Genomic DNA, 72,089 nt, shown 5'->3' on the forward strand with positions numbered 1-72,089 from the left:
CAAATAGATATGAGATAAATATGAAGTAGGGATGTCTGTTCGGACATTAGAAACATAAATGACTAAATAAATGACATTGTTATATTCATTGGGTTAACTAATAAGATCACTAAAGGAATACATGTTGGAATTGAAAAAGGTTAAACAGATCGCTAACAACCTGAAAGACTAAATGCAGACATCATTGTTTCAAACATAACTTCTCACCTCATCCAGTTTGATTTGTTTTCATCCGAGGCATCTACGAAGTAGTAGGAATCATTTTCTTTGATCTGGGAACAAGAGAGAATCAACTATTAGCTGATTTGTAGGCCAAACTGACCACATTTGCATGTAGTTTACAGTGTATAGGTCAGCCTTTATCAAGACCATACTGAACAAAAATATAAATGCAACATGTGTTGGTCCCATGTTTCATGAGCTGAAATAAAAGATCTCAGAAATGTTCCATACTCACAAAAAGCTTATTTCTAAAAAGAAATGTGTGCAGAAATGTCTTTACATCCCTGTTAGCAAGTATTTCTCCTTTTCCAATATAATCCATCCAGCTGACAGGTCTGGCATATCAAGAAGCTAATTAAACAACATGATCACTACACAGGTGCAGTTTGTGCTGGGGACAATAAAATGCCACTACAATTTGCAGTTGTCACAATACAATGCCACAGATGTCAAGGTGACGGAACGTGCAATTGGCATGTTGACTGCTGGAATGTCCAGCAGAGCTGTTGCCGGATAATTGAATGTTAATTTCTCTACCATAAGCCGCCGCCAACGTCATTTGGTTGCTGGATCGAATCCCCAAGCTGACAAGGTTAAAAAAAATCGGTCGTTCAAAAAAATAAAATAAAATAAATCGGAGATCCAATCTTGCAACCTTACAGTTAACTAGTCCAATGCTCTAACACCTGATTACATTGCACTCCACGAGGAGCCTGCCTGTTGGCGAATGCAGTAAGCTAAGGTAAGTTGCTAGCTAGCATTAAACTTATCTTATAAAAAACAATCAATCAATGACTGTCATTGCTCCAATGTGTACTTAACCATAAACATCAATGCCTTTCTTAAAATCAATACACAAGTATATATTTTTAAACCTGCATATTTAGCTAATAGAAATCCAGGTTAGCAGGCAATATTAACCAGGTGAAATTGTGTAATTTCTCTTGCGTTCATTGCATGCAGAGTCAGGGTATATGCAACAGTTTGGGCCGCCTGGCTCTTTGCAAACTAATTTGCCAGAATTTTACGTAATTATGACAACATTGAAGGTTGTGCAATGTAACAGGAATATTTAGACTCATGGATGCCACTCGTTAGATAAAATACGGAACGGAATAAACGTTTTGTTTGAGGGGATAGTTTCCGGATTAGTCAAAGGTATATGGTTTAGAGAGAAATAGTCGACGCGTTATAATTCCTGTAATAACTTGCGGCTGAATTTGAAAGGGGTTCCTTCGTTATTTTACGTTCATGTCTTCCATAGAGAATGTCTTGATCTACTTCAAATAAGGTCTGTGTTTCGTGCAGGCTTAAACTGCCTCGACGTTTTGATACCCGTGTAAATCACACTAGGATAAGGTAACGTTTGTCAACATATTTTCATAAATCCACTCTACATTTTTTAAATCTTTGCTTATATTTAGCCAATATTGATCAGAGTTACCTTGTCCTATGGATATCTACACAGTTATAAAATTGGAACGGTGATGTAAGCCTACATGAAACACAAACCTTATTTTAAGTGAATCTAAAAATATCCTATGCAATAAATGAAGGAACCGCTTTTCAGATTTTGCTAGGTGTCATGGGAATTATGACTCGCACTTTGGTTGTCAATTCTTACCATGCCCATTATTAAAATAGGATTTCCTGCATATAGAAATTAAGGTTTTTGTTTTCAACATTCATCACAGGTACATTAAACTCTATTTTTATTCAAACAGTTGAGAGTAATTCAATTCAATTCGACATGGCAAGTTCATTATTACTTACATTGTCAAAGTATACATATCGAAAAATTCAAATAAAATATATATGTATATATATACACAAAATATATAAATATTTATATATAAATAAATGGTGGGACTAACAGCAATAATAATAGTAGTAGTGGACATGGGATTACCATTAACAACAACTACAACAACAATATTAATCAGAACAACAATACATTAAAACAATGGTAGTAGAATGGTAGTAGACCAGTGTCAATATGACTTGAGAAGACATATGACCTGGTATGAAAGACAAAACAAAACTAAGCTAAATGGGAAATATTATCAACATTACTTTGCATTTTTCACTGGCTGTCCTTCAGGTTGTGGCAGGACACATATTTGGCTGCCAAAACTGCACATTTTGGCTTTTCACCCAATAAATATTTGATTTTTTCTTCATCTTTTATAGTTTCAAATTCTTTGTATTGAATTATAATTTTGGGAAAGAAATATGCTCTTAGGTCTGAGTATTTGTCACAGTGTAGTAGGAAATGCACTTCTGTCTCTACCTCTCCCCTGGAGCAGAGTAAACACACCCTGTCCTCTCTGGGCAGCCAGGTTTGTCTATGACGACCGGTTTCTATAGCCAGACTGTGCTCACTGAGTCTGTACCTAGTCAATGTTTTCCTCAGTTTTCTATCAGTCACAGTGGTCAGATAGTCTGCCACCATGTACTGTCTGTTTAGAGCCAAATAGCATTGAAGTTTACTTTGATTTTTTGTGGTGTCTTTCCAATAGCTGATATATTTTTCTTTTTGTTTTGTGATGATTTGGTTGGGCCAGATTTTCTTTGTCTCCTAAGCAGACTCTTCAGTATCATTGTCACTTCAGAGCTGTGTGCGTGTGTGTGTATTTATGTATTATATTAAGTTAAAATAAAAGTGTTCATTGTTCATTGAGTATTGTTCCAATTGTCATTATTACAAAAATGTGTGTGCATGATATATATATATTTAAAAAGATTTTTATTTATTTAAATAAATCGGCCGATTAATCGGTATTTGTCCTCCAATAATCGGTATCGGCATTGAAAAAGCATAATCAGTCGACCTCTAATGGGAAGACCTGAAAATAGTTGTCTAGCAATGATCAACAAACAATTTCACAGAGGTTGAAGAATTTTGAAAATAATAATGGGCAAATGTTGCACAATTCATGTGTGGAAAGCTTTTAGAGATTTATCCAGAAATACTCATAGCTGTAATCGCTGCCAAATTTGCTTCTACTCAGGGGTGTGAATATTTCTGTATTTCATTTTCAATACATTGCTAAAATGTCTAAAAACACATTTTCACTTCGTCATTATGGGGTATTATTTGATTTCAGGCTATAACAACAAAATGAGGAATAAGTCTAGGGGTATGAATACTTTCTGAAGGCCCTGAACATATTCTGTTCCACAGCTTCCATGTTGTAATGAAACCGGCAGGGAGTATGGCTCGAACCGCCAACCTTCTGGCCAGAGGCCCGGCGCACCATCGACTGTGTCATCGACTGTGTCATCGACTGTGTCACAACGGCATGCTAAAGTGGCAGAGTCGATATCCGCGCTTATAAACCAGGGTCGCTACAATATTCAGTTACACCGCTTACCTATTCTACACAGTGATTTAGTCAGGATGGTGGATCAGGCTAATATCTATCCGTTCATACTCACAGCCCAGGCTAATATCTATCGGTTCATACTCACAGCCCAGGCTAATATCTATCGGTTCATACTCACAGCCCAGGCTAATATCTATCCGTTCATACTCACAGCCCAGGCTAATATCTATCGGTTCATACTCACAGCCCAGGCTAATATCTATCGGTTCATACTCACAGCCCAGGCTAATATCTATCGGTTCATACTCACAGCCCAGGCTAATATCTATCGGTTCATACTCACAGCCCAGGCTAATATCTATCGGTTCATACTCACAGCCCAGGCTAATATCTATCGGTTCATACTCACAGCCCAGGCTAATATCTATCGGTTCATACTCACAGCCCAGGCTAATATCTATCGGTTCATACTCACAGCCCAGGCTAATATCTATCGGTTCATACTCACAGCCCAGGCTAATATCTATCGGTTCATACTCACAGCCCAGGCTAATATCTATCGGTTCATACTCACAGCCCAGGCTAATATCTATCGGTTCATACTCACAGCCCAGGCTAATATCTATCGGTTCATACTCACAGCCCAGGCTAATATCTATCGGTTCATACTCACAGCCCAGGCTAATATCTATCGGTTCATACTCACAGCCCAGGCTAATATCTATCGGTTCATACTCACAGCCCAGGCTAATATCTATCGGTTCATACTCACAGCCCAGGCTAATATCTATCGGTTCATACTCACAGCCCAGGCTAATATCTATCGGTTCATACTCACAGCCCAGGCTAATATCTATCGGTTCATACTCACAGCCCAGGCTAATATCTATCGGTTCATACTCACAGCCCAGGCTAATATCTATCGGTTCATACTCACAGCCCAGGCTAATATCTATCGGTTCATACTCACAGCCCAGGCTAATATCTATCGGTTCATACTCACAGCCCAGGCTAATATCTATCGGTTCATACTCACAGCCCAGGCTAATATCTATCGGTTCATACTCACAGCCCAGGCTAATATCTATCGGTTCATACTCACAGCCCAGGCTAATATCTATCGGTTCATACTCACAGCCCAGGCTAATATCTATCGGTTCATACTCACAGCCCAGGCTAATATCTATCGGTTCATACTCACAGCCCAGGCTAATATCTATCGGTTCATACTCACAGCCCAGGCTAATATCTATCGGTTCATACTCACAGCCCAGGCTAATATCTATCTGTTCATACTCACAGCCCAGGCTAATATCTATCGGTTCATACTCACAGCCCAGGCTAATACCTCTCCATTCATACTCACAGCCCAGGCTAATATCTATCTGTTCATACTCACAGCCCAGGTTAATATCTATCGGTTCATACTCACAGCCCAGGCTAATATCTATCTATTCATACTCACAGCCCAGGCTAATATCTATCTATTCATACTCACAGCCCAGGCGTATTTGAGGCAGCTCAGAGGGCCGCGGGTCAACTCTCCTACGAAGGGTCCAAACGTCCACCCCTGATGCAGTGACAGGGTCTTGGCAAACACCCCCGCCTCTTCCTCCTCCGCTGACCCCCCAGGCACAGGCCCACTGCCCCACCTCCGCAGGCTGAGGCACGGGGGGATGGAGCCCACCGCACGGGGGTCACCGCCCTCCAACCATGGCTCACCGCAGACCACCGTGTCTGGGATGAAGTGAAGCGGTCTGTCATTACCGTGGCCACCACCGAAGTTACCATGGCCACTGCCGAAGTTACCATGGCCACTGCCGAAGTTGCCTTGGGAGTCGTTGTTGTAGTGGTGACCCTGCTCTGAACCTGGGTAGAGGTGGAGAGGGAATTAGTAGAAGCTGTCTGGACAGTGGATGAAGGAAAATGCACACCGGAATTCTCCTGGCAGCAGGACACCTCTGTTCTCTTCCCCCAGAAATAGAATATGAGCAAGCAGACTGCAGTCCCTCTCTTACACACACACTATGGGGGGGAAATATATACAGTTACATAGAGATATTATTTGATGATATATCGCAATATTTTTTTTTAAACAATATCGCAATATTTTTTTGCGTTAGTCAGTTGTACCTGCACCAAAACTCCAGTATTATTTCTTCATAGCTTGTTCTCCATGTTTAAAAAAATGATGAGCAAAAACAACATCAGCGCTTATTTATTTCAGGACTTTCCATGACTGATCAAAACTCATGTTCATGGCTCTCTCTTGCCCCTCTGCAGCACACAGTGAGCAATATGTTTGGACATTGAATCGCAATACATATCGTATTGGCACCTATGTATAGTGATAATATCGTATGGTGAGGTCCTTGTCAATTCCCAACACACACACGGTGCAAATAACTTGCTTATTACACACCTGATGATTGACGAATGGAGGCTCCAACACCACCATCACCATACATGAGTTGATAAAACACATCAGGGTGGTGAACCCTTAAATGTGATCTCAGGTTGGTCGGGCTCCCAGTTTTGCACGGAACTATCCTTCGGCACAACCGACAAATAGCCTCCTCCTTATTTTCAGGCTCCCCTTTATCATTTGGTTTAACACCAAAATGAACCCAGACTGTGGATGTAGCTCGTTTCTTTGAGACTAGATCCATCATTCAATGGCTTAAATGTGCTAGTTAGCACAGTGAAATAGGTTTACCTGGATACATCGATATAGCCTAAAGATTAGGCCTCCCGATGATGAAATTCTAAACGGTTATCGATTTACACACAATAGTTACAAATTTAGAATGTTTACAGAAAACACCGCGTCTGTATATTTTACTTAATTGCCAACAAATTCAGCAACATATCCGACGAACAACAAGTTAATGTGTACGATATCAGTGACCCTTAATGGCGATATCCGATACTTCTTTCTCATCGAGGACAGAGTTTGACTGACATCGTTGGTTGACCAATCATATTCAGGCGTTTGGTGCGTTAGCAAATCATCTTCAAGTATTGAGTTGTATATAATGCACATCATGCATGACAGCGAGTGAAAGAGAGAAAAAAAAATCGACAATAATATGTCTAAAAAAAAGCATAGGCTACAATTCTAAAAACGTTTGAATGTAGACTCACCCGATGGTTCAAAATAGTACCCATGCCCAGACGTTGCCGATATAAACTCAGAAAATATATCTGGGTGTCGTAGTCGCAGGTGATGTCTTAGATTACTCGTGTTTCCTCCTTTGACAAAAACAATCCTCCGGCATAACCGACAAACCGCCTCATCAATATTCTGAGGCTCTCCTTTCTCGTTTGGCTTAAAACCAAAATGCACCCAAATTGCGGATTTGACTTTGGGTTTAGAGACAAGATCCATTCTCACGACTGACCATTATAATCTACGTGTAGTAGAAGCCTACACTCGGTTGAGGGCTGGTCTTTCAATCTGGGTGCGCTCGTTCTACTGACCGCCCAGTAACCTACCCCGGCGTGTCATGCGTGCACTCGATATACCGGGCTCAATTTTGCAAGTCACCAAATGTGCAGTTCTTTTAAAAAAGTGAGAAAAATATTTATAAAAGTATTTAATATCGAGTACTATGGATGGGCTGCATGGAAATGTAGGAAAACAACTACAGAGATTGTCGTGGTATACCACTGGCCTGTGCGAAATGCACAGCATGGAAGTGAGTGAAATTGAGAGAGAGAAATCGACACTGGGTAATTTAGTCATGGGGGAAAACACACCGAAGCCTACAATTCCAAAACGTAAGGAATTCAAACTTTGAATGTAGATTTCAATGCCAGTGCAGCAGAGCAGACTCACATGATGGATCAAAGTAGTAGTATCCATTGCCGATATAAACTCAGAAAAACAGTAGGATGTTTTAGATTACTCGTGTTTCCACTTTTGACACAAACAATCCGACATAACCTGCAAACGGCCTCGTCAAGAGTAGGAGGCTCTCCTTTGCCGTTTGGTTTAAAACCAAAATGCACCCAAACTGCGGCTTTGACTTCAGATTTAGACACAAGACCAATTTTCACGGCTGACCATAGCCTATAATAATAACAACTAAGGCGTCCGCACGCTTCCCAGCCGAAACAGTTCGGAAAAGTTCGTGCATATATTATGACGACATTTTCTGACGTTTTGGACGTCGGCGAGGGTTTCTCGGATGTTCGGGCACACAAAACATTTCCTGGAGGCAAGGCGAAGTTCAGAGCCGAAGTCTATGTACACCCCTTCCTCGGTGATTGGTCAACAGTAGGACTCTACAATAAGCTCTTTGTTGTCGTCCAACGAGAGCCGACTCGTTTTCATACACTTTTTTTCATAAAAAATACTGCACTATACATCTTAGTTAGATGTAAAATTGCGCAAAAACATCAAAATGAATGACAGATTTCTTGAGTTATGTTAGATTAATTTCTGACTATTTTGAGAAAGTACAGGTTACGGCGTTTCAAAATGGACAAACATTACTATTGCCGCTTTCTTCTCGGTTTTCAAGCGAAGGTATTTTTTAATTAAGAGACTATACGAGCGCACTCGTTCGGTTCGATTAGTAGAGTTTGGCTAAGCACCAGCAGAACTTCTTCTTCGGTGGGGTTTATCAGCGGTTGGCATTCAACGTTATGGTGCATTACCGCCACCTACTGTACTGGAGTGTGGGCCAGAGACAGGGAGCAACTAAATCCTACCTGCCAGCCCCGTTGCTCTTAAAAAAAATATAACAAAATATTTGAGACTATATCTAATGACGTTCTACTCAATGTACTCTTTAAACTAATTTCCTGTATCCCCCTTCTCCCTCATACTAGATCTCATCCTCTCTCTTTCCCTCCAATAATGCCTACACTGTATCAATACATGCTCCACTGTCTCTGTTTCCTGGCAATACTCACATGTTCCTGTTGGAAGCTTTCCTATCACATGTAAGGTCTTATTCAACTGACTGTGTCCCACCCTTAATCTTGTAAATATAGCCTCCTCTCTTCTGTCCCTTCCTGCAGTTCTCCCTTCCCTAACTTTCCTCTGTATTTGAAATAAATGCCTGCCCTTAGTATCTCTATTCCACTGCTCCTGCCATTTCTCCACCATCACTGTCCGTGTCATGCTTTTTACCTCTGCCTTGCTCATGGAAACTACCACATCAACATCCCCACGACTTAGTGCTTGTTTAGCCAGTACATCAACTGCCTCGTTCCCCTCCACTCCCACATGAGCTGGGACCCATGTAAATATGATCTGTTTACCCATTTGTTTACTCCAGCCATGGGTTTGTAGCACGTTTCAAGACGTCTCTTAAACCAATCAGATGGATCAACACCCTCCCTATCTTCCTGTAGTCTCTCCAACACTTCTAGATCAACTACTGGAGGTGGGAGGAGCCATGCTGGATTTACAGGAATAGCTACCGTTGGACTAAACTCCCTTCCATAATTATTATTATTTTATGTTTTAATTTAACCTTTATTTGTACATTCCCATCTCTTTTGCCTGGGTATTATCCACCCACCCAAAGCTCGTGTTCTGTCTTCGCTCATGTTCCCAGCATGCCTGTAAAATCCCTTTAGCAGGAAGAGATGTCCCTGTAGGTTGACCCAATAATTCATTGCCAGCTGCTGTCTCATAATCTGCAATGGCATTTCCCCCATCTCCACCTGTAGTGCAGCCACTGGGGACGCCCGAAACGCCCCAGTCCATATTCTGAGTCCTTGTCCCTCTATGACATCTAGCCTTTCCAATGATGTCGGGACTGCCGAACCATACGCTATACTGCCATAGTCTATTACAGATCAGATCAATGCAACATACATGGTCTTCAGTGAGGCACACCCAGCCCCCCACTCCTTCCCGTCAGACAGCGCATCACATTTAGTACCTTCTTACACTTTCCCACAACTCTCAATGTGTTCTGCCCAGGTCAGTCTAGTGTCAAAGTACACCCCAAGCAACCTGAAAGCCCCCACCCTCTCCAAGTTTCTCCCATATAACCTCAAGCGTACCTCATCTCCCACCTTCCTCCTGGTAAAGAACACTGTCTGAGTTTTAACTACAGAGAACCTGAATCCCCACCTTAATGCCCAACGCTCTACCTCATCTATTGCTTCCTGTACCTTCCTGACTATGTATGTTACATTTCTTCCCCTCTTCCATAAGGTCCCATCATCTGCAAATAACAACCTCCCAATATCCATCTGTCCCTGAGAGTTAACATCATTGATTGTGATTGAGAACAGAGGACTAATCACGCTCCCCTGTGGTATACCATTATCCACCAGCTGCCTGATAGAGACTTCCACACCCTCACCTGGATAGACCTTCCAAACAGGAAATCCTTTATCCAGTTGTACATTCTTCCTCCTACCCCCATAATATCAAGCTTGATTAACAGCCCCTCCTTCCACATCATATCATACGCCTTCTCCACATCAAAATATACAGCTACAACAGTCTCCTTGTTCACCTGAGCCTTCCTGACCTCTGCTTCTAAGCAGAGCACTGGGTCCATTGTTCCCCTACCCTTCCTGAACACACTCTGATGTGGCGATACTAACCCCCTGCTCTACAGGAAGTAAGTTAGCCTCTCCGTTATCATACGCTCCATAATCTTACATACATGTGATGTTAAGGCTATTGGCCGATAGCTTGTTGGCCTCGTTTGGGTCCTTCCCTGGCTTCTGGATTGGTACCATTACTACCTGGTAGTTTCTCCTCCTCCCACACTCTGTTTTACAACACCAATACCTTATCCAGTGCCTCATCACTAAGATGGGCCAACATAACATAGCACACTTCATCTTTCCAAGGTGAAGTTATCCCAGCCGTACCTATTGCCCTTTTCACCTCTACCATGGTAAATGGGGCATTCAACACATCATTTACATCCTCCCTACTATCCAGCACTCTAGTATTCTCCTCTCTCATTCTCTCTCTCCCCCTCTGCCCCTCCTGTGACAAATTTGCAGAGCTATGCACTTGGACAAACACTTCGGCCATTATCTCTGCCTTGTCCTCATCTGTTACTACCACATCCTTCCAACTCATCAACACTGGATAATCCCACTCCCCTCTGAACCCACTCATCCTCTTAATCATCCCCCACACTTCTCCCACTGGTGTCGCCCTTCCAATTATGTCACAGAAACGAAGCCAACATGACCTCTTTGCCTGACAGATAGTTCTCCTCACCAGGGCCTGGGCCTGTTTATACTGAATCAGACTGACGGATAGTTCTCCTCACCAGGGCCTGGGCCTGTTTATACTGAATCAGACTGACGGATAGTTCTCCTCACTAGGGCCTGTTTATACTGAATCAGAGTGACGGATAGTTCTCCTCACCAGGGCTTGTTTATACTGAATCAGACTGACGGATAGTTCTCCTCACTAGGGCCTGGGCCTGTTTATACTGAATCAGACTGACGGATAGTTCTCCTCACTAGGGCCTGTTAATACTGAATCAGACTGACGGATAGTTCTCCTCACCAGGGCCTGTTTATACTGAATCAGACTGACGGATAGTTCTCCTCACCAGGGCCTGTTTATACTGAATCAGACTGACGGATAGTTCTCCTCACTAGGGCCTGGGCCTGTTTATACTGAATCAGACTGACGGATAGTTCTCCTCACCAGGGCCTGGGCCTGTTTATACTGAATCAGACTGATGGATAGTTCTCCTCACCAGGGCCTGTTTATACTGAATCAGACTGACGGATAGTTCTCCTCACCAGGGCCTGTTTATACTGAATCAGACTGACGGATAGTTCTCCTCACCAGGGCCTGTTTATACTGAATCAGACTGACGGATAGTTCTCCTCACCAGGGCTTGTTTATACTGAATCAGACTGACGGATAGTTCTCCTCACTAGGGCCTGTTTATACTGAATCAGACTGACGGATAGTTCTCCTCACCAGGGCCTGTTTATACTGAATCAGACTGACGGATAGTTCTCCTCACCAGGGCCTGGGCCTGTTTATACTGAATCAGACTGACGGATAGTTCTCCTCACTAGGGCCTGTTTATACTGAATCAGAGTGACGGATAGTTCTCCTCACCAGGGCCTGGGCCTGTTAATACTGAATCAGACTGACGGATAGTTCTCCTCACTAGGGCCTGGGCCTGTTTATACTGAATCAGACTGACGGATAGTTCTCCTCACTAGGGCCTGGGCCTGTTTATACTGAATCAGACTGACGGATAGTTCTCCTCACCAGGGCTTGTTTATACTCAATCAGACTGACGGATAGTTCTCCTCACTAGGGCCTGTTAATACTGAATCAGACTGACGGATAGTTCTCCTCACCAGGGCCTGTTTATACTGAATCAGACTGACAGATAGTTCTCCTCACCAGGGCCTGTTTATACTGAATCAGACTGACAGATAGTTCTCCTCACCAGGGCCTGTTTATACTGAATCAGACTGACGGATAGTTTTCCTCACTAGGGCCTGGGCCTGTTTATACTGAATCAGACTGATGGATAGTTCTCCTCACCAGGGCCTGGGCCTGTTTATACTGAATCAGACTGACGGATAGTTCTCCTCACCAGGGCCTGGGCCTGTTTATACTGAATCAGACTGACGGATAGTTCTCCTCACCAGGGCCTGGGCCTGTTTATACTGAATCAGACTGATGGATAGTTCTCCTCACCAGGGCTTGGGCCTGTTTATACTGAATCAGACTGATGGATAGTTCTCCTCACCAGGGCCTGTTTATACTGAATCAGACTGACGGATAGTTCTCCTCACCAGGACCAGGGCCTGTTTATACTGAATCAGACTGACGGATAGTTCTCCTCACCAGGGCCTGTTTATACTGAATCAGACTGACGGATAGTTCTCCTCGCCAGGGCCTGGGCCTGTTTATACTGAATCAGACTGACGGATAGTTCTCCTCACCAGGGCCTGGGCCTGTTTATACTGAATCAGACTGACAGATAGTTCTCCTCACCAGGGCCTGGGCCTGTTTATACTGAATCAGACTGACGGATAGTTCTCCTCACCAGGGCCTGTTTATACTGAATCAGACTGATGGATAGTTCTCCTCACTAGGGCCTGGGCCTGTTTATACTGAATCAGACTGACGGATAGTTCTCCTCACCAGGGCCTGGGCCTGTTTATACTGAATCAGACTGACAGATAGTTCTCCTCACCAGGGCCTGTTTATACTGAATCAGACTGACGGATAGTTCTCCTCACCAGGGCCTGTTTATACTGAATCAGACTGATGGATAGTTCTCCTCACCAGGGCCTGGGCCTGTTTATACTGAATCAGACTGATGGATAGTTCTCCTCACTAGGGCCTGTTTATACTGAATCAGACTGATGATAGTTCTCCTCACCAGGGCCTGTTATTACTGAATCAGACTGACGGATAGTTCTCCTCACCAGGGCCTGTTTATACTGAATCAGACTGACGGATAGTTCTCCTCACCAGGGCCTGTTTATACTGAATCAGACTGACGGATAGTTCTCCTCACCAGGACCTGGGCCTGTTTATACTGAATCAGACTGATGGATAGTTCTCCTCACCAGGACCTGGGCCTGTTTATACTGAATCAGACTGACGGATAGTTCTCCTCACCAGGGCCTGGGCCTGTTTATACTGAATCAGACTGACGGATAGTTCTCCTCACCAGGGCCTGGGCCTGTTTATACTGAATCAGACTGACGGATAGTTCTCCTCACCAGGGCCTGGGCCTGTTTATACTGAATCAGACTGACGGATAGTTCTCCTCACCAGGGCCTGGGCCTGTTTATACTGAATCAGACTGATGGATAGTTCTCCTCACCAGGGCCTGTTTATACTGAATCAGACTGATGGATAGTTCTCCTCACTAGGACCTGGGCCTGTTTATGCTGAATCAGATGTTGGAAGTTATGCGTTCTTTTCAGTACTCTAAATGCCCTGTTCCTACTCCTCACCGCTGCCCCACACTCCTCCGTCCACCACGGGACTGCTTTCCTCCTCCTTCCTGAACTCTTAGGTATAGCCTCAGTAGCTGCCCCCACTAACACTGTGCTCACCCATACTATCCACTTCCCCTCTCATATCCACCTGAGCCATCACCTGCTCACTCAGCTCCTGAAACGGATCCCACTTTGCTCTTCTAAAACACCCACCCGCCTCCTCCATCCACTGACACCTCCTCCTTCCTCCGGCCTACTGTGCATACTATGGAGTAATTATCACTCCCTACTGTCGACTCCTCCCATACCTCCCACTCACAGATTCCTGCCATCGCATTAGAAACCAGAGTGAGGTCCAAGGCAGACTCTTTCCCTGTGGCTGCATCCATCCTGGTCCCTCAGCCATCAGTCAGGCACTTCAGATCTTTCCTTTCTATCAGATTTTCCATCACTTGTCCATTTCCATCCATCCGTTTCCCCCCCAGAGCTTGTTGTGGTGGGCATTAAAATCTCCACACCACATGACCTTACTTCTATCCTGGCCCTCCACCCTCTCCAGCACTTCTAGGTCCAATACCTGACACGGATTATAGTAGTTCACTACCACTATCATCCCTCCTCTCAACCACACCTCCACCACCACATATTCCTGTTCAATACCTCTGCCTAGCATCCTGTAGGGAAGTCCTTGCTTCATGAAGGTGGCACATCCCCCCCTGCCACTACATCTCTGTCCCTACGAACCACTACTTATCCCTGTATTATAAACTACACATTCGGTTTGAGACATGTTTCCTGCACACAAATCACATCAGCCTTAGCTGGCATATCCACAATGAACTGCATGAACTCCTGTCCATTAGCCAACAGGCTTGGAGCATTCCATTGTAGTATTACCACCATAACTAAGATCCAGTGATACATGACTCCACCCTCGGCTGATTGAGGTCACCTCCAACCTCTTCCCAGGTCAACCCTGTCATACTCAGATGTCTCCCAGCAGCTTTCACTATGAGCTTAATCTTCTCCGTTTTAGACTTTACTTCAGCAGTGCTGTTGATAACTCCTGCTATGAACGTCACCAGCTTTCTCTTATCTATGTAGACCATTTCGCCACCCACCTGCCCCGTAATCCCCGGTCTAGATGCTCCTACCCATCTCTCTTTTGAACCTGTATCTCTCTGGGCCTGGACCATCCTCACTGCCTCCGTATGAGACACCCTTCACTCCACTCTCACTTGTTGCACCTCCACTGCCTTCTTCATAGCCTCACATCCACTATATCTCACACTATGAGCACCCCCACAGCTGCAGCACTTTGGGTTTACACCATCCCCACATTTCCCATACCCATGCTCCCCTCCACACCTGGCACATCTATTTTTCTCTTTACAGGCTGTTGCCAAATACCCCAACCCCTGGCATTTATAACATCTTAAAGGCTTCGGCACATAAGCGTTCACATAATAACTCATATACCCTATGGTTACTTTATTTGGCAGTACCTGGTCCTTGAAGTGTAAATGGGATATCTACCCAACTCCACTCCTTGTTGCTAGTTGCTTGACAACTTCCCCAATCAACTTTTTTATCACAGCCATCAACCTCATCAGACTCATCGCCCCTACTCCCCCTTCCTCCCTAAACTTCAGAACCACTTTATGCTCCTCCTCACCTCCATGCTCCCCTCACGTCTTATCTTGCCCCTCCTCGGCACTTTCTACCTCCGAACATGGCGCAGAAGGAAAAAGCTCTCAGAGTGAAGCAAATGGGGAAGTGTAAGGTGGTGTCGAGCAGCCGGAATGATCAAGCAGGGAAGCAGTGAATTAAAGGGGTGATAACAGGAATGCCTGTGAATTTGGACAAACTATCCCTTTAAATCTAGTCTGTTACACTACAAGGTAAGGAAACCAATGTGTCAGTTTGTAATTTGGACGAACTATCCCTTTAAACTGCGCTGCAGGAGCGTGTGGGTGGTGTTCACACTTACACAGCCTACCATGTTTTGAAAGTCAGGTATGTTTTTCACACTCTAGATGAAGGATGCTAAATCAAACTGAACATGCATTCTTTATTGGCTTCCAAAGGAAAGCGTGAATTTAATCCATAAGCTCTGGCCAGTGGTTGTGGTTTTGTCCGTGACTTATTGACCGATGATAATGTAGCATATCTGTTTTTAGCGCATGACTATACATAAGAATATACACCAAAAGCATTATGGGTAATGTGTGTAGATTGATGAGAAAAAACAAGATTCAATCCATTGTGGAAAAATTTGGAAAAATTCAAAGGTGTCTGAATACTTTCCGAATGCAATGTATAAATATATATATATATACTACCGTTCAAAAGTTTGGGGTCACTCAGACATTTTTTTGTTTTATATGTGTGATGTTATGTAATGGACAGAAAAGGTGCTTTTCTTTCAAAAACAAGGACATTTCTAAGTGACCCCAAACTTTTGAACGGTAGTGTATATATAGATATATACAAGTAATAATATAGAATTCACAAGTTGTCACCCATCAGACTATTTTTGATTTAATATTGTCTTTACATATACAAAAAAAATATGTGTGAAATTTGTTTTGAATTAGAATGGACCATTATCATGCACCTGTCTCAAACAGGGGCGGGGGGGAAACAATACATGTCATCTATGCACTGAAATAGCGAATGGAGGACGCGGTTCATTTTCTTGCCAGCCAGGTAGACTATACTCCTGTTGTAAAGCGAAGCAATGTGCTTAATATTAGGCAAGTTGAGAAATAAATACAGTATGCCTAGCCTATAGAAAACTGATGGGATCTCCTCTTTTAACATCACTGTTTTCTCACGCAATTGCATAGCCTATAGAAATGTTGAGCATCATGGGCTCATCAAGTATTTTTTCTTCGATTTTCGATTAAATTTGCATTGATGTCAGAGTGATTAGAGGGACAATAGAGTGCTGAGTACCAGGCAGTTAGCAAGTTTGGTAGGCCACTAATGACCATTAGCAACATCAGAGCTTAGAGAAGCCTAATTTCCGTGACTAAACGGTCACATGGACTCTGACTGCCATCATGACTCGTGACCTCCAGTGTGGCTGCAATATGGTCAACCTTGTAAGAAGCATTCATTGTTATATCCCTGTACTTACAGACTGCAATTATAACCAGTTGCATGTTGTTATTACAGTGTAACTATGAATTATTACAATTAATTACAATACTTTTACATATATATTTATACTATAATGTGAATCCCTTAAAATGAAGCGTTACCAAGATTGCTATGTTACATAAATGGGTTTCCTGACGTGATAAATACTTCTCCAGGCGTTGTGAGATCTGATAACTTCGTACCGTAACTGTAAAATCAAGAGGATCTGAAACACCACTTGTTCTTTATTAAATGGGTCAAGTGTTAATGAATTACTAGGCTACTTGTGAGGTTGATGAATCACTGTTCTCCGTCAGATACATATGGCCTAAAATGGTGGAGCGGTGTATACTACAGTCTATAGACTGTCTGAAACGAACTCAACTCTACAATTGTTTACTAAAATTTCATTAAAAATGATTGACAAGAAAATGATCAACTAAATCACATGCTGATGGTGTACCTTTGTAAGTAGTCTATCTTAAATCAACTGATTTATCATTCTATTCTGTCATATTCCCAGTCACTTTGCCATGGTTAAATGCGGTGGTTCGCGCTTTCAGTTTTCCTCAAATGCTGCCACCTATCCATGGTTTCTGGTTAGGATAGGTTTTAATAGTCACAGAGGGTATAACATCTCCTATACACTTCCTTATAAACGCAGTCACCGTCTCAGTATATTCGTCAATATTATTCTCGGAAGCTACCTGGAACATATCCCAGTCCCCATGCTAGCATGATACAGCAGCCATCAGCATTATATTATGACAGTATTGAGGCAGTGCTGGACAGATACCTTGATTTGTTAAGACACTCTTATTTATGTGTGTACTGTAGTGTATCCTACTAGTGAACATTACATAAGTCCAGTCTATGTTTTCATTATACTGATAACTACTGTAGTGTATCCTACTAGTGAACATTACTGGTAGTCCAGTCCATGTTTTCATTATACTGATAACTACTGTAGTGTATCCTACTAGTGAACATTACTGATAGTCCAGTCCATGGTTTCATTATACTGATAACTACTGTAGTGTATCCTACTAGTGAACATTACTGACAGTCCAGTCCATGTTTTCATTATACTGATAACTACTGTAGTGTATCCTACTAGTGAACATTACTGACAGTCCAGTCCATGTTTTCATTATACTGATAACTACTGTAGTGTATCCTACTAGTGAACATTACTGTTAGTCCAGTCCATGGTTTCATTATACTGATAACTACTGTAGTGTATCCTACTAGTGAACATTACTGATAGTCCAGTCCATGGTTTCATTATACTGATAACTACTGTAGTGTATCCTACTAGTGAACATTACTGATAGTCCAGTCCATGGTTTCATTATACTGATAACTACTGTAGTGTATCCTACTAGTGAACATTACTGTTAGTCCAGTCCATGGTTTCATTATACTGATAACTACTGTAGTGTATCCTACTAGTGAACATTACATAAGTCCAGTCTATGTTTTCATTATACTGATAACTACTGTAGTGTATCCTACTAGTGAACATTACTGGTAGTCCAGTCCATGGTTTCATTATACTGATAACTACTGTAGTGTATCCTACTAGTGAACATTACTGTTAGTCCAGTCCATGTTTTCATTATACTGATAACTACTGTAGTGTAGCTTACTAGTGAACATTACTGTAAGTCCAGTCCATGTTTTCCTTATACTGATAACTACTGTAGTGTAACCTACTAGTGAACATTACTGGTAGTCCAGTCCATGTTTTCATTATACTGATAACTACTGTAGTGTATCCTACTAGTGAACATTACTGACAGTCCAGTCCATGTTTTCATTATACTGATAACTGATGCACTCATGATTCCATTCCATGTTTTATTAATGCACTAGTTAGGTACAGGTGTAGTGAACAATGATGGGAGATTCTCAATTAGAAAAGTTTGCCCTGTCCTCGACTCCTCCATCTTCCTTTCAACCATAAATTGGAAACCGGTAAGTGGTCAGTGGTTGAGGAAAGTGTAAATTGGTAGGTGAATGGAGGAGTTTCTCCCTTATTGAAGCTTATTTACTGCATTTCTATACAATAAAAAAAAACGTTAAAACGCTATTTGGAGGACACCAAGAACAAGTAAAAGTTATTATCATTATTAGTTACTTTTACTTAGCATATTTTTTGCTATGAGCCGCGCTTCCTCAGCATCATCCACTGTCTCAGCAGCCTCCAATTCCTATTGAGCCGACTACGAACTGGGGTAGTTCGTTTCACGTCGGCCTGTGCCGCGAGAGGGCGGATTTAGTTGTTTGAGAGAGTGGGGAATATGCTGCTAAAAGGCAAATCCGGGGGACGCGGGAGAACATAACGAACACACCACTTTCATGATTCCGCTCCTTCGCAAAGAAGCAGGTGTAATTATAACTGTCAGATCAAGAATATAAGCAAAGAAAACTTTATCAACACTGGGGGCAATGTTTAGATGTTGACCTGTATGTATTATGTACTATATATATTGTAATGAAACAGCAGGGAGCAGGTCTCGAACCCTCGACCTCCTAGCCCGAGGTCCGGTGCGCTATCAATTGTGCCGCAAAAGCATGTTCGTGCAGCAGAGTCGATATCCGCGCTTATAAACCCAGGGTCGTTACACTACTCCCTCCTTTCAAAGAGCGCGTCCTCGCGCTATCTTGCGACTCTACGTCTTACAGGAACGCGCTCACCGGCCAAGCACACGCACTGTCGTGGATGCAAGGTCCGATCACTTCTGACACCAGTGTAATAAAACAGCAGGGAGCAGGTCTGGAACCCTCGACCCCCTAGCCCGAGGTCAGGCGCGCTATCGACTGTGCCGCAAAAGCATGCTCGTGGGGCAGAGTCGATTTCCGTGCCTATGAACCCAGGGTCGTTACAATATATATATATCACACACACTGCATTTGTGTGTGTGTGTGCATATATATACAAACAAAATATTTTTTTTGTGAAGTCCGTACCTCTGCGTCTTCATAGCTAATGAGGTCATGGTAGCTAATCACACAAATAAATAAGTGCACAGGCATAAAAATTGGCAGAATTTACCCGAAAGTCTACTAAAGAGTGACTTTGTCGTCATGTTTATTGGCTATTTACATCGTTTTGTTCACACGCTAGGTTGTTTTTTAATGTTAGTTTGAGCTTGGGGATGTCTGTAGCAGAGGAGGCTGGTTGGAGGAGCTATAGGAAGACGGGCTCATTGTAATGGATTACATGGAACATAAGTGGTTTCCATAAATGTGATGTGTTTGACTCGTTTTCATTGATGGCATTACAATGAGCCCGTCCTCCTATAGCTCCTCCCACCAACGTCCTCTGTTCTGTAGTCACAGCAGGAGTCAAGGGTGGTTTTAAAATACACTGCTCAAAAAAATAAAGGGAACACTTAAACAACACAATGTAACTCCAAGTCAATCACACTTCTGTGAAATCAAACTGTCCACTTAGGAAGCAACACTGATTGACAATACATTTCACATGCTGTTGTGCAAATGGAATAGACAAAAGGTGGAAATTATAGGCAATTAGCAAGACACCCCCAAAAAAGGAATGGTTCTGCCAGGTGGTGACCACACACCACTTCTCAGTTCCTATGCTTCCTGGCTGATGTTTTGGTCACTTTTGCTGGTGGTGCTCTCACTCTAGTGGTAGCATGAGACGGAGTCTACAACCCACACAAGTGGCTCAGGTAGTGCAGCTCATCCAGGATGACACATCAATGCGAGCTGTGGCAAAAAGGTTTGCTGTGTCTGTCAGCGTAGTGTCCAGAGCATGGAGGCGCTACCAGGAGACAGGCCAGTACATCAGGAGACGTGGAGGAGGCCGTAGAAGGGCAACAACCCAGCAGCAGGACCGCTACCTCTACCAAAGCACACAGATTCATGCGTCGCTCCTCTTTTCAGTTCGCTACAGCTAGCGACTCGAACGAGCTGAAAAAAAAACACTAAAACTGGACAGTTTTATCTCAATCTCTTCATTCAAAGACTCAATTATGGACACTCTTACTGACAGTTGTGGCTGCTTTGTGTGATGCATTGTTGTCTCTACCTTCTTGCCCTTTGTACTGCTGTTGTCTGTGTTCAATAATGTTTGTACCATGTTTTGTTCTGCTACCATGTTGTGCTGTTGCCATGCTGTGTTGCTACCATGTTGTTGTCATGTTGCTACTGTAACGGATGTGAAATGGCTAGCTAGTTAGCGGTGGTGCGCGCTAATAGCGTTTCAATCGGTTACGTCACTCGCTTTGAGACCTTGAAGTAGTGGTTCCCCTTGCTCTGCAAGGGCCGCGGCTTTTGTGGAGCGATGGGTAACGACGCTTCGTGGGTGACTGTTGATGATGTGTGCAGAGGGTCCCTGGTTCGCGCAGGGGTCGGGACGAGGGGACGGACGTAAAGTTATACTGTTACACTACCATGCTGTGTTATCATGTGTTGCTGCCATGCTATGTTGTTGTTGTCTTGGATCTCTCCTTATGTAGTGTTGTGGTGTTTCTCTTGTCGTGATGTGTGTTTTGGAGGCATTTTGCCTTTTGGTAGGCCGTCACTGTAAATAAGAATTTGTTCTTGACTGACTTGCCTAGATAAATAAATAATTGGGAATCTTTCAATGCATGTATCTCTAAAATGCTTTCGGGTAAAGTTCAAAAAATGATATCAGATGCCCAACCTCCATTCTTATAACAATAAGATAATACACCAGGTAAAACTGTGTATTGTACTTTTTACCAATAGCATTTGTCACAAAATGGTTCTAGAAGGTCAGCAGTGTTTTTGTGTCTAAAGTGTTGTATCAATATCCTATTTTTTATTTGTTCTATTTACAGATTGATATGGGACTAGACCAGTCCTCCTCAGGATTGTGAGACCTCCTCTCTGAGAGTTATAATGAGTTATCAGGGGGCTGAGGGTGGAGCCATCCATAAAGAAAGACATAAGGATGGGTCACCGTACAAGGATCTTGATGAGACCATGGACCCTGATATGAAGAGGTGGGTGTGTCCATTTAAGCATGTTTCCAATTCAGTTATTAGGATGAATGTTTATTATTATATTTATTAGTAATTACAGGTATTATTAGCAAGGTATGGTAATAGATTTTTTAAAAATGTTGTGGGTCGTCAATCTGTTTTGGAATGCATTTCAAATTCGACTGTATGCTATCGTCTAATGGTGGAACTCAGTTTCCCCTAATTAATCCAGAGTATGCACTGCAGTCTTTCATTTCCATCAAACTAATACTCTCTTTGTTCACCATATCACTATCAGAAAAGTTCTCAGAAGCTAAAGCTGCGCTACAAATCCTCTCTGTTCACAGTGTCCATGTGCATAAGACAGACTTTCCTACACCCAGCTGGAAGTCCACTAGAACACTGGAGAGTGACAGAGAGCTAAGGTGTTCTAATTATAATTAGTTGTGTATCTGATGTTTTCTTTCTTGACTACCTCACAATTCACAGTTGAGTCACAGTTTTTTAAAAATGTTTTATTAAAAATGTGAGTACCTTTTTTTTAATGTTCACAGCATTTTGATGAATCTCCATCTACGTTCAGCTAGTCATATGTCTATGAGTGTCCAGAGTGCCCAGTCAGGGAATTCAAGCAGAGACCCAAGTGATGATGGAGACCAAATCATGGATGAAAGGTAAACCAGTACAACCTATGCAGAGCTGTATGACATAGTACACCCATATATAACATAGACCTATATATAACATGTATGACATAGTAGACCTATATATAACATGTATGACATAGTAGACCTATATATAACATGTATGACATAGTAGACCTATATATAACATGTATGACATAGTATACCTATATATAACATAGACCTATATATAACATGTATGACATAGTATACCTATATATATAACATGTATGACATAGTAGACCTATATATAACATGTATGACATAGTAGACCTATATATAACATGTATGACATAGTATACCTATATATAACATAGACCTATATATGACATGTATGACAAAGTATACCTATATATATAACATGTATGACATAGTAGACCTATATATAACATGTATGACATAGTAGACCTATATATAACATGCATGACATAGTAGACCTCTATGTAACATGTATAACACGTGTGGCTGTTTAATGTACAGTAAGTTTGATTGAATTGTGGGACTTTCTTTTACTGCTTGCAGGATCCACCAGGAGACATCAATGTCACCAACCCCCAGTTGTCTATCAATGAAGAGTGACACATCTATGTCTACCCCACTTTTCTTCAAGGAGGGAGACTTAACTAAAAGACAGGAGTGAGATGATAAATTTTCTTTATGGCATTTTATACAATTTGACGTAATTAATTAACTAACTGTTGTTGATTGTAATAGGCTATATTTAACTATGGACATAGCTGTGGGAAGTAGGGGGTTGTGGAGGTGCTGCAGCACCCCACGATAAATTGAAATATTTCCAAAATTATAAATAATTTCCCCCCTAATTGTATTACTCCTGTCTGAACAGACAAATACAATCAAAATGTTTTAAATCTTTAATTTACAATCTGTAGAATCTATGAGAATAGAAAGGTTCAGAACGTTTGTAAACATCACAGCGCAGTTGAAAAATATAAGGCAAATAGAAATCAAAACTGGATGGCGTTCATTGATAGATTGGAGGGGTTGAGGGTAGCTGAAAGGAATATATATTTTTAAGATAACTATTGTAAAATATACTATGTTCGTAAAATGTATATAGTATGTATAAGCTGGAAGTATTTGTATTTGTATTTTTTATGGATCCCCATTAGTTCCTACCAAGACAGCAGCTACTCTTCTTGGGGTCCATCAAAATGAAGGCAGTTAGAAGCCTAAGTATTGTTTTCCATTAGTTTACTCCAATTAGAGGGGTGGTAGGGTTAGGGGAACATAAAAATATATATCTATATTTAAAAAATATATATTACCAAAAACATATATGAGGGATTGGAAATTATGTAGACAATGGAAGCTACAATCTCTCTGCAATTGTCACACCCTGGAATTTGTTATATTGATTTTCTTTATTAGTTTAGTTAGGTCAGGGTGTGACATGGGGGATGTTTGTGTGTTTTGTCTAGTTTAGGGTGTGTGTATTGTTTAGGGGGTTTTGTAGTATGTGTGGGGTTGTGCTCAGTGTAGGTGTTTAGGAAAGTCTATGGTTGCCTGGTTTGGTTCTCAATCAGAGACAGCTGTTTATTGTTGTCTCTGATTGGGAGCCATATTTAAGGCAGCCATAGGCTTTAGGTGTTTGTGGGTAATTGTCTATGTTGAACGTTAGTAGCTTGTGTGTGCACTTTCGTTTATAGCTTCACGGTCGTTTATTGTTTTGTTAGTTTTGTAAGAGTGTTTCGTGTTACATCTTCGTCTAATAAAAGGAAGATGTATGTCTCTCACGCTGCGCCTTGGTCCGCTTATTATGACGATAGTGACAGCAATATTCCAAACGATCTACCCCCTAAATAAAAAAATGAAACCATTAAAAAAACTACACTAGAGAGCATAATTTAGCCACAGAGGATCAATAGCTTAAAAAAATTTCTTCTAAAAAAATTAAGACATGTAGCTAGCTAGCTAGCTAGCTAAACAATGAACCATAATACCAGCTCATGACGTTACTACCATGCATGAATCTGCAGGTAGTTAACCAACCAGGTTCAATGTTAGCTGGCTAACCTTAGGCTATAACTGGTTAAGCAAATAGCTCTGAGATACAAATATTAAGATCATACACGTAACGTTAGCTAGCGAGCCAACCAGCTAACATTAGCTAGCTAACAGTATACTTTAAAATGAAACCACTTTCTCCAAATTAGAAACGTGTAATATCTGAAAATGTATCAAGCTAGACTATCTCACCCGTATACATCGATGGACACGTCTCCTGTCAGATGCCATGGTTGCCCTTAGTTTGAAGATGTAATCCGGAGACAGGTGATTTCTCCATCTCCTTAGCTATCATACTCGAATTCCACTGATTTCAAAACTCGGCCCTCCAGAAAGTGGAGAGCATACACATAATGTTAGCTAGCTAACGGTACACTTTAACTTGACATTAGGCTTATGCAGTTTTGCTATGGAAACATAACATGTTAGAGAGGATTACCTAGACGTACTGACCAGGTCAAATAGACAGAAGCTTGCAATATGACAGACAAATCCAAACTCATCTCTCGCCATGTCCAGCCCGCTCATTATCTCAGCCAATCATGGCTAGCAGGAAGGTTGCTCGCTTTTTCTGTGGCTAAACCAACTAGGCTGGTAATTTAACACTTTTTTTCGTTAATACATTTGTTATTAAGGCACATGAAAGTTCACATGTTCGAGAAGGCATTTTTGCCACAAAAAATATACTTTATTTTCAAATGTCTCTCCTGTGAAGTAGTGACCCGCGATATACGTCTAGTTTCCTGAGACGAGTCACATATTCAAACCTTGTCTCTGATTTGTAAGCACATTTAAATCAGGACTGAGACTAGACAACTCAGGAACACTCAACACCACTTGGAAAGCCATTCTAGTGTGTCTTTGGAATATCAACTTGTTTTATTGTCTCGCTGCAAATAAAACTCAATCCCAAGATTAGGTTTTCTGTTAAGGCTGTCGCTTTCCTCATCCTCGGATGAGGTGAGGAGAGAAGGATCTTCAGACCAAAATGCGGAGTCAGGGAAATAAGCCATCTTTATTACAAATACGACGGCCACTAAACAAAACAAAACACTTTCAAAACTTACACAAAATAACAAAACGGAACGAACGGAACCTGAACATAAACTTACATCGACAAACGTAAACTCACGAACAGGAACGTTACATCGAAACGTACGAACAGCCAAACAGCCCCGATAGTGAATAACATCGAACACAACGAAGACATCACAGGAGACAATCACCCACAAACAAACAGTGAGAATGCCCTACCTAAATATGACTCTTAATTAGAGGCAAACGCAAACCACCTGCCTCTAATCAAGAGCCATACCAGGCAAACCAAAACCAACATAGAAACAGATAACATAGACTGCCCACCCAAAACACATGCCCTGACCATAAACACATAAAAACAACATAAAACAGGTCAGGACTGTTACAGTACCCCCCCCTCAAGGTGCGCACGCCGGGCGCACCAGCACAAAGTCCAGGGGAGGGTCCGGGTGGGCAGTTGACCACGGTGGTGGTTCCGGCTCAGGACGCTGTCCCCATACCACCATAGTCACTCCCCTCTTCTGTCTACCCCTTCTAATGACCACCCTAACACTACCCTCCCCTAAATAAACGGCCAGCACCGGAACAAGGGGCAGCACCGGGACAATGGGCAGCACCGGGACAAGGGGTAGCACCGGGACAAGGGGCAGCACCGGAACAAGGGGCAGCACCAGGATAAGGACCAGCACCGGGACAAGGGGCAGCACCGGGACAAGGGGCAGCACCGGGACAAGGGGCAGCACCGGGACAAGGGGCAGCACCGGGACAAGGGGCAGCACCGGGACAAGGGGCAGCACCGGGACAAGGGGCAACACCGGGACAAGGGGCAACACCGGGACAAGGGGCAACACCGGGACAAGGGGCAACACCGGGACAAGGGGCAGATCCCGGCTGAAGGACTCTGGCAGGTCCTGTTTGGACGGCTCTGGCAGGTCCTGGCTGGACGGCTCTGGCAGGTCCATGCAGGCTGACGGCTCTCGACACTCATGGCAGACTGACGGCTCTCTACGCTCATGGCAGGCTGACGGCTCTCGACGCTCATGGCAGGCTGACGGCCCTCGACGCTCATGGCAGGCTGACGGCTCTCGACGCTCATGGCTCTCTGACGGCTCTGGCTGCTCATGGCTCTCTGACGGCTCTGGCTGCTCATGGCTCTCTGACGGCTCTGGCTGCTCATGGCTCTCTGACAGCTCTGGCTGCTCATGGCTCTCTGACAGCTCTGGCTGCTCATGGCTCTCTGACGGCTCTGGCTGCTCATGGCTCGCTGGCGGCTCTGGCAGATCCTGTCTGGTTGGCGGCTCTGGCAGATCCTGTCTGGTTGGCGGCTCTGGCAGATCCTGTCTGGTTGGCGGCTCTGGCAGATCCTGTCTGGTTGGCGGCTCTGGCAGATCCTGTCTGGTTGGCGGCTCTGGCAGATCCTGTCTGGTTGGCGGCTCTGGCAGATCCTGTCTGGCGGGCGGCTCTGGCAGATCCTGTCTGGCGGGCGGCTCTAGCGGCTCCTGTCTGGCTGACGGCTCTAGCGGCTCCTGTCTGGCGGATGGCTCTGTAGGCTCATGGCAGACGGGCGGCTTTGCAGGCTCATGGCAGACGGGCGGCTTTGCAGGCTCCTGGCAGACGGATGGCTCAGATGGCGCTGGGGAGACGGATGGCTCAGATGGCGCTGGGGAGACGGATGGCTCAGATGGCGCTGGGGAGACGGATGGCTCAGATGGCGCTGGGGAGACGGATGGCTCAGATGGCGCTGGGGAGACGGATGGCTCAGATGGCGCTGGTGAGACGGATGGCTCTGGCCGGATACGGCGCACTGTAGACCTGGTGCGTGGTGCCGGAACTGGAGGCACCGGGCTAAGGATAAGCACCTTCCTACTAGTGCGGGGAGCAGGAACAGGGCACACTGTATTCTCAAAGCCTACTCTATCCCTGATGCGTGGTACCGGCACTGGTGACACCGGGCTGAGGACAAGCACATCAGGATTAGTAGGGGGAGAAGATACAGTGTGTTTAGGGCTCTGGAGACGCACTGGTAGCTTAGTGCGTGGTGCCGGAACTGGAGGCACCGGGCTAGATACACGCACTACAGGGAGAGTGCGTGGAGGAGGAACAGGGCTCAGGATACGCACTGGTAGCCTAGTGCATAGTGTAGACACTGTAGGTACTAGGCTGGGGCGGGGAGGTAGTGCCGGAAATACCGGACCGTGGAGGCGTACTGGCACTCTTGAGCATTGAACCTGCCCAACCTTACCTGGTTGAATGCTCCCGGTTGCCCGACCAGTGCGGGGAGGTGGAATAACCCGCACCGGCCTATGTAGGCGAACCGGGGAAACCATGCGTAAGGCAGGTGCCATGTATGCCGGCCCGAGGAGACGCACTGGAGACCAGACGCGTTGAGCCGGCCTCATGACACCTGGCTCAATACCCAATCTAGCCCTACCAGTGCGGGGAGGTGGAATAACCCGCACTGGGCTATGCACTCGTACAGGAGACACCGTGCGCTCTACTGCGTAACACGGCGCCTGCCCGTACTCCCGCTCTCCACGGTAAGCCCGGGAAATGGGCGCAGGTCTCCTACCTGCCCTTGGCCCACTATCTCCTAGCCCCCTCCCAATAAATTTTTGGGAATTACTTACGGGCTTTTTTGGCTTCCGTGCCAGACGCGTTCCCTCATAGCTCCGGTTCCTCTCTCCGGTAGCCTCCGCTCTCCTCAGTGCCTCCAGCTGTTCCCATGGGAGGCGATCTCTACCAGCTAGGATCTCCTCCCATGTGTAGACACCCTTTCCATCCAAAACATTGTCCCATGTCCATTGCTCCTTTCTCTCCTGTCCCTTACTCCGTTTAGTTTCCCTTTGCCGCTTGGTCTTAGCGTGGTGGGTGATTCTGTTAAGGCTGTCGCTTTCCTCATCCTCGGATGAGGTGAGGAGAGAAGGATCTTCAGACCAAAATGCGGAGTCAGGGAAATAAGCCATCTTTATTACAAATACGACGGCCACTAAACAAAACAAAACACTTTCAAAACTTACACAAAATAACAAAACGTAACGAACGGAACCTGAACATAAACTTACATCGACAAACGTAAACTCACGAACAGGAACGTTACATCGAAACGTACGAACAGCCAAACAGCCCCGATAGTGAATAACATCGAACACAACGAAGACATCACAGGAGACAATCACCCACAAACAAACAGTGAGAATGCCCTACCTAAATATGACTCTTAATTAGAGGCAAACGCAAACCACCTGCCTCTAATCAAGAGCCATACCAGGCAAACCAAAACCAACATAGAAACAGATAACATAGACTGCCCACCCAAAACACATGCCCTGACCATAAACACATAAAAACAACATAAAACAGGTCAGGACTGTTACATTTTCAGAAGACTGAATTCAGTTTTCCTCTAACTTTTTATCTGGGCTTTGCTCCTTTCATATTTCTTCTGATCCTAACAAACTCCCAAATTGCTGCCTGTGACAAACATACCCATAGCATGATGCTGCCACCACAATACTTGAAAACACAAAGGGATCAACAATATTGCATTCACTCCATATTACTGGCCTGTGTGACAAAGTGAAAAGAAGGAACCCTGTGTGAAAAAAGGCTGTTAAGTAATACTATAAGGTAACACGGCAAAAACATGTACTTTTTGCCCTAAATAAAAAAATATAGGGTTGGGTCAAATCCAATACAACACAACAGAGTGAAAACCTAATATTGTGGTGGCAGCATCATGTTATGGGTTAATCGTGTAGATTCTCCTCTAAGAATGGTCCAAACCTCATGTCTCTTTCATAATCCATTAAAAAGTTATTGACGTTTTAAACCTTGTAGGATGGGTAGAATTTGGGTGGCTAAGTCAATGGAGGCCATGGTAAAAAACATGGTAGAGAATATTAGAATTAAGTCTTACTGACTTGCTCACCGTTGAACATGTCATCTTTCTATTCAAATCCGGAGGGCATTAAACAATATAAAGTAAGATAGATAAAGATTTTGAGGACATGTATTATTTTTATATTTTAGTACACGCTTTTCATATTAATGTGAAATTCCTGTTCTTTTTCAAAGATTTCTCACAAAACCAGCATATCTCTGTGAAATGTCAACGAAGCACTGAGCACACTTTTATTTATTTTTTATTTTATTTCACCTTTATTTAACCAGGTAGGCTAGTTGCGAACAAGTTCTCATTTGCAACTGCGACCTGGCCAAGATAAAGCATAGCAGTGTGAACAGACAACAACACAGAGTTACACATGGAGTAAACAATAGACAAGTCAATAACATGGTAGAAAAAAGAGAATCTATATACAATGTGTGCAAAAGGCATGAGGTAGGCAATAAATCGAATAATTACAATTTAGCAGATTAACACTGGAGTGATAAATCATCAGATGATCATGTGCAAGAAGAGATACTGGTGTGCAAAAGAGCAGGAAAGTAAATAAATAAAAGCAGTATGGGGGTGAGGTAGGTAAATTGGGTGGGTAGTTTACAGATGGACTATGTACAGCTGCAGCGATCGGTTAGCTGCTCGGATAGCAGATTTTTAAAGTTGTTGAGGGAGATAAAAGTCTCCAACTTCAGAGATTTTTGCAATTCGTTCCAGTCGCAGGCAGCAGAGAACTGGAAGGAAAGGCGTCCAAATGAGGTTTTGGCTTTAGGGATGATCAGTGAGATACACCTGCTGGAGCGCGTGCTACGGGTGGGTGTAGCCATCGTGACCAGTGAACTGAGATAAGGCGGCACTTTACCTAGCATAGCCTTGTAGATGACCTGGAGCCAGTGGGTCTGACGACGAACATGTAGCGAGGGCCAGCCGACTAGGGCATACAGGTCGCAGTGGTGGGTCGTATAAGGTGCTTTAGTAACAAAACGGATGGCACTGTGATAAACTGCATCCAGTTTGCTGAGTAGAGTATTGGAAGCTATTTTGTAGATGACATCGCCGAAGTCGAGGATCGGTAGGATAGTCAGTTTTACTAGGGTAAGTTTAGCGGCGTGAGTGAAGGAGGCTTTGTTCCGGAATAGAAAGCCGACTCTAGATTTGATTTTGGATTGGAGATGTTTGATATGAGTCTGGAAGGAGAGTTTGCAGTCTAGCCAGACACCTAGGTACTTATAGATGTCCACATATTCTAGGTCGGAACCGTCCAGGGTGGTGATGCTAGTCGGGCGTGCCGTCTGCGTAGAGGTGGATCAGGGAATCGCCCGCAGCAAGAGCAACATCATTGATGTATACAGAGAAAAGAGTCGGCCCGAGAATTGAACCCTGTGGTACCCCCATAGAGACTGCCAGAGGACCGGACAACATGCCCTCCGATTTGACACACTGAACTCTGTCTGCAAAGTAGTTGGTGAACCAGGCAAGGCAGTCATTAGAAAAACCGAGGCTATTGAGTCTGCCGATAAGAATATGGTGATTGACAGAGTCGAAAGCCTTGGCCAGGTCGATGAAGACGGCTGCACAGTAATGTCTTTTATCGATGGCGGTTATGATATCGTTTAGTACCATGAGCGTGGCTGAGGTGCACCCGTGACCGGCTCCTAAACCGGATTGCACAGCGGAGAAGGTACGGTGGGATTCGAGATGGTCAGTGATCTGTTTGTTGACTTGGCTTTCGAAGACCTTAGCTAGGCAGGGCAGGATGGATATAGGTCTGTAACAGTTTGGGTCCAGGGTGTCTCCCCCTTTGAAGAGGGGGATGACAGCGGCAGCTTTCCAATCCTTGGGGATCTCAGATGATACGAAGGAGAGGTTGAACAGGCTGGTAATAGGGGGTGCGACAATGGCGGCGGACAGTTTCAGAAATAGGGGGTCCAGATTGTCAAGCCCAGCTGATTTGTATGGGTCCAGGTTTTCCAGCTCTTTCAGAACATCTGCTATCTGGATATGGGTAAAGGAGAAGCTGGGGAGGCTTGGGCGAGTAGCAGCGGGGGGGGCGGGGCTGTTGGCCAAGGTTGGAGTCGCCAGGTGGAAGGCATGGCCAGCCATTGAGAAATGTTTGTTGAAGTTTTCGATTATCACGGACTTATCAGTGGTGACCGTGTTATCTAGCCTCAGTGCAGTGGGCAGCTGGGAGGAGGTGCTCTTGTTTTCCATGGACTTTACAGTGTCCCAGAACTTTTTGGAGTTAGAGCTACAGGATGCAAATTTCTGCTTGAAAAAGCTGGCCTTTGCTTTCCTGACTGACTGCGTGTATTGGTTCCTGACTTCCCTGAACAGTTGCATATCACGGGGGCTCTTCGATGCTATTGCAGTTCGCCACAGGATGTTTTTGTGCTGGTCGAGGGCAGTCAGGTCTGGAGTGAACCAAGGGCTATATCTGTTCTTGGTTCTGCATTTTTTGAACGGAGCATGCTTGTCTAATATGGTGAGGAAGTAACTTTTAAAGATTGACCAGGCATCCTCAACTGACGGGATGAGGTCAATATCCTTCCAGGGTACCCGGGCCAGGTCGATTAGAAAGGCCTGCTCGCAGAAGTGTTTCAGGGAGCGTTTGACAGTGATGAGGGGTGGTCGTTTGACCGTGGACCCGTGGCGGATACAGGCAATGAGGCAGTGATCGCTGAGATCTTGATTGAAGGGCAAGTTGGTCAGGATAATGTCTATTAGGGTGCCCATGTTTACGGATTTAGGGTTGTACCTGGTGGGTTCCTTGATGATTTGTGTGAGATTGAGGGCATCAAGCTTAGATTGTAGGACTGCCGGGGTGTTAAGCATATCCCAGTTTAGGTCACCTAACAGAACAAACTCTGAAGCTAGATGGGGAGCAATCAATTCGCAGATGGTGTCCAGGGCACAGTTGGGAGCTGAGGGGGGTCGGTAGCAGGCGGCAACAGTGAGAGACTTATTTCTGGAGAGATTAATTTTTAAAATTAGAAGTTCGAACTGTTTGGGCATAGACTTGGAAAGTATGACAGAACTTTGCAGGCTATCTCTGCAGTAGATTGCAACTCCTCCCCCTTTGGCAGTTCTATCTTGACGGAAAGTGTTATAGTTGGGTATGGAAATCTCAGAGTTTTTGGTGGCCTTCCTAAGCCAGGATTCAGACACGGCAAGGACATCAGGGTTGGCAGAGTGTGCTAAAGCGGTGAGTAAGGCAAACTTAGGGACGAGGCTTCTGATGTTGACATGCATGAGGCCAAGGCTTTTTCGATCACAGAAGTCAACAAATGAGGGTGACTGGGGACATGCAGGGCCTGGGTTTACCTCCACATCACCCGAGGAACAGAGGAGTAGTAGGATGAGGGTGCGGCTAAAGGCTATCAAAACTGGTCGCCTAGAGCGTTGGGGACAATGAATAAAAGGAGCAGATTTATGGGCGTGGTAGAATAGATTCTGGGCATAATGTGCAGACCAGGGTATGGTGGGGCACGGGTACAGCGGAGGCAAGCCCAGGCACTGGGTGATGATAAGAGAGGTTGTATCTCTGGACATGCTGGTCTCAATGGGTGAGGTCACCACATGTGTGGGGGGTGGGACAAAGGAGGTATCAGAGGTACGGAGAGTGGAACTACGGGGTCCATTGCAAACCAAAACAATGATAACTAGCCTGAACAACAGTATGCAAGGCATATTGATATTTGAGAGAGACATACAATAAGGCATAAAGTGATTGCAGGTCATGATTGGGAGAGCTAGCTAAAACAGCAGGTGAGATAACAGCAGCTAGTCAGCTAACACAGCAACAGAAGGTAAAAATGGCGACGACTGGGCAGAGAGGGTCGGATTAACTACACACAGATCCTGAGTTAAGGCACAGAGCCGACAGATAAAACACAAATAAACAGAATGGAGTACCGTGAATTAATGGACAGTCAAGCAGGCATCAGCTATGTAGCCAAGTGATCATAGTGTCCAGGGGGCAGCCGTAGATGGAGTAGTGAGGCCTCCACTAAGCTAGCACGTGTTTAAAGTTAGTAGCCCGGGGGGGTGGTCTGCTCAGACGGAGGGGGTCTGCTCAGACGGAGGCCGGTTGAGGGCACGTCTGCAAACCAGACGTGGTCGTGTCGACAGAGAATCCAAGCCGGATAGCGATGGCGAAAGAGAGGTTGTGAATTGTAGAATTGTGTTTGCTAACTGGTGCTAGCTTCCTGGCTGCGCTAGCTGCAAGATAAGCTAGCAGTTAGCAGACCGGGGCAGGCAAGTTAGCCTTTGGGGGACGTCGCGATGGGGGGGAAGTCTGTTTTTGCCTCTTCGTGCGGTGACGTCGATAGACCAGTCGTGGAATTAGTAGGGTTCCAGGTAGCTCTAGGTAGCTAACAGGCCTAGTAGGTTAGCAGAATGGGCCTTCAGCGGTCGTCACGCCTGAGGGGCCTGTTGGAGTCCCCGGGCAGATTATGTCGGTATTCCAGTCGTAGAGGATAGGCGGGGTTCCGTGCTCCGTACCGGCAGTAAATGGGTCCGGGTCTTGTAGCCCAGGAGTGGGCTTCAGTGGGTGCACAGGAGCCCTAGCCAATTAGCTTCAGGCTAATTGGTGCCTGCTCCGGTGCCTGCTCCGGGATGGAAACGCTAGCCAGGAGTGGTCACCCGGGATTGTGGTTAGCTAGTTGCGAAGATCCAGATGAAAATGTTCAGAGTTTGCGGTAGGAATCCGGGGATATGGAGAGAAATAGGTCCGTTATGCTCTGGTTTTAGTCACGTTGTTCGAACTAGCGAGAGCTTTCCGAGCTAAAGGTTAGCTGATGACCGCTAGCAATGGTTTGCTAACTGATAGCTGGAAGGCAGTTAGCTGGCTATCTTCAGTAGATGGATTCCAGATCAGAAGTAAATAGAAATACTTTAGAAAAAAGCAGATTCACGCCACATTGGGTGAGGCGGGTTGCAGGAGAGTATTTAGAAGTTGAGGTTTAAGAAAGTATTTTTAAAAGATATGCGAAGAAAAAGATGTAAAAAGATATATACAAGGGACACGGGACACGACAGGACAAAGACGTCTACACTGCTACACCGTCTTGGAAGACACAGCAGGCTTTTTATTTTTTACATTTTTTACATGCTTTTTACATTTAATTCAGATTGTGTCATGTAAATTTTTCTTTTTGCAACCCACGGAAGCAACCAGATGACCACCACAACATGTAAAATTCTAAAAACTTGCTAAGTATAAGTGGCAGTGCTCTGACAGCAGAGGTCGGTGCTTATTTTAAGGTCATAGTGGTGATTTTAGCATGTAAATCTTGGTGGGGCAAATGGTAGATGCATTCCAGCAAAGCCACTACACAACACAACACTAAACAATACATGAATTGCACTATAACTGTGACAAACGGTGCCGGCAAACTGTTAGGGCCTACATAAAGCTGTCAGCAGAGTCCCAACACCTTACCACTGCTACACCTGGCTACCAGCGAAGCCTTGTCTGACAGCCTCATTTACTGCCTTTAAAAAACATAGCTGATATGGCTGACTTGCCTAAAGACATGTAGGTTCTGCTGACAATTGAGATGTACAAACTATGGCATAACGGGATGACGAGCGGATCAGAGGCAATCCGTAATTTCGTTTAAGACATTAATGAGCTAGGATGGATGTAGTCAATATAACTGTTTGTTCAGCACTTCTGAAATGTACTACAACAGAATTCAGAATTCTTACAGTGTACTCCCTGTGCACCAACCCAAAACTGTAGGATAAATAAAGGGGATATATAAGCAGACAAGGAAAGTTCTAACAATATTCGATGAGGACATTTCTCTTAAACAGGCTATAGGCTAAATGTGCACCACCAAGTCAGAACAGTAAGCTAAGTTATGAGGTGAAAAGGGAGCAAATTATTAGGGTGAGGCACATGGGCTACTAACAGCTTACTACACAACATACACTTAGTATTACTTTCTTAGCTACAGTATACATATCTACCTGGCATATTACATCATTTATGCAGCAGCATACAAGACATTTTTGGACTCAACTTGTTGTGCTGTGCTCACTTGAACAGGAAGGTGGCGTGGAGGTCCTTTTTGTGAGCTGTAGAAAGAGGGCTGAAATCCTGACTTGAAATTCAGAGTTGGATGACCGCTCAAAATTATTTTCCGTATTTTCCCAGTCAAATCTAGTTTGTCTTGAACTCACTGAAGTCTTTCATGGCCCATGGTGTTACCTCCTTTTTTCATGATATCCAATTGGTAGTTACGATCTTGTCTCATCGCTGAAATTCCCCTATGGGCTCGGCGAAGGTCGAGAGCCAAGCCGCACTGCTTATTGACACACTGCTCGCTTAACACCAAAGCCAGCCCCACCAATCTGTCGGAGGAAACACTGTTGAACTGATCAAATCAAATCAAATTGTATTGGTCACATTCACATTGTTAACAGATGTTATTGCGAGTGTAGCGAAATGCTTATGCTTCTAAACCCGACAGTGCAGCAGTATCTAACAGGTAATATCTAACAATTCCACAACAAAACCTAATACACACAATCTAGTAAATGAATGGGATAAGAATATATAAATATAACATATATAGATGAGCAGTGACAGAGCGGCTAAGATGCAATAGATAGTATAGAATAGATAGTGTAGTATACAGTATATACATATGAGATAAGTAATGTGTTCCATTAATTAAAGTGGCCAATGATATCAAGTCTGTAGGTAGGCAGCCGTCTCTCTGTGTCTGTTTAACAATCTGATGGCCTTGAGATAGAAGCTGTTTTTCAATACTTCTGTCCCAGCTTTGATGCACCTGTACTGACATCGCCTTCTGGATGGTAGCGGGGTGAACAGGCAGTGGCTCGGGTGGTTATTGTCCTTGATTATCTTTTTTTGCCTTCCTGTGACATCGGGTGCTGTAGGTGTCCTGGAGGGCAGGTAGTTTGCCCCGGTGATACGTTGTGCATACCGCACCACCCTCTGGAAAGCCCTGTGATTGTGGGCGGTGCAGTTGGCGTACCAGGCAGTGATATAGCCAGACAGGATGCTCTCAATTGTGTACCTGTAAAAGTTGGTGAGGGTTTTTGGTGACAAGCCAAATTTCTTCACCCTCCTGAGTTTGAAGAGGCGCTGTTGCACCTTCTTCACCACGCTGTCTGTGTGCGTGGACCATATCAGTTTGTCGGTGAAATGTACACCGAGGAACTTAAAGCTTTCCAGCTTCTCCACTGCTCTCCCGTCGATGTGGATAGGGGTGTGCTCTCTTTGCTGTTTCCTGATGTCCACGATCATCTCTTTTGTTTTGCTGACATTGAGTGAGAGGTTATTTTCCTGACACCACACTCCGAGGGCCCTAACCTCCTCCCTGTTTAGGCTGTCTCGTCGTTGTTGGTAATCAAGCCTACCACCGTAGTGTCTGCAAACTTGATGATTGAGTTGGAGGCGTGCATGGCCACACAGTCGTGGGTGAACAGGGAGTACAGGAGGGGGCTGGTAACACACCCTTGTGGGGCCCCAGTGTGGAGGATGAGTAGAGTGGAGAGGGGGGGTCAAGACCCAGGGACTCAAGCTTGATGACGAGTTTGGAGGGTACTATGGTGTTAAATGCTGAGCTGTAGTCAATGAATAGCATTCTTACATAGGTATTCCTCTTGTCCAGATGGGTTAGGGCAGTGTGCAGAGTGATGGCGATTGCATCGTCTGTGGACCTATTGGGGCGGTAAGCAAATTGGAGTGGATCTAGGGTGTCAGGTAGGGTGGAGGTGATATGATCCTTGACTAGTCTCTCAAAGCACTTCATAATGACAGAAGTGAGTGCTACAGGGCGATAGTCATTTAGTTCAGTTATCTTTGCTTTCTTGGGAACAGGAACAATGGTTGCCATCTTGAAACATGTGGGTACAGCAGACTGGGATAGGGATTGATTGAATATGTCCGTAAACACTCCACGCCAGCTGGTCTATGCATGCTCTGAGGACGCAGCTAGGGATGCCGTCTGGGCTGGCAGCCTTGCGAGGGTTAACACGTTTAAATGTTTTACTCACGTCAACCACGGAGAAGGAGACCCCACAGTCTTTGGTAGCGGTTCGCGTCAGTGGAACTGTATTGTCCTCAAATGACCGAAGTCAACTTGCCAGCCACAAGGAGTCGCTAGACCACAATGAGACAAAAACATTCCGGACGGCCAAACCCTCCCCTAACCGGACGACGCTGGGCCAATTGTGCACCGCCTCATTGGCCTCCCGGTCACAGCCGGCTGTAACACATTATCCGCTGGCTGCCCCACCACCACAGAAGGCACTGAGCTAGGCTGAAACACCTTTTGGAGCCGTCTCCCTCAAGAAAGAGACCTTGTTTGTATTGAAGCTTTATTTAACTAGGCAAGTCAGTTAAGAACAAATTCTTATTTACAATGACAGCCTACCCCTGCAAACCCCAGATGACGCTGGGCCAATTGTGCGCCACCCTGAGGGACTCCTAATCACGATGCACATTGGATTTGAACCAGGTACTGCAGTGATGCCTCTTGTAATGAGATGCAGTGTCTTAGACCACTGCACCACTCAGGAGCCCATGTCCCTTAACTGGAATTATGCAGCTTTGTTAACTCAATCATTATAATTTTTTACATTGTTTGCAAACTGATATATGACACATATTAACGCCAACATAACATGCAAAACAGAAGAAAAAAAGTTATGTATATATATTTATATATACACTACTGTACAAAAGTTTGGGGTCACTTAGAAATGTCCTTGTTTTTGAAAGAAAAGCACCTTTTTGTCCATTTAAAATAACATCAAATTGATCAGAAATACAGTGTAGACATTGTTAATGTTGTAAATGACTATTGTAGCTGGAAACTGATGATTTTTAATAGAATATCTACATAATTTAAACATACAACAATACAATACAACAACATGATCCAGCCTAAAAAAAGCATTTACACTCCTCTGCAACAGAGTCTCTGATCAATGTTTTAAATTCATTCAGTGGCACGAACATATCTAGATGAATCATGGATTGTAGACTATTCCATGCCTCTGGTGCACGAGAAGAGAAGGCAGTCTTGCCTAATACTGTGAATTTCCTGGGGACTTTAAGTAGCAACCACCTAGCAGACCGGGTATGGTAACTGCTGGTGGTGAAGGAGACCAGACTACAGAGGTAAAGAGGGAGTTTATTGTCCCTTCACTGAGACCAATGTTACTGAGTCTAGCTAGCAACAATTCATGGTCAACTGAATCAAATGCCTTTGATAAATTCACAAACAGAGCAGCACTATGTTTGCTTTTTATCAAGTGCATTAACCTGTCTGGCTCTGGCGTTTCGCTAGCGGAACTCCTCCCATATTCCACTGAAAAGGCAGAGCGCGAAATTCAAAAGAGATTTTTTTGAAATATTTAACTTTCACACATTAACAAGTCCAATACAGCAAATGAAAGATACACATCTTGTGAATCCAGTCAACATGGCCGATTTTTAAAATGTTTTACAGCGAAAACACCACATATATTTATGTTAGCTCACCACCAAATACAAAAAAGGACAGACATTTTTCACAGCACAGGTAGCATGCACAAAGCCAACCTAACTAACCAAGAACCAACCAAACTAACCAAGAAACAACTTCATCAGATGACAGTCTTATAACATGTTATACAATAAATCTATGTTTTGTTTGAAAAATTTGCATATTTGAGGTATAAATCAGTTTTACATTGCAGCTACCATCACAGCTACCGTCAGAAATAGAACCGAAGCAGCCAGAGTAATTACAGACACCAACGTCAAATACCTAAATACTCATCATAAAACATTTCTGAAAAATTGATGGTGTACAGCAACTTAAAGACAAACATCTTGTGAATCCGGCCAATATTTCAGATTTTTTAAGTGTTTTACAGCGAAAACACAATATAGCATTATATTAGCTTACTACAATAGCCTACCACACTACCGCATTCATTCATCAAGGCATGTTAGCGATAGCAATAGGCACGTTAGCGATAGGGAATAAACCAGCAAAATATATTAATTTTCACTAACCTTCATAAACCTTCATCAGATGACAGTCCTATAACATCAGGTTATACATACACTTATGTTTTGTTCGAAAATGTGCATATTTAGAGCTGTTATACATTGTGCTAACGTAGCATCTTTTTCCCAGAATGTGCGGATATTTTTATGACACTCCAACTATTCTGACCAAATAACTATTCATAAACGTTACTAGAAAATACATGTTGTATAGGAAATGATAGATACACTAGTTCTTAATGCAATCGCCGTGTTAGAATTCTAAAAATAACTTCATTACGACATCCAGCTTAGGTATAGCGAGAGAGTACCCAAAATCTGGGCGCAAACGACTAGTACAACATGTTCGACAGATATATGAAATGGCATCATAAAATGGGTCCTACTTTTGATGATCTTTCATCAGAATGTTGTACAAGGGGTCCTTTGTCGGGAACAATCGTTGTTTGGATTTAGAATGTCCTCTTCTCCAGTCAATTAGCACGGAAAGCTAGCAAAGTGGCGCTAAGCTCTCCTTCCTGAACAAAGGCACACAACGCAACATGCCTAACGTCCCAAATAATTTCAATAATCTAATAAAACTATATTTAAAAAACATACTTTACGATGATATTGTCACATGTATCAAATAAAATCAAAGCCGGAGCCAATTATGTCATCCCCATATTGTTATTTATTTATTTATTGCTCCTTTGCACCCCAGTATCTCTACTTGCACATTCATCTTCTGCACATCTAACACTCCAGTGTTTAATTGCTGAATTATAATTCCTTCGCCACTACGGCCTATTTATTGCCTTACCTCCCTAATCTTACCTCATTTGCACACACTGTATATATATTTTTTTCTATTATGTTATTGACTGTATGTCTTGTTTATCCCATGTGTAACTCTGTGTTGTTGTGTGGCGCACTGCTTTGCTTTATCTTGGCCAGGTCGTAGTTGTAAATGAGAACTTGTTCTCAACTTGCCTACCTGGTTAAATAAAGGTGAAATAAATAAGAAACTGAACCAGCAGATGTGAAGTGCTTGTTAAAAACCCCTTCAACATCGGCTTTATCTTTCACTTCATTAGAATCCATCATTAAATGGTCAGGAAGGCCAGAGGGTACATTAGAACCTGACACTTCCAGAACTTGGTAGGGTTGTTTAGGTTCTCTGTGACTGCATTTAAATAGTAATCTGATTTGAACTTCCTGATCAATCCTTTGCATTTGTTTCTTAGAGCTCTGAAGGAGGCCCAGTCAACAGGAGCATGTGTATGTCTAGCTTGAGCCCAAGAGACATTTCCCTTTGTAATTCATTCTGCCATGTTATCTGCAAACCAGGGATTGTCCCTACCACTGATTAAATATTTCTTCACAGGGGCATGCTTATCAAAAATGGACACAAATTTCATATAAAAATAGTCCCAGGCAGTGTCAACATCAGGAATCAGACTTACTCTGTCAATATTATGGTACAGATCATGTAAGAATGCTTGCTAATCAACTGTCTAAAATGTATTTTAAAAATATGTGGTTTGGCTTTGGTAATTTTTGTATTTCTAACACAAGCAATTGCACAGTGATCACTGACAACATTACAGAATATCCCAGCCGATGTGTATTTGTGAGGGGTCTTCGTTAGAATAATGTCCAATAGAGTTGATTTGTCAGGTGCTCTGGGGTTCAGTCTTGTAGGTGCATTAATTAATTGAGCGAGATTCAGAGAGTCACACAGTTCTTTAAAAGACTCCGATCCCAGTTCAAATCTCCTAAAATAATGAATTGAGTCATTTAACTTGTGCAGGACATCAGAAAGAGAGTGTAGTGCGTCTCCCAAAGCCAAGGGCGGTCTGTAGCAGCCGACTACAGTGATGTGGGAGTCCTTATATACTTTTACTTTAACCGCAAGCAATTCAAAATGTTTGGCTTTGGTAATCAAGAGAATTTCAGAGGTGTAAACTCGGATTTAACATGAATTGCAACCCCTCCTCCTTTACTCATCCGATCAGCTCTAAATCCGTGTACCCATCAATATGAATCGAGTTATTTGACAGAGATTTATTTAGCCAAGTTTCTAATAAAACCATTATATCTGCATTTGTCGTTTTGGCCAAAATTCTAATCATGTCTATTGTTGGAAATAGACTTCTGACATTAACATTCAAAAGGCCAAAACCTGTTATGTTTTTAAAATCATAGGGAGTCGGTAGAGATTGCATGGTATCTACCGGCCCAGGGTTTGGTCGCACGTTACCAGAGATCAACAATAATAGCATAACAATATATCTCAGTTGCCCAATGCGTGAGGACTTGGTGGAGCCAGCACCATTGTCAATAAAACGAACTGAGTCTTTCGACACAGAAAAAAAGTCATTCAATAGTTTGAGATTTTTGAAGTATGCCATCAAGTGTAGGTCCAGTTGTGCTTGAGAGTGGTACACATGTAATTGCAGAGAGAGAACTGGTACACATGTAATTGCAGAGAGAGAACAAGTTCCTGGTGGTATTGACATGATGGTCTCGTCGGAGTGTTTGCAAATTGTAGGGCATAAGGCGAAGATAATTCACTTACCCATTGATCATTCAGCCTATTTAATCCAGGATGGCATTGAGTAAAGAGCAGGCACAGTAACAGATACAACTCTTCTGGGAAGGCTTTCCACTAGATGTTGGAAGATTGCTGCAGGGACTTGCTTCCATTCAGCCACATAGAGCATTAGTGAGGTCGAGCACTGATGTTGGGCGATTAGGCCTGGCTCACATTCGGCATTCCAATTCATCCCAAAGGTGTTCGATGGGGTTGAGGTCAGGACTTTGTGCAAGCCAGTCAAGTTCTTCCACACCAATCTCAACAAACCATTTCTGTTTGGACCTCGATTTGTGCAAGGGGGTTCATTGTCATGCTGAAACAGGAAAGTGCCTTCCCCAAACTGTTGCTACAAGGTGGAAGCACAGAATTGTCTAGAATGCCATTGTATGCTGTAGCGTTAAAACGTCCCTTCACTGGAACTAAGGGGCCTAGCCCGGACCATGAAAAACAGCCCCAGGCCATTATTCCTCCTCCACCAAACTTTACAGTTGGCACTTAGCATTTGGGCCGAAAGCGTTCTCCTGGAATCTCCTGGCCTTATCTTAGGGTTGTGTGCGGCTGCTCGACCATGGAAACCCATTTCACAAAGCTCCCAATGAACAGTTCTTGTGCTGACGTTGCTAGAGTCAGTTTGGAACTCGGTAGTGAGTGTTGCAACAAAAGGTGTTTTTTACGCGCTACACGCTTTAGCATTCGGCGGTCCCGCTCTGTGAGCTTGTGTGACCTACCACTTTGCAGCTGAGCTGTTGTTGCTCCTAGACGTTTCCAATTCACAATAACAGCACTTACAGTTAACCGGGGCAGAAATTTGATGAACTGACTTGTTGGAAAGGTGGCATCCTATGATGGTGCCACGTTGAAAGTCACTTAGCTCTTCAATGAGGCCATTCTACTGCCAAGGTTTGTCTATGGATATTGTATGGCTGTGTGCTAGATTTGATACACCTGTAGCCAAATCCACAAATTTGAAGGGGTGTCCAAATACTTTTGTGTATATATATAGTGTACATGTTTGACTTATAAAGTAAATACATGTTTTCCTCTTAGCATCATCAGGCCAGAGGAGGTGGTCTGTGATGTCTGTGATGAGCTGAAAGCTGTGAAGTTCTGTCTGATCTGCACGCAGTCCTACTGTGAGACCCATGTTAGGAAGCACTACACACTACCTAAACTACAGAGACACACCCTGGTGGAGGTGACTGGAGACTTGGAGGAGAGACTCTGTCAGGAACACCACAGAGCTCTGGAGGTGTTCTGCAGGACAGACCAGAAGCTGATCTGCAGTCAGTGTGTAGTAACAGAACATGAAGGACATGATGTAGTCTATGATGAGATAAAACAAGCAGGAAGACAGGTAGGTTCTGTTCATTTTTTAGTACCTGATGATGCTCTTTAAAGAAGATATTACATTTGATAATGATGATGTTCATAGTAATACAAGCTTTTTCATCGTATGTTCTGGAAAACAACAACAGTGTTTTTCATCAAAATAATGTCTTCTTACTCTGTTTTCAAGACTTTTGATAGAGATCAATGTCAAAGACTAAAGCTGGCCTCAGTTGACGGTAGGTGTACAATCAAGAATTACCCAAACAATGTATTTTCAGACCTTTACATTGTGTTTTTGCCAACATACTGACTCAACTCCAGCCACTTTAAAAATGGGAATTGATGGAAATTATGTAAAAATGTACCACTAGCCACTTTAAACAATGCCACTTAATATAATGTTTACATACCCTACATTACCCATCTCATATGTATATATTGTACTCTATATCATCTACTGCATCTTGCCATCTTTATGTAATACATGTACCACTAGCCACTTTAAACTATGCCACTTTATGTTTACATACCCTACAGTACTCATCTCATATGTATATACCGTACTCTATACCATCTACTGCATCTTGACTATGCCGTTCTGTACCACCACTCATTCATATATCTTTATGTACATATTCTTTATCCCTTTACACTTGTGTGTGTATAAGGTAGTAGTTGTGGAATTGTTAGGTTAGATTACTTGTTGGTTATTACTGCATTGTCGGAACTAGAAGCACAACCATTTCGCTACACTCGCATTAACATTTGCTAACCATGTGTATGTGACTAATATAATTTGATTTGATTTGATTTGATTTGTTCAACAACATACATACAATTTTAAGACCATTTAAAGAGGAAGATGATTTTGTTTAGATTAATAATTCTTATTCCATAATGATTGTATGATTAATATGTTGTTTTCTTTTTAGTGTGTCAGTGCAATTAAAGTAATTATTTTTCTCTTCCATTATTTCTTTAGAAGTACTGCCCCCTCCTGGTGAGATCCAGTTCCTGTCAGTGACATCAGACTCTGTGTCTCTGAGCTGGGGTTCTCCTGAGGGACTGACAGGAGCACAGAATTTCAGTGTAACTTGGGGATGTGATGGGGAAGAGAGGAGCCTGATGGTAGAAGATGGGTGTAATGTTGAAATAGATGGACTCCAGCCTGGTAAAAAGTATCAGTTCAGTGTGGCTACAGAGGGAGAAGACGGCAGACAAAGCAGATGGGTCTCAGCATCTGTATTTACTGGTACAGTAACTTGAGTTTGTTTTTGATTATGTGCTTCTAAGGATGTAGTTTTTCATGTGATGCCCAAACAATAAATTATCTATAGGCCTATGCTATATTTTGTTTCATCAAACATATTATATTTCTTCCTAGTGGTCCCAGCACCCAGGGACTTACAAATAAACCAGTCAGGAGCGACCTCCTTCACTGTCAGTTGGACCAAGGCTGAAGAATTGGAGAATGTCCCACAACGCTTTCTCATATCCTACTGCAGCCCGGGATCAGAGACCCGAGCAGCCAATACTGAGGACTCCTACAGAACTCTCTCTGGCCTGCTACCTGGTACTCAGTACACCATCAGTGTCTCAACTGTGTTGAACAATGGGAAACAGAGCAAACCTCTCTCTACAACCATCTGTACAAGTAAGCCTCATACCGACTCACTTCACTTCTGGGGGGCGGAATTGGACAAATCTGAACTAGACTGAACCTTTTTCCTGAAGAGAATTTATGTGCTTGTTTCAGCTGTCTAAAGTATTTGTATGGTAGTCTAAGAAGTTTAGATTTTATATTGTTGGAGCCTAGTGTTATAACATGTAGGCTAGCGTGATAGAAGTAGTGTTTAGAATTGTAATTGTTAGAGCCTAGTGTTATTAAATGTAGGCTAGTGTGATAGAAGTAGTGTTTAGAATTGTAATTGTTAGTCTAGTGTTATTAAATGTATGCTAGTGTAATAGTAGTAGTGAGTAGTGACTCTAAGTAGTAGTGGGATATTATCCTATAGAGGAATATTAACAGTAGAATGGAAGTCAGCAGGGCTACAAATGATCAGCTACTATTAACTATATTAAACCCCTCCCCTAGTTATCCCTGCCCCGGTAGGACTGACTGTTAACTCAGTAGACACCACATCAGCTGCTGTTAACTATATTAAACCCCTCCCCTAGTCATCTCTGCCCCGATAGGGCTGAATGTTGACTAAGTTAACACCACATCAGCTGCTGTTAACTATATTAAACCCCTCCCCTAGTTATCCCTGCCCCGATAGGGCTGAATGTGGACTCAGTGGACACCACATCAGCTGCTGTCAGCTGGAACCAGCCACCAGGATTGGACCAAACCCAACATCATTACCAGATCTCCTACCACTGTCCAGGGACAGAACCACACATCACTAACACATCTTCACACAGCATCACTCTCTCTGACCTGCAAGGTGGTACTCAGTACTCTGTCACTGTCTGCACTTTGCTGGAAAATGGAACGAAAAGTCAACTGGTATCAACAACCCTCACCACAGGTAAGGAAGTACCCTACTTAAGTATTATATCTGGTGTCAACGTTTATGAAACGTTAACTAGTTATCAAAATTACTATATAAACTAATCTTAATGGATGTGTCATCATGGGATGTAAAGGTACAGTATCTTCCCTGATGAGAAATATATGATGGTAAATTCTCCAGTTCCCACAATGCAGTTTGGTGCTGAAATGAATTAAAAATAAATAATAATATCTGAGTTCATTGTTTCTTCCACTTCTGTGAGTAATTATGCCAAGGACTTGGTGTGCCTCTGCTTTCTTTATCCCAATGAGTCCCAACGTCACACCTGCCAGATTTAGTACTTTTAAACCATTTTAACTATTGTGTACAGACTTCTGGGTTGTACCATTGGATTAGTCTATTTATTCTGCACCTGTTGGTATCAACCATTTGTCTGTTTGATTAACAGAGTCTGAGTGGGGATCAGTGTTTGTGAGGCCAGGGGCCGGTCTTTTTACAGAAATGTATTTTGAGACCGAATGGTTTGAGCTACAAACTATGAATCGCTATCTCTGAAAAGCTGAGACTCTCATGAAAATGCACATTTAACGTTTCTCTCATATTAGGCCTTTCCCCGACCCCCAAAAATCTTGGGCGACCGAAAGTTGTCTGTTTTTCTACCAATCGATTGGTCAAAATGTTTAAATTTAACTGTTGGTGTGGGTATCCGAGGCACAAACGAAAAGGTCGGAGCCTGTGTACGAGTTGTCAGCAGCCGCGTAGGTTGTAGATTGGCTGTAACCTTTCAACCAAATCTCCTGGTGTTTGTGCTTCAAAACGCTCAGTGGCTGTCGAGGCTTGTCAGTCACCACAGCGTATGTGGCGACTGTTCCACTGCCTGCGAACTGAGACGAGGATATATGTCTGCGATATGGCACAGCGTTTCACCAGTGGGAATCATCGGGTCAGTTGCGGGACTGACGCCGTTCGATTCATAGTAAGGGGTTTCAGTCCCCCTTAAAGTGGAAAATGTATCATTGGAAGCAGAGTACACTCTGCACGTCAATGCTTTTAATCCTGAGACAGCCGCGGTGCTTGCAGAAGTGTCTGAAGGATTAGAGAAGTTCATCTCAACAACAGTATCGCAATGACGTGATGTGTCATTTCTGTTCATGTAGAAAACGGATTGACTTCTCGAGTTGAGTGGGCTGATAGGGTTAAGTTTATCCAAAGTACAGCGTAAAATACATGTTATTGTGGAGAGTATTTATGATTACAGCATTTTTTTGTGCCATGGTGACAACAATTTAGCAGTGGCACAGTGAAGTTTTTACATTACATATCCAACCGGCTGAGTGGGGAGCAGTTGTCACTGACGAGTTTGATATTCATTTCCCAATGAGCAAACACTTTCTCTACTTACAGTATTCATATAAATACAGTCGTGAATTGACTTTAACATTAATCTGAAAACTGTTATTTCTCTAATTAACAATGTTTAATTGTTAACTGATTAAATTCATAATGAACTCATTAGGATTTGGGGCACCACGAGAGCGGTTGTTTAAAGAGTTACCATCTCCCGAATTAAACTCTAGAAGGTCTATACCTATCACATTGATACATACAAGCCTTATTCTAAAATGTATTAAATTCTTTTTTTCCCTCATCAATCTACCCACAATACCCCATAATGACAACGCAAAAATCAGTCTTTTACAGTCGAAATAGTTATGTAAATGAAGTATTTGCTTTTTATTTTCAATACATTTGCAAATATTTCTAAAAACCTCTTTTCAATTTGTCATTATGGGGTATTATGTGTATATTGATGAAGGAAAAAATGAATTTGATCCATTTTAGAATAAGGCTGTTATGTAACAATGTGGAAAAAGTCAAGGGGTCTGAATACTTTCCGAATGCACTGTACTGTAATATCTGAATTCATGCTTTCTTCTATTCCTGCCTCTGCTTGCTTTAACTTTATCCAAAGTACAAAGTAAAACACTTGTTATTGCGGAGAGTATTTATAATCATTTATAATCACAGCATTCTTTACATTTATATTTATAATGGTCTCAGGATGCTTTACTGTTGGCATGACACAGGACTGATGGTAGCACTCACCTTGTCTTCTCCGGACAAGCTTTTTTTCCGGATGCCCCAAACAATCGGAAAGGGGATTCATCAGAGAAAATGACTTTACCCCTGTCCTCAGCAGTCCAATCCCTGTACCTTTTGCAGAATATCAGTCTGTCCCTGATGTTTTTCCTGGAAAGAAGAGGCTTCTTTGCTGCCCTTCTTGACACCAAGCCATCCTCCAAAAGTCTTCGCCTCACTATGCGTGCAGATGCACTCACACCTGCCTGCTGCCATTCCTGAGCAAGCTCTGTACTGGTGGTGCCCCGATCCCACAGCTGAAACAACTTTAGGAGACGGTGCTGGCGCTTGATGGACTTTCTTGGGCGCCCTGAAGCCTTCTTCACAACAATTTAACCGCTCTCCTTGAAGTTCTTGATGATCCGATAAATAGTTGATTTAGATGCAATCTTCCTGGCAGCAACATCCTTGCCTGTGAAGCCCTTTTTGTGCAAAGCAATGATGACGGCACGTGTTTCCTTGCAGGTAACCATGGTTGACAGAGGATGAACAATGATTCCAAGCACCACCCTCCTTTTGAAGCTTCCAATCTGTTATTCGAACTCAATCAGCATGATGGAGTGATCTCCAGCCTTGTCCTCTTCAACACTCACACCTGTGTTAACGAGAGACTCAATGACATGTCAACTGGTCCTTTTGTGGCTGGGCTGAAATTCAGTGGAAATGTTTTTGGGGGATTTAGTTCATTTGCATGGCAAAGAGGGACTTTGCAATTAATCGCAATTCATCTGATCACTCTTCATAACATTCTGGAGTATATGCAAATTGCCATCATACAAACTGAGGCAGCAGACTTTGTGAACATTTATATTTGTGTCATTCAATTTTTTTTTGCCACGACTGTATACAGTTGAAGTCGGAAGTTTGATATCTTAACTTTCTCTATACCACAAAATCTAACGATAGAAATGTCATGCTTTAGGTCATTGGGGTGGCAGCGTAGCCTAGTGGTTAGAGCTTAGGACTAGTGGTGGATTTTTAAATTCAGCCGGCAAAGCTGGGTCCGATGATAAAATATGCCAGTGTTTCTTGACAGCATCTCCCACTTTTCGCGAGTTCAAAGTATATGTGGTTGTGAACATTACGGAGTGTTCTGTAGCTTTAGCGGGTCTTTTTTGTAGCTTTTTCTAAGAAGAGGCTATTCGCCACAATGTGTGGATGAAGCACTTAATTTGGCATTGGGAAAACGAGATGAACTGCTACAAAAAAGACCTGCTAAAGCCAAAGAACACTCCGTAATGTTCACAACCACATATACTTTGAACTCGCGAAAAGTGGGAGATGCTGTCAAGAAACACTGGCATATTTTATCATCATCATAACATTTCTAAAAATCCACCACTTATTGTGTATAGGAGAGGTCACAATTTACGTGATAAATTGGTCCATGCCAACTGCCAGCCACAAATTTTACCCCCTCCAAATGGTAGCTATAAATGCAGAGGATGCGCACAGTGCAACAAGATGATGAAGTGTGAATATTTCTGCCACCACATACAGGAAAACAGTTCCTAATAAATGTCATTATTACGTGTTCCACCACCATGTTATTTACATTATTAAATGTTCATGTGGGTTGAGCTATATTGGTGTTATATAGGCTGTGTAAGGAGGGCGAAGTCAGGTGCAGGAGAGCAGAGTAGAGTAGAGTAAACAGGCACACTTTTATTCCGTTCAACAATATGCACAAAAAATGACATACAGTAAGTGACCAAAAACACGGAACATAAACTATAAAAGTATTGCGCGTGAACATACGCCATTACCAATGAACAATTACACACAAAGACATGATGGGGAACAGAGGACTAAATACATGTAGATTGATTGGGGAATGAAAACCAGGTGTGTAATGGGATAAGACAAAACAAATGGACATATGAGAAATGGAGCAGTGATGGCTAGAAAGCCGGTGACATTGATCACCGAACTCCGCCCGAACAAGGAGAGGAGCCGACTTCGGCAGAAGTCGTGACAGTAGGTAAAACCTCTCGTTCTCTCAAACAGAGAATTAGTGAACATAAAAGTTCAATCAGTAGAAACGACAGGGATTATCCAGTCACGGTACATTTTAATGACCTAAAGCATGACATTTCTACCTTTAGATTTTGTGGCATAGAGAAAGTTAAGATATCGGACAAGGGAGGTGATATTAATAATACTCTTAGTAAAATAGAAAGTTTGGGGATTTTCACCCTCCAGACATTATTTCCTAAAGGACTTAATGATGAAATGCCTATGTATGTTATGTTGTAAATTTGAACATGAATTATGCCCCTATTTCAGATTACTCTGATGTTTTTCGTACGATGTACCCAATGATTAATGAAAACTTGTTCGCTAGGTCTATGTCCTCTTTGTGGTTTTACAGAAGTGTTTAATACGTGTTATTTACACACTTTTTTTGAATATTTATGAACTGCATATTGTTATATTTGGTAGCACTTATTTGTTTTTCCTTCACCTCCAACCCCTTTCGATGCGTGGAACCGGTCTACATAAGGGTGCAATTTTCATTTTTTTTACTCACAAAAGCACTGACGAAGGCCGTGAGGCCGATACATAAGCTTATTAAAGATCAGTGATACTATCAAGAGCAGTGTGCGGTTTCCTTTTTCCTTCATCTTGTTCAACTGTTACCATACACCTGCAAAAAAGATTGCTCACATGTGCGAGTGCCTTTTGAATTGAATTTTTCCCATATCAAAAGGAATTGCAAGCCGGGCATTTTCAAATTTTTCATATACTATTCTACTTTTTCCTCTTGTAATATATTTCTGGAGTTCAACCATAGCCCTGACGATAATGTATTTTTCTCTTAGTAATCCCTGCTGCAGACCAGCTAAATGTTGACTCAGTGGACACCACATCAGCTGCTGTTAGCTGGAGCCAGCCACCAGGATTGGACCAAACCCAACATCATTACCAGATTTCCTACTGCTGTCCAGGGACAGAACCACACATCACTAACACATCTTCACACAGCATCACTCTCACTGACCTGAAACCTGCTACTGAATACTCTGTCACTGTCTGCACTGTGCTGGAAAATGGGGCGCAAAGTCAACTTGTGTTAACAACCCTCACCACAACAAGTAAGGAAGTACAATAGTAAATTATTAGGTTCGGTGTCTAACTTTAACCAGTTATCAAAATGACTCTAATGTAAATGAACTAATCATAATGGATGTGTCAACATGGGATGTAAAGGTACAGTATTTTCCCTGATGAGAAATACATTCGCCTCCAACATGTCACCCTTGATAAAGATGATCAAAAAACACTATACAATATATAATAATACTGAGCTATATTTTATGATCATAAAATTGGGAAATTAGATGATTTCATACAATTGTTCAGATGGTTTAACAACTATTATATATTTTTAAAAGATAAGTTCAAAAATTATTGGCACGCCTGTTTTCAATACTTTGTGCACCCTCTCCTTGCGAGGATAACAGCACTTAGCCTCTTTCTATAATGTTTAATGAGATAGAACACATTGGGAGGGATCTCAGACCAGAATTTTTAGGGGTCATTAACAATAATATATTTTCTCTCAGTAATTCCTTCTCCAGACCAGCTGACTGTTGACTCAGTGGACACCTCATCAGCTGCTGTTAGCTGGAGCCAGCCGCCAGGATTCGACCAAACCCAACATCATTACCAGATCTCCTACCACTGTCCAGGGACAGAACCACACATCGCTACCACATCTTCACCCAGCATCACTCTGCCTGACCTGCAATGTGGCACTCAGTACTCTGTCACTGTCTGCACTGTGCTGGAAAATGGAAAGCAAAGTCCACTGATGTCTAAAACCCTCACCACAGGTAAGGAAGTACCCTTCAAATGTAACTTTGATTAGTTATCAAAATGACTAATACAAATGAACTAAACATAACGGATGTGTCAGCATGGGATGTTAATGTGCATTATCTTCCCTGATGAGAAATATATGATGGTGAATTCCCCAGATCTCATCATGCAGTTTGTTGCTCAAATCAATAAATAATATCTGAATTCATGCTGAGTCATGATGTCTGAGTCATGAATATCTGAGTCATGATGTCAATGAGATGATGGCAGGCAGGCTCAGGGGCAGGCAGAGGTGGTCAGGCAGGCTGGCTGGAGTCAGGACAGGCAAGGGTCAAAACCAGGAGGGCGAGAAAAAGAGAGACTGGAAAAAGCAGGAGCTGAGACACAAAATGCTGGTTGACTTGACAAACAAGACGAACTGGCAGCAGACAAACAGAGAACACCGGTATAAATACACAAGATAATGGGGAAAATGGGCGACACCTGGAGGGGGGTGGAGACAATCACAAAGACAGTACCCCCCCCCCCCTCTACGGGCGCCATCTGGCGTTCTAACTGGGCGCATACCTGGTTGACCAGGGTGCCGGCGGTGGAAGTTGACGATGAGGGCTGGGTCCAGGATGTCTCTAGCGGGGACCCAGCACCTTTCCTCCTGGTCTTAACCCTCACAGTCAACCAGGCACCGGAAACCCCTGTCCCGTGGTCAAACACTTAGGATGCGTCTCACCATGTACGCCGGATGGCCATCGATGACACTGGGAGGAGGGGTGGGCCTGGAAACAGAAGACAAAGGGCTGTGAGACACGGGCTTAATCCTAGACACATGAAAAGTAGGGTGAATACGGAGGGTACGGGGTAGCAAAAGACGAACAACAATGGGGCGAATGACTCTAGAGATGGGGAACGGGCCGATGAAACAAGGGGACAGCGGTGGTTGAACATTCGGGCAGATGGATTGCTGACTTCCTCCGCTTGCTCGGGGAAGAGCGGAGGCTGATATCCCAACGAACACTTGAAGGGCAAGAGACCCGTGGCAGAGCAAGGAAGGGTGTTGCGAGCGTCCTCAACCCATACCAGTTTCTGACTCCAGGTGGTAGGGTTGGTGGAGACTAGGCAGCAAAGAGTCATCTCTAAGTCCTGGTTGGCTCGCTCTGACTGACCGTTGGACTGGGGGTGGAATCTGGAGGACAGGCTGGCCGATGACCCAATGAGCGTGCAGAACAACTTCCAGAAATGGGACGGGAACTGCGGACCCTGGTCGGAGACCATGTCCACCGGGAGTCCGTTGATCAGGAAGACATGCTGCACCATAAGCTGGGCCGTCTCCTTGGCCAAGGGGTGTTTGGTGAGAGGAATGAAGTGGGCGGCTTTGGAAAATCGGTCGACCACAGTCAGGATGGCAGTGTTGCTCTCAGACGGGGGAAGACCCGTGACAAAATCTAGGGATATATGGGACCGGTGATGGTGAGGGACAGGCAGTGGTTATAGAAGACCAGCCGGATCTTGCAGAGGAGTCTTGTTTTGTGTGCAGACAAACGACAACAAACGTGGCAACATCCGGAACCATGGTAGGCCACCAAAAGCATTGTCACACGAAGGACAGGGTCTGACGAAAGCCCGGTGACAGGCTAGCCTGGGGGAATGGGCCCACTCCAGGACCGTGGAGCGGACAACGTCAGGCACAAACATCTGGTTATCTGCCCCTCCCCCCCCAGGGTTTGGCTGGGACTGCTGCGCATCCCGGGCCTGTTTCCCTATACCCCAGCTGAGTGCCGTCGCCAAGCACGAGGTGCGAAGGATGGTCTTAGGAGAGGGAAAAGTTGAACATGGGTAAACAGCAGGGCCCATCTTGCTTGCCTGGAGTTGAGGCGCTTGGTGGTGCTGCGATACTCCTGTTTTTTGTGGTCGGTCCACATAATGAATGGATGTTCCGCCCCTTCTAGCCATCTTCCCCGCGAGAAGCTCCTGATTTCCCACATCGTAGTTTCTCTCCGTGGCTTTGAGGCGGTGGGAGAAGGCATAGGGATGCAGCTTAAGGTCCAGGGAAGGACGTTGGGACAGAACAGCCCCCATTCCGACATCCGAAGCATCCGCCTCCACAATGAACTGACGAGAAGGGTTAGGATAAACCAGGATAGGCGCAGTGGTGAAGTTCCCGGAACGCACGGTCGGCAGCAGTGGACCACGTGAACGGAACCTTGGTAGAGGTGAAGGCAGACAGGGGGGATGCCAGGGTGCTGTAACCCCGGATAAAGCCGCAATAAAAGTTGGGGAACACCAGGAAGCGTTGCAGCTACACCCTGGACGTAAGCTGAGGCCAAACCACCACAAGCTTTCACCTTCTCGAGATCCATCTGGATACTCCCAGCAGAGATGATGTAGCCCAGAAAGGGAATGGTGGAGTGATGGAACACACACTTTTCCGTGCAGGAATATGTCGAACAGTGCTTCCGGGTTCAATGCACTCTCCGCTGCCAACGTGCGGAAATCCAACGCATAGTCGGCCACTCTGCGGGTGTCCTGCCGGAGCTGGATGAGCTTCCGGGCAGCTTCTCTCCCGAAGAACGGGACATCAATAACCTTCCTCACCTCTCCCACGAACCCTTCCAGGCTCACGCACAATGGTATGGCTGCTGTTCCCATACAGCGGTAGCCCAGGTGAGAGCCCTCCCAGACATCAGCGTGATGAGGAAGGCTATTTTGGAGCCATCCGAGGGCAATGTTGTCATTAGCTAGCAAAGTTCATAAAAAATAGCTAGCAGTGCTAACATTAGCTAGTTAAAATCCGGTGGCCAACCCTCAATCTTAGCTAGCTAGCTAACATTATGCTGCATCAAATGACAATCTGGCGACATCAAAACGATGACAAAAGGTTTTCCTAAAAATGATTTGCCTCCTTTTGAATGTCATTGTATTTCCAAGCCACTGTAATGCACTTCTGATGAAATCTTCATCAACACTCATTGACTATAAATTGAGTAGAATGCTCAGTCCGGCATCAGTCAAAAACGACCGTTCAAAACAACATTGTCATGAAACGTGCAACCCACGAATACCCCAAACTCCTGAGGTGCCTTTTTGCTATCATAAACTTGTTAACAACGTAATTAGAAGAGTAAAACAAACAAAAAAAGCATACTCCTGGTATATGGTCTGATATATCACGGTTTTCAGCCAATCAGCATTCAGGGCTCGAACCACCCAGTTTATAAATACATTTATGAACTGGGTGGTTCGAGCCCTGAATGCTGATTGGCTGACAGCAGTGGTATATCAGACCGTATACCACGGGTATGACCATACATACATTTTGTTTTTACTGCTCTAATTACGTTGGTAACCAGTTTATAATAGCAATAAGGCACCTCAGGGGTCTGTGGTAAATTGGCAATATACCACGGCTAAGGGCTGTGTCCAGGCACTTCGCGTTGTGTCATGCAGAAGAACAGCCCTTAGCTGTGGTATATTGGCCATATACCACACCCCTTTGGACTTATTGCTTAATTATACCATGGCATTGTTCAATACTCCTTTATGATTGGCTTGAAGGGCATTCTAGAGCATGCATGATTTCCTTTATATAGCATGGTAAATCCGCACGGTAGAATTCAATGGCTATAGTTCATTCTTACATGTTCTGTTTGAGCTGCTTTTGAAATCAAAAATTGAATTGAAAACATTACTGGCATTGTTGAATTCGATTCTCATAATAACAAGCTAGTACTGAAGATTTGGTCAGCTAAACTATCAAGTCTGTTTATTTTGTTACCATGGCAACTACTGTTGCTATCTAGTAAACTTGCTAGCTATGTCAGTGGATGTTGAACACATTTCTACCGGCAAATGAACACATTTCTAGTGGCAAATGTTAAAAATTATAGCCATTTTATAAAAAAAGAATAAACTCAGGGCTGTATGCATTCTATGGAAAATAATGCAACTGGTGATTAGTAAAGGATTACATGTCATTTGTTATGGATTATATATATTTTTCAATTTGTAATCCGTTACATTACCAGCAAAAATTGTGTAATCAGATTACAGATATTTTTGAAAACTACTAGAATTGAAAAAAGGCCCAAGTTTAAGTTTGTTCCACCTGATCGATTCACACAAGTCAGAGACCACTATGATGACACACCAAATGTGTTTGATGGATTACAGAAAAAGAGCAGGAACAGGCTTTTGTAGACTACAGTTCAAACTATGTTTTCCAATGGTGCGACTGCTGTCGGCATCCAAAGACTAGCCTATACATCCAACTTCAATAAAGTCTTGGAGGTAAGAACTACAGCAGTGGTGTAGCCTACGGGTGATAAGGATATAATTGAGGCCTATTATAGGCTACATAGCACATGGATCTGAATCATGCTGTTCTCTCATTTATTCATGCATTACGGATCGATGGCCGTTCACAATTATTTTAACCCAATAATGGTTGAATTGATGAAGTTTAATCTGCCTATCAGTCAGTGGACAGCCAGTGAAAAATGTGCTCTTGCAACAGCTGCATAATGCGGATCCCAGTTTATGGAATAGAAGTTTGAGGGAGTTTCCTCCCTTCTAAACTCCTCCGTGGTATTGTGCTCCACACATGCTAATAAATGCACGTTTAATTGAAGAAGACCAATAATGGGGCTTTTATTGCTCATTTTAATTAGTGCTGATAAAAATTAAAAATAAATCCATAGGCCTAAAAGACACATGTTCAAATTTGTACACAGTTGAGAGACCTAAATAACTGCAAATTATGGAGGTGTCAAAGTGTCACCAACAAAAAAGTAAACAATAGGAATATAGAAAATGGAGCATATGCCATTCATTTTTCACATGCAAATAGCACTTGTCGATAGAGCTCAAGGCATGCCATTCCAGGAGAGCGGTATTTCTTTTTCAACTCAAAACAATGAGCCCTGTTCTCCTCAATGACAAAAAAATAAACATGAACAGAGTAAGCTAATAAGTCTTTAGTTTTTAGGTTATGCTCAGGTTAAACAATTTGACTAATCTATATTTTCATATTTCCAAGTCCTGTTCTTGAAGATCAAGGAGTATTTCATTAATTGGAATGACTGTAAATCTGGCACCCTTTGGTTTTTCATGTAAAAATATAGCCTAATCATATTATTATCGGTATTGAAGGAGAAAGCAATGGGTTAGAACCATACATAACCCATAAAGTCAAATGCAACATCCATTTATGGCCAGCTATGTAAACTCTAACATTAATTTATCCTGCAATTACATGTCATTCAATTATTGGTAATAATTATTTGTGTGTTCTTCTAATGCCTCTACAATTTTGGTAAGGTAACTAGTAACTGCAACTGAAATAATATATACAAATAAATTACATTTGACATTTTCTTCCTACTGATGTACACAACCTACTCCACTTTTTCAGTTAAATAAATATATATTATTGAAACTGTTGCAATAATATATAAAATAAAACGAGTATGTCTCCATTTGCATATGTCTTCACACCCCAAAGTTAATACTTGGTGGAAGCACCTTTGGCAGCCATCACAGCTGTGAATCATTTTGAATAAGATTCTACCAACTTTACACAACTCTTAGGGAAACATATGTTTGTCAACAACTCTCAAGCACTGTAAATTTGATTAGGGGTCATTGATGCACAGCAATAATACATCTTTTTGGACTGAGACTGGACCGTTCAGGAACTCTCAACACCTATTGTAAAGACCTACTGGTGTGTCTTTGGCATTTAAATTTGGGTAATCTTCAAGCATAAAATGTAAACTCTATCCCAGTTAAGTATTCAGAAGACTGAGACAGGGTTTCCTCAAACTGTTTACCTGGACTTTGCTTCTTTTATATTTATTATGATCCTGACAGACTCACCAGGCTCTGCTGGTGACAAGCATACCCATAAAATGATGCTGTCACATATAACTTCTGTGATTATTATTATTTGACCATGCTGGTCATTTATGAACATTTGAACATCTTGGCCATGTTCTGTTATAATCTCCACCCGGCACAGCCAGAAGAGGACTGGCCACCCCTCATAGCCTGGTTCCTCTCTAGGTTTCTTCCTAGGTTTTGGCCTTTCTAGGGAGTTTTTCCTAGCCACCGTGCATCTACACCTGCATTGCTTGCTGTTTGGGGTTTTAGGCTGTGTTTCTGTACAGCACTTCGAGATATTAGCTGATGTACGAAGGGCTATATAAATACATTTGATTTGATATGCAAGACATACACTATCAAGACATCTTTGTTTTTTTATTTATTTTGTATAATTTTGCTTTCACTTTGAAAATGTGGAGTAGGTTGTACAGATCGGTAGGAAAAAAATCGAATCTAATTCCTTTTTGCCAGGTGACTTCTGTTTTTATCTTATTTCTTCCCACATTAAAAGGAATTGCAAGCATTATTTTCTACTTTGACTACTATTCTAATTTGTGTCCTGTAATATATTTCTGGAGTTAAACTGTAACACTGACAGTAATGTATTTTCCCTTAGTACTTCCTGCTCCAGACCAGCTGACTGTTAAATCAGTGGACTACACATCAGCTGCTGTTAGCTGGAGCCAGCCACCAGGATTGGACCAAACCCAACATCATTACCAGATCTCCTACCACTGTCCAGGGACAGAACCACACATCACTACCACATCTTCACCCAGCATCACTCTCTCTGACCTGCAATGTGGTACTCAGTACTCTGTCACTATCTGCACTGTGCTGGAAAATGGAAAGCAAAGTCAACTGGTGTCAACAACCTTCACCACAAGGCAGGCATTACCCTACCTAAGTATTATCTCTGGTGTCAAGGCTAATTTAGCTTTGACTTGTTATCAAAATGACTAATGTGACTGAACTAATCATAATGGATGTGTCAGCAATTAGGGCTGTCCCCGAATAAAAATAATCTTGACCGACCAAGAGTCATTTTCTTCTTTCGACCAATCGATTGGTTGAAAATGTCAAAAATGTATTTTTCCATATTTAGACACATAATTAAGTGTTTTATTAAAATCAATTATGTGACCCGTTTCACACAATTATGTGACCCGTTGAACACAAACTTTTTTAAAAACAAAATGCATTTTCTGTCAGAAATGCCTTCTCAAACATGTGAACTTTTGTGCCTTAATAACAAATACAAATAAAATATTTAAATTACGAGCCTAATTGATTTAGCCACAGAAAAAGCCAGCAACCTTCCCACTAGCCATGATTGACTGAGATAATGAGTGGGCTGGACATGCCGAGACATGAGTCTGGATTGGTCTGCCATTTAGCACGATTCTGTCTATTTGAGCTGGTCAGTATGCCTAGGTAATTCTGTCTTATGCAGCATTTTTTTTAAATGTATCGTGTAGGAAAATTGCATAAACCTAATGCCAAGTTAAAGTGCACTGTTAGCTAGCTAACGTTTGCTGGCTGGTTCACTAGCGTTATGTTATGTTTGAAATCAGTGGAATTTGAATATGATAGCGCTCTGAACGCTCCGAGATCAAAACGCTCTGAATTTAAGACTGGACAATCTGACAGCACAGTTGCAGTCACCAACGCTCCGGACAGCCTAGGGCGAGTAATGTTCAGTGAGCTGTTCACTCATTTGTGTCTGGAAGTAGCTAGCAAGTTAGCTTGGGTGCTTGGCTGCTGCTGTTAGTACAGAATGCTTGGATCAACCCTTAAAGAGATGGGTGGGGATAAAGCTTCAGAAGGTGCGAAAGATTCTGAATGGGTGTAGACAAAGAAGGGCTCTCCAGTAGTAGTACCAAAACATTCAAAGGCCATTTTCTTAAAAGTGAGTTTACAAGTTTATCAACTATCAAAGTAAAATTACTTTCCCATTGTTCCTCAACTGTAGTGTATGATATACCATTTTGTAACTCTGAGTCTCTACTTATCTAATGTAAAAATGTGGCTACATAAGACTGATTTGAGCCAGTCGATCACATATATGCAGTGAGCTTGTCTGAAGCTTTAAGCACACTGTTTGTTGAAATAATGAAGACACACAAATGACTGGAGGCAGTCTGACTGCAATTGATTTGATTGTGCCAGGCCGGGCTCAGACTTGCTATGTTAAACCTTTCATTGCTACTCCTCCCGGTTCCGGGATTTCTGTCATTAAAAACCCTGACTAGCATAGCGTAGCCTAGCGCCAGAGGGTAATCATAAAATATAATTTCATGAAATCACAAGTGGAACATAGCAATACACAGCTTAGTCTTTTGTTAATCCATCTGTCGTCTCAGATTTTGAAATGATACATGCATTTGTGTAAATGTATCGATCGCTCGACAAAACAATAAGAACAGCTAACATCAGGTAATTCGGTAACAACAACCAGCAAAGCAATCAAATGAGTCGTTTACCTTAGTTGTTTTTCGGTTGGTTTCACTCACGAGACTCCCAGTTAGACAGCAAATGTTCCTTTTGTTCCATAAAGATATGTTTTATATCCAAATAACTCCGTTTGTTTGATGCGTCATGACCCAGGAATCCACTGGAAAAAGCGTTCGCGACAACGGCGAAAAAAATTCCAAATGATATCCATAATGTCCACATAAACATGCCAAACGTTGTTTTTGATCCAACTTCATTGTGTTTTTCACATATCTATTCGATAATAAATCAACCGGGACAGTTGGTGTCACGATCGTGTGGGGGATTGACGGACCAAAACGCAGCAGTTGGAAAATAAGCCATCTTCTTTTATTTTAAAAGATGACAAAAATAAACACGAAACACTTTAACAAAACGAACAAGACAACAAAACGACCGTGAAGCTACAAACGTTGTGCACATACATACAGGCTACAAACGTTCTACATAGACAATTACTCACAACCAATGAGAGCCTATGGCTACCCTAAATAAGGCTCCCAATCAGAGACAACCGAAATCAGCTGTCTCTAATTGGGAACTCATTCAGGTAACCATAGACTCTCCTAGACAACTAAACATACATAGACAACGCTAGACATCTACACTCAACACAAACCCATATACTACACCCCATAACCCCTTTACCATATAAACACCCAAAACTAACAAAACATAAACATTCCCCATGTCACACCCTGACCTAACTAAAATAATAAAGAAAACAAAGAATACTAAGGCCAGGGCGTGACAGTTGGCTTCTCACTAAAGCTAGAGAAACAATGGCTACCTTTTCAGATTTACGCATGATTCACCCGGAGAGCCCCCACCTGTCCACTTACTCAATGTACTCTTGGGAGCTCATCCTTCAAAATAAAGGCCTGAAACTACGTCTAAACGCTGTTGACACCTTAGGGAAGACATAGAAAAAGAGGTCTTATTGATGAGACTTCACATATGCAATAGGAAGGCTTTGAAACACAGAGGTCTCAAAATTAGTGCCACTTCCTGCTTGAAATTTTCTCAGGTTTTCACCTGCAATAAAAGTTCTGTTTAACTCACAGACAACATTCTTACAGTTTTGGAAACTTCAGAGTGTTTTCTATCCTAATCTGACTATTATATGCATATTCTAGTTTCGGGGGATGAGAAATAGGCAGTTTAAAATGGGTACGCATATTTTGCCATATGTTTAAATTGCGCCCCCTATCAAGATTGAGTAACTGTGTGACTAGCACCCATTGTCTCTCTCTCCTCCCTGTTGCAGCGACCACCACAGAATATCAACAGTGTTTATCTCGCTGTCCTTGTTGCTCAAGCTGCAACATAATTACATCAATTTCTGACTGAAAAGTTCTGTTACCGAAATCCCTAATTTGTTTAAAACTTCTTATGGCTGCAATCCCGTCACCGGGATGATATGACAACAGCCAGTGACAGTGCAGGGCGCCAAATTAAAAAAAACAGAAATTTCATAATTAAAATTCCTCAGACATCCATGTGTCTTATATCATTTTAAAGGTAATCTTGTTGTTAATCCCACCAAAGTGTCCGATTTCAAATATGCTTTTCAGCGAAAGCACTACAAACGATTATGTTAGGTCACCACAAAACCACAATAAGCACAGCCATTTTTCAAGCGAAAGATAGCTCCAGAAATAGAGATAAAATTAATCACTAACCTTTGATTATCTTTATCAGATGACACTCATAGGACTTCATGTTACACAAGACATGCATGTTTTGTTTGAAAAAGTTTATATTTATATAAAAAAATCTGAGTTTACATTGGCGCGTTAGATTCACTAGTTCCAAAAACATCAAGTGATTTTGCATAGCCACATCGTTTCAACAGAAATACTCATCATAAATGTAGATGATAATACAAGTTATACACATGGAATTATAGATATACTTCTCCTTAATGCAACCGCTGTGTCAAATTTCAAAAAAACATTACGGAAAAATAAACCATGCAATAATCTGAGACGGGCTCAGAACAATAGCCAAATTAGCCGCCATTTTGGACTCAACAGAAACCAGAAAATACATGATAAATGTTTCCTTACCTTTGATGAACTTCATCAGAATGCAGTCCTAGAAATCCCAGGTCCACAATAAAAGCTTGATTTGTTCGATGATGTCCGTTATTTATGTCCAATTAGCTACTTTGGAATTGTTTACCAAACGCGCTAACCAAAGTCACAAAGCGCGTCCACTATAAGGTGACGAAATGTCCAAAAGTTCCGTAACAGTCAGTAGAAACATGTCAAACGATGTACTGAATCAATATTTAGAATGTTGTTAACATACATCTTGAATAACGTTCCTACCGGAGAATTACATTGACTTCAGTTGACCGATGGAACGGAGCTCCCTCTCACGTGAACGCGCCAGTTCAATGCGTTGGCACCTCATGGCAGTGATTACTCATTCCTGTCTCCTTCGGCCCCCCCTTCACAGCAGAGTCATCGGACAAAGTTCTGTTGACTGTTGACATCGACCATCCACCCATCCATATCTCGCTGTAATTTCAATGAGAGCTTGGTTGAAAATCTGCCACTCCCAGAAAAAATCCAAACAGAAAGTGGAACTTCTCAGGTTTTTGCCTGCCATATGAGTTCTGTTATACTCACAGACATAATTCAAACAGTTATAGAAACTTCAGAGTGTTTTCTATCCAATATTAATAATAATATGCATATATTAGCAACTGGGACTGAGGAGCAGGCCGTTTAATATGGGCACCTCTGTGCACCTTTCATCCAAGCTACTCAATACTGCCCCTGCAGCCATAAGAAATTAAGAACAACATTCCCTATTCCCTCAACCCTGGCTCTCTTTACGTGACACATGTATGCACTGCATGCAAGTGATCAATAGAGCCTGACCTATAGCATATCATAATTGCATCAACATTAACTTTGCTGTTATGCACATAGCAACATGGTCTAGGAAAAGGTGCCAATTCAACAGCGCACTGATGTGTTTCTGGACAGCGACCGCTATCCAACATGGGAGAAAGTGCATCTGTTATAAAATAATATCATTTTTATTGTGTTGCACCATTGTCCCTATGTAATATAACCATATACAATTTCAGTAGTACATGTCTTAGAGTGATGGACTGTGCCATCCCCACGGCCTCCACAATGGATCAGTCAACTCAGACAGGCGCAAATCAGACAAGTGTCTTGTACATCATGATATTATTATATATTTTTGGGGCGGTTGCTACTGCTCAACTAAAGAAATCCTGGTTGACCAACAGTCGACAAACTTGGGACAGCCCTAGTCAAATCAAATCAAATCAAATTTTATTTGTCACATACACATGGTTAGCAGATGTTAATGCGAGTGTAGCGAAATGCTTGTGCTTCTAGTTCCGACAATGCAGTAATAACCAACAAGTAATCTAACCTAACAATTCCACAACTACTACCTTATACACACAAGTGTAAAGGGATAAAGAATATGTACATAAAGATATATGAATGAGTGGTGGTACAGAACGGCATAGGCAAGATGCAGTAGATGGTATAGTGTACAGTCTATACATATGAGATGAGTAATGTAGGGTATGTAAACATTATATTAAGTGGCATTGTTTAAAGTGGCTAGTGGTACATTTTTACATAATTTCCATCAATTCCCATTATTAAAGTGGCTGGAGTTGAGTCAGTATGTAGGCAGCGGCCACTAAATGTTAGTGGTGGCTGTTTAACAGTCTGATGTCCTTGAGATAGAAGCTGTTTTTCAGTCTCTCGGTCCCCACTTTGATGCACCTGTACTGACCTCGCCTTCTGGATGATATCGGGTTGAACAGGCAGTGGCTCGGGTGGTTGTTGTCTTGATGATCTTTATGGCCTTCCTGTGACATCGGGTGGTGTAGGTGTCCTGGAGGGCAGGTAGTTTGCCCCCGGTGATGCGTTGTGCAGACCTCACTACCCTCTGGAGAGCCTTACGGTTGTGGGCGGAGCAGTTGCCGTACCAGGCGGTGATACAGCCCGACAGGATGCTCTCGATTGTGCATCTGTAGAAGTTTGTGAGTGCTTTTGGTGACAAGCCGAATTTCTTCAGTCTCCTGAGGTTGAAGAGGCGCTGCTGCGCCTTCTTCACAACGCTGTCTGTGTGGGTGGACCAATTCAGTTTGTCCGTGATGTGAACACCGAGGAACTTAAAACTTTCCACCTTCTCCACTACCCTCCCGTCGATGTGGATAGGGGGGTGCTCCCTCTGCTGTTTCCTGAAGTCCACAATCATCTCCTTTGTTTTGTTGACGTTGAGTGTGAGGTTATTTTCCTGACACCACACTCCGAGGGCCCTCACCTCCTCCCTGTAGGCCGTCTCGTCGTTGTTGGTAATCAAGCCTACCACTGTAGTGTCGTCCGCAAACTTGATGATCGAGTTGGAGGCGTGCATGGCCACGCAGTCGTGGGTGAACAGGGAGTACAGGAGAGGGTTGAGAACGCACCCTAGTGGGGCCCCAGTGTTGGGGATCAGCGGGGTGGAGTAGTTGTTACCTACCCTCACCACCTGGGTGCGGCCCGTCAGGAAGTCCAGGACCCAGTTGCACAGGGCGGGGTCGAGACCCAGGGTCTCGAGCTTGATGACGAGTTTGGAGGGTACTATGGTGTTAAATGCTGAGCTGTAGTCGATGAACAGCATTCTCACGTAGGTATTCCTCTTGTCCAGATGGGTTAGGGCAGTGTGCAGTGTGGTTGCGATTGCTTCGTCTGTGGACCTATTGGGTCGGTAAGCAAATTGGAGTGGGTCTAGGGTGTCAGGTAGGGTGGAGGTGATATGGTCCTTGACTAGTCTCTCAAAGCACTTCATGATGACGGAAGTAAGTGCTACGGGGCGGTTGTCTTTTAGCTCAGTTACCTTAGCTTTCTTGGGAACAGGAACAATGGTGGCCCTCTTGAAGCATGTGGGAACAGCAGACTGGGATAAGGATTGATTGAATATGTCCTTAAACACACCAGCCAGCTGGTCTGCGCATGCTCTGAGGACGCGGCTGGGAATGCCGTCTGGGCCTGCAGCCTTGCGAGGGTTAACACGTTTAAATGTTTTACTCACCTCGGCTGCAGTGAAGAAGAGCCCGCAGGTTTTGGCAGCGGGCCGTGTCAGTGGCACTGTATTGTCCTCAAAGCGAGCAAAAAAGTTATTTAGTCTGTCTGGGAGCAAGACATCCTGGTCCGCGACGGGGCTGGTTTTCTTTTTGTAATCCGTGATTGACTGTAGACCCTGCCACATACCTCTTGTGTCTGAGCTGTTGAATTGCGACTCTACTTTGTCTCTATACTGGGACTTGTTTGATTGCCTTGCTGAGGGAATAGCTACACTGTTTGTATTCGGTCATGTTTCCGGTCACCTTGCCCTGGTTAAAAGCAGTGGTTCGCGCTTTCAGTTTCACGCGAATGCTGCCATAAATCAAAGGTTTCTGGTTTGGGAATGTTTTAATCGTTGCTGTGGGTACGACATCGTCAATGCACTTTCTAATGAACTCGCTCACCGAATCAGCGTATTCGTCAATGTTGTTGTTGGATGCAATGCGGAACATATCCCAATCCATGTGATCGAAGCTGTCTTGAAGCGTGGAATCAGATTGGTCGGACCAGCGTTGAACAGACCTGAGCGTGGGAGCTTGCTGTTTTAGTTTCTGTTTGTAGGCTGGAAGCAACAAAATGGAGTCGTGGTCAGCTTTTCTGAAGGAGGGAGGGGGAGGGCCTTATATGCGTCGCGGAAGTTAGTATAACAATGATCCAAGGTTTTACCAGCCCTGGTAGCACAATCGATATGCTGATAGAATTTAGGGAGTTTTGTTTTCAGATTAGCCTTGTTAAAATCCCCAGCTACGATGAATGCAGCCTCAGGGTGTGTGGTTCCCAGTTTACAAAGAGTCAGATAAAGTTCGTTCAGGGCCATCGATGTGTCTGCTTGGGGGGGAATATATACGGCTGTGATTATAATCGAAGAGATTTCCCTTGGTAGATAATGCGGTCGACATTTGATTGTGAGGAATTCTAGATCAGGTGAACAGAATGACTTGAGTTCCTGTATGTTGTTATGATCACACCACGTCTCGTTAATCATAAGGCATACACCCCCGCCCCTCTTCTTACCAGAAAGATGTTTGTTTCTGTTGGCGCGATGCGTGAAGAAACCAGCTGGCTGCACTGACTCCGTTAGCGTCTCTCGAGTAAGCCATGTTTCCGTGAAGCAAAGAACGTTACAGTCTCTGATATCTCTCTGGAAAGCTACCCTTGCTCGGATTTCATCAACTTTATTGTCAAGAGACTGGACATTGGCGAGTAGTATGCTAGGGAGTGGAGCGCGATGTGCCCTTCTCCGAATCCTGACCAGGAGACCGCTTCGTTTGCCCCTTTTACGGCGTCGTTGTTTAGGGTCGCCGGCTGGGATCAGATCCATTGTATTGGGTGGAAGCCAAAACACAGGATCCGCTTCGGGAGAGTCATATTCCTGGTTGTAACGATGGTGAGTTGACGTTGCTCTTATATTCAGTAGTTCCTCCCGACTATATGTAATGAAACCTAAGATTACCTGGGGTACAAATGTAAGGAATAACACATAAAAAAACAAAATACTGCATATTTTCCTAGGAACGCGAAGCTAGGCGGCCATCTCGGTCGGCGCCGGAAGTAAGTGGTCTTAGTCAGCATGGGATGTAAAGGTACAGGTTCTTTCCTGTAAATATACAGCGAGGTCCAAAAGTATTTGGACAGTGAAAATGTGTTGCTGTTGCTTTGGCTCTGTACTCCAGCACTCTGGATTTGAAATGTGTATTTGTACTCATTAGTGATCCACGCTGCTGCGGACTTAGCTTGAATTTGAGTGTATTTTTATCCATATAGGGTGAACCGTTTAGAAACTACAGCACTTGCTGGACATAGTCCCCCGATTTTAGGGAACCAAAAGTATTTGGACAAATTCACTTACGTGTATTAATAAATGAGTCAAAAGTTTAGTATTTGATCCAGTATTTCTAGCACGCAATGACTACATCAACAGTGTGACTATACAAAGTTGTTGGATGCATTTGTTTGTTTTGGTTGTGTTTCAGATTATTTTGTGCCGAATCGAAATAAAGGGTAATTAATGTAGTGTAAATTTGGAAAAATATAAGACTTCTTCATTAATGTGGATGCTACCATGATTATGGATAATCATAAATGAATTGTGAATAATGATGAGTGAGAAAGAGGCATAAATATCATATCCCCCCAAAACTCATCACTATTCACGATTTATTCACGATTATCCGTAATCATGGTAGCATCCACATTAATGTAGAAGTGAGGGGGTAGGATACTTTCCTAAAACAATAGTTGTCCACTTCACGGAGTCCACTGTATGATATTCATATTTCAATACATATACAGTGCATTCAGAAAGTATTCAGACCCCTTGACTTATTCCACATTTTGTTACGTTGCCTTATTCTAAAATGGATTCAATAGTTTTCCCCCCTCAATAATCTACAAACAATACCACATAAAGACAAAGTGAAAACAGGTTTTTAGAATTGTTTGCTAATTTATTACAAATAAAAAACAGAAAAACCTTATTCGAATAAGTATTCATACCCTTTGCTATGAAACTCGAAATTGAGCTCAGGTGCATCCTGTTTCCACTGATCATCCTTGAGATGTTTCTACAACTTGATTGGAGTCCACCTGTACTACATTCAATTGATTGGACATGATTTGGAAAGTAACACACCTGTCTATATAAGATCCCACAATTGACAGTTCATGTCAGTGCAAAAACCAAACCATGAGGTCGAAGGAATTGTCCTTAGAGCTCCGAGACGACAGGAATGTGTCGAGGCACAGATCTGGGGAAGGGTACAAAAAAATGTCTGCAGAATTGAAGGTCCCCTAGAACACGGTGGTCTCCATTTTTAAATGGAAGATGTTTGGAACCACCAAGACTCTTCCAAGTGCTGGCCGCCCGGCCATACTGAACAATCGGGGGAGAAGGGCCCTGGTCAGGGAGGTGACCAAGAATGGGGAGGTGACCGAGAACCTTCCAGAAGGACAACCATCTGTGCATCACTCCACCATTCAGGCCTTTATAGTAGAGTCAATCAATCAATCAATCAATTTTATTTTATATAGCCCTTAGTACATCAGATAATATCTCGAAGTGCTGTACAGAAACCCAGCCTAAAACCCCAAACAGCTAGAATGCAGGTGTAGAAGCACGGTGGCTAGGAAAAACTCCCTAGAAAGGCCAAAACCTAGGAAGAAACCTAGAGAGGAACCAGGCTATGAGGGGTGGCCAGTCCTCTTCTGGCTGTGCCGGGTGGAGATTATAACAGAACTATGCCAAGATGTTCAAAAATGTTCATAAGTGACAAGCATGGTCAAACAATAATCATGAACAATTTTCAGTTGGCTTATCATAGCTGATCATTAAGAGTTGAAAAACAACAGGTCTGGGACAGGTGGCGGTTCCATAACCGCAGGCAGAACAGCTGAAACTGGAATAGCAGCAAGGCCAGGCGGACTGGGGACAGCAAGGAGTCACCACGGGCGGCAGTCCCGACGCATGGTCCTAGGGCCCAGGTCCTCCGAGAGAAAGAAAGAGAGAAGGAGAAAATTAGAGAGAGCCAAGATTTTCAAAATGTTCATAAATGACAAGCATGGTCAAATAATAATCAGGAATAAATCTCAGTTGGCTTTTCATAGCCGATCATTAAGAGTTGAAAACAGCAGGTCTGGGACAGGTAGGGGTTCCATAACCGCAGGCAGAAGATTTGAAACTGGAATAGCAGCAAGGCCAGGCGGACTGGGGGCAGCAAGGAGTCACCACGGCCGGTAGTCCCGACGTATGGTCCTAGGGCTCAGGTCCTCCGAGAGAAAGAGAGAAGGAGAAAATTAGAGAGAGCCAAGATTTTCAAAATGTTCATAAATGACAAGCATGGTCAAATAATAATCAGGAATAAATCTCAGTTGGCTTTTCATAGCCGATCATTAAGAGTTGAAAACAGCAGGTCTGGGACAGGTAGGGGTTTCGTAACCGCAGGCAGAAACAGTTGAAACTGGAATAGCAGCAAGGCCGGGCGGACTGGGGACAGCAAGGTGTCAGCATGCCCGCTAGTCCTGACGTATGGTCCTAGGGCTCAGGTTCTCAGAGAGAAAGAGAGAACGAGAGAATTAGAGAGAGCATACTTAAATTCACACAGGACACTGGATAAGACAGGAGAAGTACTCCAGGTATAACCAACTGACCCTAGCCCCCCGACACATAAACTACTGCAGCATAAATACTGGAGGCTGAGACAGGAGCGGTCAGGAGACACTGTGGCCCCATCCGAAGAAACCCCCGGACAGGGCCAAACAGGAAGGATATAACCCCACCCACTCTGCCAAAGCACAGCCCCCACACCACTAGAGGGATATCCTCAACCACCAACTTACAATCCTGAGACAAGGCCGAGTATAGCCCACAAAGGTCTCCACTACAGCACAACCAAGGGGGGGCGCCAACCCAGACAGGAAGTTCACGTCAGTAACTCAACCCACTCAAGTGACGCACCCCTCCTAGGGACGGCATGAAAGAGCACCAGCAAGCCAGTGACTCAGCCCCAGTAACAGGGTTAGAGGCAGAGAATCCCAGTGGAGAGAGGGGAACCGGCCCTGGAGAGACAGCAAGGGCGGTTCGTTGCTCCAGAGCCTTTCCGTTCACCTTCACACTCCTGGGCCAGACTACACTCAATCATATGACCTACTGAAGAGATAAGTCTTCAGTAAAGACTTAAAGGTTGAGACCGAGTCTGCGTCTCTCACATGGGTAGGCAGACTGTTCCATAAAAATGGAGATCTATAGGAGAAAGCCCTGCCTCCAGCTGTTTGCTTAGAAATTTTAGGGACAATTAGGAGGCCTGCGTCTTGTGACCGTAGCGTACGTGTAGGTATGTACGGCAGGACCAACTCGGAAAGATAGGTAGGAGCAAGCCCATGTAACGCTTTATAGGTTAACAGTAAAACCTTGAAATCAGCCCTTGCCTTAACAGGAAGCCAGTGTAGGGAAGCTAGCACTGGAGTAATATGATCAAATTTCTTGGTTCTAGTCAGGATTCTAGCAGCCGTATTTAGCACTAACTGAAGTTTATTTAGTGCTTTATCCGGGTAGCCGGAAAGTAGAGCATTGCAGTAGTCTAACCTAGAAGTAACAAATGCATGGATTAATTTTTCTGCATCATTTTTGGACAGAAAATTTCTGATTTTTGCAATGTTACGTAGATGGAAAAAAGCTGTCCTTGAAACAGTCTTGATATGTTCGTCAAAAGAGAGATCAGGGTCAAGAGTAACGCCGAGGTCCTTCACAGTTTTATTTGAGACGACTTTACAACCATCAAGATGAATTGTCAGATTTAACAGAAGTTCTCTTTGTTTCTTGGGACCTAGAACAAGCATCTCTGTTTTGTCCGAGTTTAAAAGTAGAAAGTTTTCAGCCATCCACTTCCTTATGTCTGAAACACAGGCTTCTAGCGAGGGCAATTTTGGGGCTTCACCATGTTTCATTGAAATGTACAGCTGTGTGTCATCCGCATAGCAGTGAAAGTTAACATTATGTTTTCGAATAACATCCCCAAGAGGTAAAATATATAGTGAAAACAATAGTGGTCCTAAAACGGAACCTTGAGGAACACCGAAATGTACAGTTGATTTGTCAGAGGACAGACCATTCACAGAGACAAACTGATCTTTCCGACAGGTAAGATCTAAACCAGGCCAGAACTTGTCCGTGTAGACCAATTTGGGTTTCCAGTCTCTCCAAAAGAATGTGGTGATCGATGGTGTCAAAGGCAGCACTAAGGTCTAGTAGCACGAGGACAGATGCAGAGCCTCGGTCTGACGCCATTAAAAGGTCATTTACCACCTTTACAAGTGCAGTCTCAGTGCTATGATGGTGTCTAAAACCAGACTGAAGCATTTCGTATACATTGTTTGTCTTCAGAAAGGCAGTGAGTTGCTGCGCAACAGCTTTTTCTAAAATTTTTGAGAGGAATGGAAGATTCGATATAGGCCGATAGTTTTTTATATTTTCCGGGTCAAGGTTTGGCTTTTTCAAGAGAGGCTTTATCACTGCCACTTTTAGTGAGTTTGGTACACATCCGGTGGATAGAGAGCTGTTTATTATGTTCAACATAGGAGGGCCAAGCACAGGAAGCAGCTCCTTCAGCAGTTTAGTAGGAATAGGATCCAGTATGCAGCTTGAAGGTTTAGAGGCCATGATTATTTTCATCATTGTGTCAAGAGATATAGTACTAAAACACTTAAGTGTCTCTCCCGATCCCAGGCCCTCGCAGAGCTGTGCAGATCCAGGACAGCTAAGCCCTGGAGGAATACGCAGATTCAAAGAGGAGTCCGTAATTTGCTTTCTAATGGTCATGATCTTTTCCTCAAAGAAGTTCATGAATTTATTACTGCTGAAGTGAAAGCCATCCTCTCTTGGGGAATGCTGCTTTTTAGTTAGCTTTGCAACAGTATCAAAAAGAAATTTTGGATTGTTCTCATTTTCCTCGATTAAGTTGGAAAAGTAGGATGATCGAGCAGCAGTGAGGGCTCTTCGGTACTGCACGGTACTGTCTTTCCAAGCTAGTCGGAAGACTTCCAGTTTTGTGTGGCGCCATTTCCGTTCCAATTTCCTGGAAGCTTGCTTCAAAGCTCGGGTATTTTCTGTATACCAGGGAGCTAGTTTCTTATGACAAATGTTTTTAGTTTTTAGGGGTGCAACTGCATCTAGGGTATTGCGCAAGGTTAAATTGAGTTCCTCAGTTAAGTGGTTAACTGATTTTTGTCCTCTGACGTCCTTGGGTAGGCAGAAGGAGTCTGGAAGGGCATCAAGGAATTTTTGTGTTGTCTGAGAATTTATAGCACGACTTTTGATGCTCCTTGGTTGGGGTCTGAGCAGATTATTTGTTGCGATTGCAAACGTAATAAAATGGTGGTCCGATAGTCCAGGATTATGTGGAAAAACATTAAGATCTACAACATTTATTCCATGGGACAAAACTAGGTCCAG

At 43.2% G+C, this 72,089-nt stretch overlaps 2 protein-coding genes across 3 annotated transcripts in view; one reads left to right on the forward strand and one right to left on the reverse strand.

Moving 5' to 3' along the window:
- The window catches only part of LOC129813331 (uncharacterized), an 11,491-nt gene extending 4,438 nt beyond the window's left edge, over positions 1–7,053 (reverse strand). Inside the window, exons 1-3 of one of the 2 annotated variants that reach the window (XM_055865698.1) lie at positions 6,693–7,053; positions 5,047–5,417; positions 208–272 (exon numbers count right to left, since the gene is read on the reverse strand). In XM_055865698.1, the coding sequence (XP_055721673.1) occupies positions 208–272; positions 5,047–5,417; positions 6,693–6,936 (680 nt within the window). In that variant the 5' untranslated portion in view covers positions 6,937–7,053. Of the gene's footprint in view, positions 1–207; positions 273–5,046; positions 5,418–5,970; positions 6,626–6,692 lie in introns of those variants that run through there. The other variant, XM_055865697.1, reaches the window with a different exon arrangement.
- Positions 7,054–15,207: 8,154 nt separating this feature from the next.
- On the forward strand, positions 15,208–44,907 carry LOC129813403 (fibronectin-like). The gene is made up of 5 exons (XM_055865738.1): positions 15,208–15,296; positions 42,907–43,213; positions 43,376–43,424; positions 44,171–44,440; positions 44,573–44,907. The coding sequence occupies exons 1-5, from the start codon at positions 15,208–15,210 to the stop codon at positions 44,905–44,907; spliced, it is 1,050 nt and encodes a 349-aa protein (XP_055721713.1).
- Positions 44,908–72,089: the final 27,182 nt, after the last annotated feature.

The sequence above is a fragment of the Salvelinus fontinalis genome, chromosome 16, assembly GCF_029448725.1.
Source record: "Salvelinus fontinalis isolate EN_2023a chromosome 16, ASM2944872v1, whole genome shotgun sequence".
In the NCBI taxonomy this organism is placed as follows: domain Eukaryota; kingdom Metazoa; phylum Chordata; class Actinopteri; order Salmoniformes; family Salmonidae; genus Salvelinus; species Salvelinus fontinalis.

Excerpts from the sequence above, each read along its gene's own strand:
- LOC129813403 (XM_055865738.1), top strand. The coding sequence starts at position 15,208 with ATGGCGCAGAAGGAAAAAGCTCTCAGAGTGAAGCAAATGGGGAAGTGT. Across the intron at positions 43,214-43,375 it reads TAAAACAAGCAGGAAGACAG|ACTTTTGATAGAGATCAATG; the intron begins GTAGGTTCTGTT and ends TCTGTTTTCAAG. Across the intron at positions 44,441-44,572 it reads CTCAGCATCTGTATTTACTG|TGGTCCCAGCACCCAGGGAC; the intron begins GTACAGTAACTT and ends ATTTCTTCCTAG.